Source organism: Eucalyptus grandis, chromosome 4 (genome assembly GCF_016545825.1).
Source record: "Eucalyptus grandis isolate ANBG69807.140 chromosome 4, ASM1654582v1, whole genome shotgun sequence".
Classification (NCBI taxonomy): domain Eukaryota; kingdom Viridiplantae; phylum Streptophyta; class Magnoliopsida; order Myrtales; family Myrtaceae; genus Eucalyptus; species Eucalyptus grandis.
Window position 1 is genome coordinate 17997557 of NC_052615.1, and position 71619 is coordinate 18069175.

The following is a 71619-nucleotide window of genomic DNA, read 5'->3' on the forward strand; positions in this document are numbered from 1 at the left end:
CGCACAACGTTGACCAAAGTTCTTGCATGCTTTGCTTGGTCGGCAACCGGTGCGCTGGCAAGCACACAAATGTACAAATCGAAAAAGGAGCTCAACTCAAAGTTTTATAGACAAAGAAACCGACATATGTTGAAATCATTCTTGTGCAATTGGATATTCTGAAAGCTATAGACTAAAAGGGCATTGCATTTAGCCAAGCGATGACTAAAAGAGAGAACTGTTTTAGTACTGAAGGGTAACTTCATAGTCATCGAACTTATTAAGATTTGACTATTTAAAGATTCGACAAGAGATGGGTACACTGCATTAGAGACCTGTTCTCACTCTCCCTGTCGGGAAGCGCTTGGATACACTAAAGGGTCTTGCACGTATGACATGCACGTCTTGGCAATTGCATATTTTAACAGAACGTTCTCGGGAAATAAAAGAGTAGTAATAGTATGTGATAAATCCGATTTTATTCGACTTTTTTCTTATCGGCAGAAATTGGAATTTCCTTGGAAACACCATGCTGTAATATTCTCTCCTCTAGAAACATGAAATGTACAACTTGGCTCCAAGCACTTTATTCGTCCTTTTCTTCGTTTGCTCCAATGGACATGTCGAAAAAGCAGCTCGATCCAAGGTTTCATAGACAATTAAACCAAACAAATCTCCAATCATTCTCTTCTAATTGGATATCCTAAAAGCATTAAATCTAGCGAAGCGACAACAAATATGGTTGACATCCTAAGCGACCTACTCAAAGAGCCAAAACAAGAAACATGGCTGCATTTGTTTTATCAAAGCAAACAAAAGAAGCTACATAAAAAAAGGCCTGGGAGAAACCTGTGGATTCTTGATGATTGATCTTGTTCTTGTCTCAACGAACCCTGCGCACTACAATTACATCAACCCTGACTTTGTTATTATCACCGAATTTGTCCAAACGGAATCCACCTTGGAACACGTCGTGGCATATATCATGAAGCAAGGAATCCCCACGTAAACTTAACCTTGTTAGCTGTCATATGATAATACTCCCATGCAAAAAGATCCGAAAGCACAAGAGCGAAACTCCTACAAAGATAATGATGACACCTCCTGATAAGAACGGACAGATAGAGATTATTACTAAGTCAACCAGTAGAGACCTCCGCCTCCGGAACCCTACATAATCCGCTCGAGAACACTTGATTCGATCTGTTTCTCATCCAACCACTCATCGATACATTACTATTCTCTATTCTTCCCTAATTATTGGTGCCGTTCGTTTGGAGAGGCGGGGCGGAAGTCCGACCATGGGTTCATTGCTGAGCACTAACAATCCGAGGAGAAGGCATCCGAATTTTGAGAAGGCCAGCCCTGATGATGACAACAGTTCGATTGCGGGACAGAAGTGCTTAAGCGTGAAGAAGTTCAAATGGAAAAAGAAGAGGATTCACCGAGAACCGCGATGTGAATTGCCGCCACCTGATCAGAAAATCACGACAATGGTCAAAAGTTTGACTTTGAGGGAATGGATTTTGTCTTCTCCTGGTAGAGAACCGGAATGCATCAGCGGACGTGAGCCCTTTGTGTTCTCCCCAACCTTCAGGAGGGTGTTTCCATCTTCTCCGGAGGTCGATGAAACTTCAATATCAATGACAGCTATGCCGTGTAAGGCCAGGGACAGTTTTTCGTTGGAGAGGCCATTGAAGATTAGTGGAGAAGATGATAGAGAAGAAGAGCGAGAAGAAGGTGCGGTGTCTTCGGTTTCCATTTGCAGGACTGAAAGTGGGGGACTAAGAAGAAAGTGAGCTTCAGGTTGCCCGAAGAGGCTGATATCATCATCTTTTACTCTCCAAGGGATGAGTACTGAATTTGATGATGTCAATGATGACCATGGAGAGATGAATCAAAGATTAATGACCCAAGGAAACGGCAAAATCATGTCTCGAGAAATTACTTACGACTCATTTCTTATAAGATACAATGAACAGAATCAATCACTTTACAAGAATTACTTCGATTCTTGTTGTTTTTCTTTTTGTGATTGGTTTGATTCAACTAGAGTGAGCATAGAAAACATCTTAATATCCTGTGTCGTATGCCTCGTAATGGGACTGATCTAATGTGCAATACTGCAATGAGACGTCCTATAGTTTCCATACATAATTTATTTTGTATTGTCCTCTTATGAAAGAAAAGTAGCCCTTTCGTTTTAATTTGATTTTCGATGTTTTGTTTTAGTTTTTATGTAATAGTGTGATACTTTTTTTGTGTCAAAACACCCAATTTCTCTTACTATCTGAATATTATAATTTAAAGTCGCCTTAAATTTATTCGTAATTTTTGTAAATTTAAATAAACTATTTTTACTTTGAAAGGGCTTATCGGCCTCTACTTGTACACTCAGTTTGGACAGGGTGATTATGAAGTAAAAGAATGAATTTGAAAGATTATGAGGGAAAGGAAAAGGAAAATGAAATGATTTGAAGAGATTGATATACGATGTTGTTTGGATCCTAATAAGGGTAAAGAAAAGGAAATAGTTTATTATGACATAAATTTCTTTTCATGTATTGATAGATAGCTGTAAACCAAGGGTATAAATGAGGAAGAAGAATATATTAATTTGTTATTACACAAATCCATTCAAATCCTCCATATTTGGACAGATTCAGAGGCTTTTAAAGTGTACATCAAATTAGGGTTGAGCACAAAAGTTCGTGACCTCGAAAGCTCGGGACTGATCCGACCAAAATTCTTGGATTTGAAAAGGCCTGACTCGGATTTTTTTCTTTTTGGCTCGAAAAGAAAAGAAAAGAGTGCATTATCACCTTGAAAGATTTTGTTATTATTATTTTTTTTGGGCTGGTCCAAGCCTTCGGGCCCGAGATGCTTAGGCCCCAAATGGCCGAACTTATAATAGAAGTGATTTTTGAGGCCGACAATGTAATAACTAATATAATTTTAATGTTTCTATTAAAAAAAAAATTAGCGCAAGTCTGGATTAGCCCCATCTAGTTTGTTTCGGGCTTATTTATTTAAATTTGGGCCGGGCCATGCCAAAAGAAGCATTGAGGATCAACTTGCCCAACCTGAGCTCATCCTTACATGAAATTGATCCGATCAATCCCTTACAACAAATAAATAAATAAATAAAAACCTTTCCCTCCAACCAAAAATGGTTGTATTTTTAGTTTTCGTGAGGAAAGGAGGGAGATCTAAATTCTCGCTCCATAGACCTCAACTCTCCCAAACGGAGTACTAGTATTGAAAAAGGTCGTCTTTACTTTTCTATGAAGTCCAAGGATAGAAGAAAGAACTCGATCTTTCGACAAGTGGAACCTCAAGATGCCTTTTTGTAGACCTATGCCATGGACCTTTAGAAATTTTTTTCCAAAAATTCCTAAATCTATTATATTTTTGTTAATTCAATCATAAACTTTCTAATTTTACCAAATCATTAATTTTTTCATTTTTTGTTAATTGAGTCCATCCAGCCAATTTTATGTAGAAATTGCTTATGTAAATACCGACGACATCTTGTAGAACAGTCAATATTAACATGGATGCCGGCATCCACATCTATGAATTCTGATCAAAATTAATTGGATTGACTCAAATAACAAAAAGTGAAAATATTTAAAACTCAATTAAAATGATTTAGGACTAAATTGGTAAAAATGTAATAAGTTTAGGACTTTTTGGACATCCTTTAGATGAGTATGAGTAAAGGGTAAGTTGAAATTCAGCCCGATTGAACTTGAGCCAAGCTCACACAATCAGAAAATAGTACCTACCTTTTGTTCAGCGACAAGCCCAAACATGACGGATTAGGCATGACCTTAGGGCCTGGCTAGTCCGTCCTTACTTAAACTCCATTTATTTCATGAATAATGAATGATTTGAAAATATTTTCATAAAAATGAAAGTTTATATTGCTTAAAATAATTAGTCAATGAAATCTCTTTTTATTATCGATAAAAATTTGTGTCTAAAATATTTTCATAGATTGTGAAAATATATCTCGTTTTTATATATTTTTGTAAGCGATAGAGGCAATTAATTTTTAGAAATATATTTTTCAAATTATTTATTTTCCACGAAACAAACGCACCCTCAATGATCACCTTTACAATGAAGATGCCGAGGTTAGTTTAAGTAACTACATGTCTTAAGTTTATTTTGGTTAGGTCCTCTTGAAGAACCATCATCATCCTCCACCAAAGCAATTGCAGTTACGATAATGACAGTCAGACTTGGAAATGATCAACGTATCGATATTGAACGAATGTCTAAAATGAGGACAAACTGTCAAATGTGAGGGACGCGACTTGCGTTTTTTTAAAATGGAATATAATGATCCATTTGTCCTCTTCGCCATACATTCTTGCGAAAGAAACTTAGTGGCTAAGGCAACTAGCTAGCCAACTACATAACAACACCTACAAAGCAATCGAGGAAGTAATTTCTATAAATAAACGGAATGGATTGTCTATGTCGCAAAATTAGGTCCACTGTCTTATCTCATATCTTAGTTCTTGCCACGGACTTTAATGAAACTTTCGGTTCGAATGGTGCACTGTTGATGGAAAACTTTGCCCTAAGACCTTAGGTGGACTCGAATGAAAAGTTGCTATTGCTAGATCCAATAATGCCCCCTTGAAGTCGCCGCCTGTGACCATGGATCGACATCTTCGAGAAAGAAGACATGGTGTGTCATTGAAGAGTCGCTTTAACTTGAAACAAGCATATATCTTTACGAGAACATCCTTAGAGGCTAAGATATATCACTAAAGCAGAAAAAGATCGACATGCAAGCGGAGCCATGCCGCTCAAGTCCCTGATTTCTTCTTTCTGACGAGCAAACCTTTGATTGGGCGTTGGTGGGCGGTTTCCACACATAGTGCATATAATCGACTCAATATGATCATAGCATGCGTGTATGTTGATAAACGATGTAAAACCAACATTCAACTCGCATCCCCCGCTTGATTGTTGGTTGAACTCAGCATGATTTCGGTAAACATTAGGCCTATAGTTGCTCATGTTTAATATTTGTATACTCTGTTTACTTCGTAGAAGATGAAGAACTAGAAAACATTTTTCTTGAAAATGACTATTTATATCTCTTACAAAATGAATGATTGAAATTTTTTTTATCTTTCATGAAAATGATTAGGCGTGAATTGTTGGCGATAATGAAGTAATTTCTATTAATTAACTATTTTAAGTAATACAAGCGATTATTTTTAGGAAAATGATTGCTAATTTTTCATTTTTCTTAGTAAAATGGATTTGTAAAGTAGTAAAAAATGGGAAAAGTACCAAAAAAGTCCTAAACCTATTACATTGGTACCAATTTAGTTCTAAACCTTTCAATTGGATTAGTTTAGTCTCAAACTTTTTTCACATTGATATCGATTCAATCATAAACCTATTAGTTGAACTAATTTAATTCTAAACATTTTTATACCGGTACCAATTCAGTCCATTTGGCTAATTTTGGTCAGGTGGCATGGACGTGGATGCCGGCCAATGGTCGAACGCTAACGTGACAATTTTTAAATGTTTTTTTATTTTTTCGAATTTTTTTATTAATTTTTTTCTTTTCCTTCTTCTTCCTCCTTGCACTTTCTCATAGTGGCTAGCAAACCTCTGACGAGGGTTGTCACCAACGAGGGTTACAGCCCTAGCTCAGCCTTACCCAAGGTTGCAGGCGAGGCCAGCTTTGCCCTGGCCTTATTACGGGTGAAGGTGGCCTCGCCCACGACTGGCAAGGCCATGGTGACCATCGCTAGGCCTTGCCTGTAGTTGGCGAGGCCATGGTGGCCATCGCTAGGGCTTGGAAAAAAGCCGCCGTGGCCTCGCTAGTCATAGGCAAGGCTAGGGCGAAGCCACCTCACTTGCGGTCTTGGGTGAGCTAGGCGAGGGCGGCCAGCCTCGCCGAAGGCTCGTTGGCCCACTGTGAGAAAGTCCAAGGAGGAAGAAGAAGGAAAAAAATTCGAAAAAAAAATAGTAAAAATTCGAAAAAAAAAATTATTTAAAAATTATAACATCATCGTCCAGTCACTGGCTGACATCCACATCAATATTGGCCGGTGTCCACGTCAGTACCAGTTGGCAAATTGGCCAGATGGACTAAATTAATACAAATGTGAAAATGTTTAAGATTAAATTAATTCAATTGAAATATTTATGATTGAATGAAAATGTTTAGGACTAAATTGATTCAACTGAAATGTTTAGAATTAAATTTGCATAAATACAATAAATTTATGACTTTTTTAATACCTTTTCCGGAAAAAAATGGACCCCAAATCTAAATCATGCATGTATTCGAGGAAACACCACCAACATTCGATCCTACCCGTTGTCCTCGAGTCCACACAACGAATTAGGTTCAGCGATAGAAAGGGATGGACAATAAATTCGAAAGAAAGGTGCGCCGGTGAATTTATTGCGTTTCATTAAGTGGGCTCAACGCATAGCTCGGTAGGCGGGTAGCTGGGTATGCGGGTTGGTTAGCATATACCACGGTAAGCGTTTCCTTTTTCTCCTAGCCTTTCATCCCGAGCGATTATAAAGATGAAAGAGAGTCCTATTAAAAGGTTTTTGAGAAGGGTTGTTCGAAGCCTCTTTTTTCGAAAAGTGTTACAGATATCAAAGTTAATTTCTAATATTTATACGTCAAAGTGATTTGACAAGTTCTTATTGAAATACTTACGCCACACTTATTTGAAATTTTGAATGGACACACATTTTTATCACGCCGTTTAACATGTCAAACATGTTTTTTTGCATCGAATAGGCGAAGAAGGAAGAACTAGGAATCAAAATTGTTCATGAGATTTTGTTTTCCCCCATTTTCGATATTCTGTTTTTTTGTGAAATTTGTTCAATGCATTAGTTTCATTTACACAAATTTAGTTTTGTTATATTTTGGATCAAATGAATATAACAAGAAAAAAAAATGCTCTGAAAGCTACCTCCTACCAACCCAAAAGAAACGCAAGAAGCATTTTTATCTTTTCCATAGTTAAATACAGAGTACTACAAGAGAAAGGGAAGGCCAGAATGTTTGACACATCCAATTCCTTCCATACTCATGATGGTTGAAAAGTGGAGTTTTACGGCATTAGGGTAAGTGTGAGAGATGCATATGGGTTCATACAACTGGTTCAAGAGAATAGTGTTAGTGTGTTTGTTTTAAGAATTTGAGAATGGAATGAATATTATCTCAAAGTACCTCTAAAAGCAAAGTTGGCCTCCCGTGCACAAATTGAGAGCTGGTGGCGGTCTCTTAATGATGACCATGGCACACAAAATTTATTTATAATGTTAAAGCGATTTTCGTGACTTACTTAAGGGACTAAATGTTTTAGCTAAATTGGATGTTGCATGATCAATGATGAGGATGTGGTTTGCCATATTCTCCTTAGAATTTATGTAACGAGAAAAAGGTGGCCTATTATTTCAGCTCATCAGGTTCTGCATGAACTTCTCCTCGGCAAAGAAAGTTTCAATTTATAACAAATGACATCAAAGCAAATTTCCCAAATTGTATGAGCAAATGTTGAGAAAAGATTCAGTACCACATTCTCAACAAGAAGAGAAAAAAAAGTTGTTGGTTTGCTAAGATTAAAAGAAGCTTGATAGGCGAGAGAAAGTGCTGCTGAGGGACCACACTTGGCAACTAAAGCACAAATGACTCTAAAGCACAAATAAGTGGAGATTGGCGAACCACTTTAATTGCAGGGAAGCCACCGATGAAGTGGAGGGGCTCGTTCTATTGGGCAAGTGTTTGCCATTCATATCCATGGGAGTGGCAGTGATGGCTCAACAATGAAAGGAAAGGATAAAATGGCCCACAACAATGGCATTTGGAATTTGGGTGGGGGAGAAGGTCAAAGTCCAATTTCTTCCATATCCATCTGGATGGAAAAGTGGTGATTTGTGGCATCATAGGAAAGTGTGAGAGATGTTGAAGGATTCATATTACTAAATCATGGAAGTAACTTCAAAGTGTATTTCTAGGAACTAGGGATGGGATGATTATCATTTTCGGAGGATATCTAAGGCAACGCTGACCTCTTGTATGCAAATTGATTGGGAACTCATGGTACTCTACTGATCATAGGCACAACAAGTTGAAATTAGTTGTTGTGTTAAAATGATCTATATGTTTTACTCGAAGAATTGGATGACGGAGTTATTTGGGCACAGTATAATCAATGATGAAGATACGATTGACTAGAACAATCTATCATGGAAAGATTGGCCTAATGTTCCGGCTTGTGAAGCACATGATAGGCTTGTTCTTGGTGGAAAGTTTTATCTCGTGACATGAGCACTTGTTTCCACACTAAAGATGGATGAGATAAATTTTTATGCGATTTTGGATCGGTGGTGAGATTAATCCATGTCGAACCCTTTGCTATTAGTCCAAACCCATGATACCCATGTCAAACTTGTCCTAATCTCAGGACAAGTTTTTCAAAAGGGGCAAAAAAGTTATTCTAATCATGACAAGTGAAAATTCGGAGCCTAATAAACCCTTTCGGTAAGAATCATTCAACTTTAAAAATCAGACACGGATGCTTTTAATAAGCCACCGCATATTAACACGAAATAAATGGCAACACTACCCGAATAACCAACCGTTTCCAAGATCAAACATGAGGACAACTTAATAAGACAGATTGCACTCGGCGAAGTAACGATTATTGAATTTCAGTGTTGGGAAAATCCGCTGGAAATTTCCGCAAGATAAGAGGCGACGGCCCTCTCGGCCACAGGCGAGGCTGGCCAATGGCGGGAAGCGCTCCTCGCTTGAAGCGCACCATAAACGCAGCTTCGTTGGCATTGGAGGCGAGCGGGGGTGGGGCCCAGCTGTCCGCGCCAACTACCTTTCAAGAACGTCGCAGACGGCCTTCCCCACAGGGGAAAGTGCCCCGAAGCTCGCTTTAATTACGACCGCCATCGCCCGTTGCTTTTTAACTCCCGAGAGAGAGAGAGAGAGAGAGAGATTTTTTCTGTTCTTCTTGCTTCTGGGTTAAGCGACAGAGGCCAATCGGAACGGCGATGGCGGCGAGGGTGGCGGCGGTATCGGCGGCGGTTCTCGTCCTGGTCAGCCTCAACGCGGGGTGGGTGGGAGCTCAGGTGCACCACGTGGTCGGCGGCGACCGCGGCTGGGACCCTCGAGCGGCGTCGGGTCCTGGTCCGCCGGCAGGGTCTTCAGGGTCGGAGACAAGCTCTGTACGTAACACTCTCAACAACCCTGTCTTCTCCCTTCCTCCCTCCTCCTCTTACTTTTTCCAGAAGCGCGCTCGCAAATATTCACGTGCTAAAGCATTAAATCAAAGTCGCTTGTTTCCATTTCGTCCGTTCCTCCTTAGCAGCGTACTTTCTAGGCTCATTGTGCCGAAAGTAGGATGTGGGTATTACGTGGGAGGTTTAGTTAGCAACAAAGATTGTGTCTTTTTTCTGATTTAACGAGAAGAACGCTAGCAGGTTCAGATGCATCGTCTGCAACTGCCGACTGCTTGTCCCTGGATGTTTTGCTCTGTGTTCTGGCTCTCCGGCCTTCAGGGTCGGAGACAAGCTCTCTTTGTAACACCCTCAAGCCTCTCTTCTCCTCCCTCCTCCTCCCCCTTTTACTTTTTCCAGAATCCGGAAGAGAAAAGAGATAAACAGAGAGCCCAAAATATTCCAAACGTTTCAAAAGCAGTCACGATCGCGGCGCGCTTGTTCACGTGCTGGCATTTCGTCCGTTCCTCTCTATCCTATTCTGCTTGACTTTCTGGTTCATTGTGCCGAAAGTAAGATGTGGGTATTCCGTGGGAGGTTTAGTTAGCAACAAATATCATGTCTTTTTCTGAGCTAACAAGAAGAACACCAGCAGGTTCACACACATCACCTGCTACTGCAGACGGCTTATCCATGAATGTTTTGCTCTGTGTTCGGCTCTCCGGTCTTCAGGGTCGGAGGCAAGCTCTGTACGTAACCCCCGCAAGCCTCTCTTCTCTCCCTCCTTCTCCTTTTACTTTTTCCAGAATCCAGAAGAGAAAAAGAGTTAAACGGAGAGCCCAAAGCCTCCAAACGTTTCAAAAGCGGTCACGATCACGGCGCGCTTGTTCACGTGCTGGCATTTCGTCCTTCCTCTTCCTATTCTGCTTGACTTTCTGGCTCATTGTGCCGAAAGTAGGATGTGGGTATTCCGTGGGAGGTTTAACAAGTATCATGTCTTTTTCTGAGTTAACAAGAAGAACACCGGCAGGTTTAGACACATCATCGGCAACTGCAGACCGCTTACCCATGGATGTTCTGCTCTGTTTTCTGACTCTCCTGGGAATGAACAGTAATTCATATTTTATAAAAAGAAAGATACATTATCACATTCCCTCGACTATTCAATTACTTTTTATCTCGTCAAGCTACTGAAATTAAGACGCTACGGGGTTCTTGGAGTTTGGGCTCCCTTTTCTTTATTGCGACTGACGATAAACAGGGGAAAGAAAAGAGATGAAAGGGGGTGTTGTCTGCTTGGGCAGGGTTCGCCTACTCGGCAGCGCAGGAGCGCATCGTGGAGCTGACGAGCAGGGCCGAGTACGAGTCGTGCGACGTGCGCAACCCGATCCGGATGTACACCGACGGCCTCGACGGCATCCCGCTGGAGGATCGCGGCGCACGCTACTTCGCGAGCAGCCGGGAGGAGAGCTGCAAGCTCGGCCTCAAGCTCCACGTGGAGGTCCAGCCGAGTGGGGCCCCCGACGCCACCAAGGTGGCCACCTCCGAGGCGGCCGTGCTCGCGGCCGACGCGCCCGCGACGCCGTCCGCCGCATCGGCCGGTCGCGGCGGCTGGCTCGCCGCGGTCGTGGCCGCCGGACTGGGGCTCTTTGTTGTAGGGCTATTTTAGTATGCTCGGAAGGATGTATAGGCCCGGCCCAAAATATGTAATCGTCTGGGCCGAATCATGTAAGGCCAAGCCTATCGATTTGGGCCCCTTTTTTTTTTTGGGGTTTTAAGCTTGTGAAGGTCTTTAGGACAATTGCTGTTTCTCTTCTGTTCTCATTTCCTTTTTCCGTGGAATGATGTAGTGTTTTGTATTAGCAGAAGTACCTTAGTATAGATTTATCCAATTCAATTTACAACTTTGTCTGCAAATCTTGCGCTGAGGGATGGGAAACTTTGTCTTGTTTCAAGTATATCATATCAATGAATAACACGTAAATCCATTTCGAACACAGGAGTTCCATCACTTATGGAAATCTTGTCATGATGGTATATTATGTAGATCTTGTATGTACTCAAATATTGTGTCCAAGGTCTGATTTTTTTTTTTTTTTTTTAAAGAAAAGAACATGGCAACATTCTTGTCAAGCAAATGAGGGAGACCAGTCTCCTTGTCTCCTCTGTAGAGTTTGTATGCAACCTTCTTAGCTACTCTTGCTAACGTGGCGAAGTTATCGTCCTCGGACGGCTATTGCCTATTGCGGGTCGATTGATTCTCGAGCGAGATTGACTGAAAGTAGTAAGATTGGTTGTACAACATTCCTTGAAGCTACTGCCAAACTCTACTTCCACACATGATAATCTTTTGCGTTACCAATTACCTTTTTAAATTTATTGTACTCTATTATTGTATGGGAGAATGATTTCAAGATAGGCGAGTAGTGGAACCTAACCCGTTAAATGTACTCTTTTTCTATTCAGTTTTTATTTTTATTTTTTCGTAATTATCCTATCGTATACATTATTTTTGCAAAAGCTATTAATTTGGACACTAAGATGGCCTTACTTGTTATTTTTTTTTCTTTTTTATTTGTAAAAGTTCTCGATAAATAGACTTGTAGGGTTTTGTTTTGAATTGGTTCAAAACCACTGGAAATCGAACCGATCATACTAATTTCCAATTTCTTTTACTTGAAAATGAATTGGTTCCCATGTGAATCAATAGTAAGGCTAATTTAATTAAGTTTCTAAGTCAAATCGATTTAACCGTTCGCCTCTAATTAAAACTATTTTTATAAGCTGTCTTGATTATCTCATTCCACACTCAATCACCACATATGCCCGACTGGATACTAACCCTATAGTCATTATTCTAAATCGTGTCACAATTAAGAGAATGCCAAACAACCTTCGCATTAAAAATCATCGAAGCTGACCCGCTCGGGCCGACCTATCCTTCGCTGTCGGGCTAAGAGGAGGGCGGCGTTTTGTCCCTATTCCCGGTGCTTGCAATCCATTTCGTGGCTCCCAGAAGACCCGTGATCCCTCAGCTCCATCGCGTCGAACGGTTCGGCGGCCAAACCGAAGAAGACGACCCAAAGCGGACCGGTTTGACCAGCAACTGAGCTGATGGGGACAAGACCGGGGAGCGGCCGTGTCACACTTTCGTCACCCGCTCCAACGATCATCCGCTAAATCCGCGGGACCCACCTAGTCACGCCAATCCTACGTTGTCTTAAAAATCCACAACAGCCCGTACATTAAATTAAAACGAATTTATAAAAAGATTCGAAATTTACGTTGGCTTAGAGGATGGTCCGTTGAAGGAGAGATGGCTGGAGCGGTCAGATCACCACGTGTGTCACATTCCGGCCGTTGATCCCAGCTACCTCACCGGTCCCCCTACTTCTCCCTATTACTTTTTAACCTCCTCCCTATAGAAAACCCAATTACAGTACGGCTAGAACCTAATCTATGAAAAAGTTTTCCTTTTGAGAACTGCGGTATAATCAATAGCCGGCGACTTAAACCCGATGCGATATTAGCGTTGAGGGAAGTATTTAAGTTTCGCAAATACAATCACAGTGATTCGAACCTCCCTCCTATTAGAAGAGGGGGGACGCCCGAACTAACGCGTCCACAGTGGTATGGGGTTAATCTATGAAAAAGTTCATATCACAAAAAAAAAAAATCATTAATTAATGTCTCCACGTCACATTTACTTTGAATTCATTTTCGTATCACATGAAATCTTGCATTGGTATATCCACGATAAATCCATCTTAGAATAATTTTTGTATAATAAGAAATCTTAAACTAATATGCTCACGACAAATTTATCAAAATAGAAGCAAAATTAGAGATTTCAACATATTTTCTATTGGTGAAGAAATTTTAGGGCAAAATTATTAGATTTGCCAATCTTAGATTATTTTCTTCATATTACACTTCCCCAAAGCGGTGTTGTTTAGAAGAGCCATTTATGTCAAATTTCCACATCGATTTCACATTACATCCCAATATATCATTCGAGTTATTTACCACGTGTGTTTCCATCAATTTAGAAATTTTGGAAAATGAACATTAACCTGATACGCGTCGGTTTGTGATTCGTTGGGGTGATAAAATTTGTCATATTATTATTTTGCATATTAAAAGAATTTTGCAGGCCGATATTAATGTACCGCTTTAGATTGCTCCATAAAAGAAAGTGACTCTAATTCCGTTGCTTATATCACTTCTCCTCCTTCCCTCACTCTCCCACCACTCCCAAAAATACTCTCCGCCATAACCACCGCCGCGGCCGCCTTCCGTCGGAGCTCCGGCGACACCGTGCGCCCCTCTCGATGGCCCTCAAGTCTTTCATCGACGTCGGCCCCGCCTCCCACTTCCCGATCCAGAACCTCCCGTTCGGCGTCTTCCGGCCGGACGGCGGCTCGCCGGCCCGGCCCGGCGTCGCGATCGGAGACCGAGTCCTGGACCTCTCCGCCGTCGCCTCCGCCGGCCTCTTCGCTGGCCCGGCCCTCGCCGGGTCCGACTGCTTCCACCAGGTTCGGGGTTTTCCCGCGAGCCTGTCTCGCGCCTCGTTTGCTTCCCGCGGGAACTGCTGCGAGTCTTCAGACAATTCTGCTTTTTTTGCTTCTGATTGTTTAGCGGGACTGTGATTACTCCTTGGCGTGCTGTTTTTCTGTTTAAAATTTGAATTTTGTAGCTTTTTTGACTTGCTGAAGAATCGGAAATGCTCTGTTTCCGGATGATTTTTCTGCTCATGAAGCCAATGCGAAGCTTATCCCTTCGTAGTGATCGATAATTAGTTGGTCAATTGCGTGGAATTTTCCGAAGTCTTCGTTTTCTGAAGGTTTTAGGCGTATTCTGTGGGCTTGCTTGTCCTGTTACTAAATAAGAACTCTGGGGATCTCTTTATGTTGGGTGAACTGAATTTGGAAAAGGGTAGTAGAAGTTGAATGATTGATCTTGGCCTGCTTTTGTTGCCAGCCCAACCTTAATAAGTTCTTGGCATTGGGGCGGCCTGCATGGAGGGAAGCTCGGGCCACGTTGCAAAAGATACTGTCATGTATGTCATCTACATTTGGTGGAGTGCACTTTCTAATGGGTCATCCCCATAAAGGCGGAAAACCTCAGGAAGGAACTTGTTTAATTTCCAGTAGATTATATATGTGCCTATGGTGCCCCAAGAAGGGAGCTCCTGGCACCCCTTGAGGCATGTTGTTTGTTTCGTACGAAATGATGAAATTTTAAATTTTACTCAGCGACTGAACCTGTGCTGCGTGACAACGCTGAGTTGAGGAAAAAATCACTTTTCCCCATGGTGAGACATGCTTTCAGCTAGAATTCATTTTTGTATTGACAGATTACAATGTCTCTGATGAAGTTTATATTTGAATTTTCAGGACAAGGTGGAGATGGTTCTTCCTATTGCCATTGGTGACTACACGGACTTCTTTTCATCGATGCATCATGCAAAGAACTGTGGGACCATGTTTCGCGGGCCACAGAATCCAATTCCTCAGAATTGGTATGTTCATTCGATTGGAAAGGTTCTCTCTCTTTTCATTCCCAATTCAGCCTCAGAAAAGTAGTAAAACAATGCTTCTATTTGCCGGTTTTCAGGTTCCATCTTCCCATTGCTTATCATGGACGGGCATCATCCATTGTTATATCTGGAACAAACATCTTTCGACCAAGGTACTTAAGTGATTAGTCATGGTTCTCTCTGCCTATTCACAGGAGAAAAGACAGCAAAAGTATGGTGTGTGTTGAATTCACACCTCTGGGCCGTAAAATGAACCATCTTTATTCGAGTGTAATTCCACATACCAGGACTCTTTCCTAGATAATTGGGGCCTGCTGGTTCTGCACCTAGTGTCTTTTACATAAGAATCTATTGGAATGTCAATTTGATACCTCAGTTGCATTGTTGGAGCTCCCATTGTTTATGATTAGATTCACCACATCTTTATGCATTTCCCTCTCCATCACAGAGGTCAAGGTTATCCGAGCGGTGACTCTCCGCCTTATTTTGGACCTTCCTTGAAGCTAGACTTTGAGCTAGAAATGGTAAGTTTCATTCTATGAATATTAGAACTGTCATTTCTTGCCAATGGTTATATAAATTGAAGAAACAAATGTAATAGCTTATGGCTTAATCCAATAAAATGATTTACCGTGTACCCAAGTATTTTAGCACATAATTGCACCTCTTATCCTCTGTCTCTGTCGTTTTTGATGGCAGGCTGCTGTAGTTGGTCCTGGAAATGAATTGGGGAAGCCTATTGATGTTAACAATGCTGCTGATCACATATTTGGACTTGTGTTAATGAATGATTGGAGTGGTATGTGCAACTTCTTCATGTTTTTATGTATTTCCAGTTATTGTATTTGTGTTTTATTTAGAAGAAGTTTGGTTTTGCAGCTAGAGACATTCAAGCTTGGGAATATGTGCCTCTTGGGCCTTTTCTTGGAAAAAGTTTCGGTAAATGATCTGTATTTTCAGATGCTAACATTTCATTTTGTAATTAAAAGCAATGGCTAAGCTGCACACTACAGTCGCCGAAATTGTACTTGTGCCAAAATTTGACAGTAATATGTGAAGGTCATATTATATGTGTGGAGATGGCATGAAAGGGCGGATATTAAACCTAGTCTTTGGTTTTTGTTGTAAATGTTTCTAGGTACCACAATATCCCCTTGGATTGTGACCCTAGAAGCTCTAGAAGCTTTTGCATGCGAGGCACCCAAACAGGTAAAAACATTCCTTATTTCTTCAGTAAGTTCTCTATTCTGGCATCAAACTTTGCTGGTCTTGGGCAGTATGCTGCATTATATCCTTTGTGATTTTCAGGAGCCAAAGCCATTGCCGTATCTGGCGGAAAAAGTATCCAATAATTATGACATATCTTTGGAGGTGATACCCTAACACCATTCCTATCTGCCAGTAATAACTTGTATTAATTGTTCTACATCTTCCATACTGGGCGGTCTGATGCATTCCTGTGTTCAATGGAAACTTTTATTACTGCTAACAGGTTCAGATCAAACCTGCTGGACAAAAAGATTCCTGTACTGTCACGAAGAGTAATTTCAAGAACTTGTAAGTCATCTCAAGTTTCAGCTGGTGAAAAATAATGCTCTGAGAATTTTTGGACACTGTTTAATAGGGTTATAACGGTTCTAGCAGCTACCCCTAAGCATTTTATTATCATTCCATGTTCATCAGCTGCGATGCCACCGGTTCCTTGAAAAGCGGTGCTATCAATTCAAAATAATAAATCTTCCACTTTAAAAAATTGTATGAGGGACTGACAAACTGGACAGTGTCAAAATATTTGATTAGCATGCCTTATTTCTTTCTATGCATGTTATCGGCAGAATCATATAGCCTGACCCTCTTTCCTTTATTTCCTTGCACTTCTCTTTAGACACCCTCTTTAAACTTTATTTTTCCTTCTTCCTCAAGAGAAATGGCTTTCCTTCTTATAGACTCTTGACTCTTGCATATGGAGCGCATGGACTTCATTGCTCAATTTTCAGCTGAATTGAATGAGTGTGGAATTTATTGCTCGAATTAATGACACCCTAACGAACCTAGTAAGCTAGGCATTACCCTAAAGAACCTAGTAAGCTTGTCGTAACATGACGGAATTTCTACAAATTAGTACCCTATGAAGAAAGTATCCCAAGTTTTATGTGCAATTTTCGGTGCTGTGTTTGTGTGAGCTCATCTATCTTGAATTACGTACCAGGTGTTTAGAAAATTGTAACAGTGAGCTTTTAATGTTTACGATGGCAAGTATAATGCTCTGTGTGAATTTATTCTGTATATCCTTATCTGCCTCCATAATTCATGATTTCCTTATGTCGTACAGATATTGGACAGTGACGCAACAAGTTGCACACCATACAATCAATGGCTGCAACTTAAGGCCAGGCGATATCCTTGGGACAGGAACAATTAGTGGACCGGTATTGTTTTATTTATCTATATATCTTTCTAGAACTTCCGTTTAGTGTCAAACCCATTGCTTCGAGTCTTATTCAGTCGAATTATAGCGTACCCGGAATGTGTGTTAAACAATTCTCTGTTTTTGGTCTACTAATTTGTGTAGGAACCAGAATCTCTGGGATGCTTGCTGGAGCTGACTTGGAATGGACAGAAACCCCTGTCACTGAATGGGACACCGCGCAAATTTCTTGAAGATGGAGATGAAGTAACCATTACTGGCCTTTGCAAAGTAAGCTTCTCAACTTCTTTTTTCCTTTGGTTTTCAATTTCAAAGATAACATTGTTTTTTAATTTTCGGCTCGAAACTGCTTCTGAAATTTAAGATGACATATTGATAGTCTTGCTGCCGGGTTAGTCTGTCAACGTTCTAATTTCTGATCCCCGTGCAGGGAGATGGATACACCGTCGGATTTGGGACATGCTCTGGAAAGGTTGTTCCGGCACCTCAGTGAGTCTATCAGCAGCGGCGATAGAGGGCATTGTTGTTCTTGTTAGTACTAGAGTGAGAGTCCCTTATGGAGTCACTGAACTGTCCAGCTGCATCCTATTTGTGGAACTCCAATAATGTACACTTTGGTTAATAAAAAAGTGCTTTCTCTCTCTCTCTCTCTCTCTCTCTCTCTCTCTCGCATTGGATTGTCATACAGACTGAAGCTTGAGTGTCAATCAATTGGCTTGGATGGAGGTTCTGGGACTTCGTTGCCTTTTCGAACTAAATCCTAATACAGTGAATTCTCTAACAATGGGGTTTGGCATGTATTATACAAATTTGTGGGTAGAGAAAAAGCAGATGGGCCCACGTGAGCTGAATAGCATGCATGGCCCACTAGCCCACAAGAAGGACGAAAATGGTCCGTTGCCAACGGGACGGTCCGCTCTCAAATCTTCTTCCCATTATGCGCCAAAAAGCATTCAAGAAAGCAACTCACTCCCTCACTTTCCTCTCTCTGTCTCCCTGTCTGTCTCTCCCCCCGTCTCTGCCATGAAATCAGCTCGCAAGCTCAGCTTCTCCTCCTCCGCCGCCTCGCCCACCGCCACCGCCACCGTCACCGTCACCTCCCCAGATGAGCAATTCATCCCCCTCCGCCGCCCAACATCACCCTCCACCTCCAACCCAACCAAGCCCATTCCCGGGCCGCCACCAAGATCCAGTCCGCCTACCGCGCCCACCTGATCCGCACCCTCTACAAGACCATCTCCACCGTCGACTCCGCCGCCGACCGCCTCCAGCGCCGGATCCAGCGGCAGGACACCGTCGACGCCCTCCGGGGCAGCCCCCTCGAGAGGGCGAGGATAGATGAGGAGCTGATGAGGCTGCTGCTGAGGCTGGACTCGGTGCCCGGCGGGATCGATCCGGCGTTGAGGGAGGGGAGGAGGAAGGTGAGCCGCCGGATCGTGGGGCTGCAGGAGATCGTCGACGGGGTGTGCTGCGGCGGGGGGACGGCGGCGGAGGGTGGCGGCGACGACAATTGGTGGGGGTGGTGCGAGAGGGTGGAGGAGGAGGTGTGTAGGGAGAGAGGAGGGGAGGAGCTGGAGAGGTACTGCGCCAACTACTTGGGGTTTCGTTGCTTGGAGAGATTTCTTCACGAACCCTGAGTTTCGCCGCTCTTGTTCTTCCTCTTACAATATCACTTTTTCTGCGCCAACTATTATTATTTTTTTTTATGGTTTGTGACTCGTGGCAATAGATCTATACACTCGTGTTCTTATCCGTTCTCGAACCTTGTAGGTTCTTCTATTTTGTCTTCAAGTTTGTAAACTATTCAATCAACGTATATTCAGAAGTTAGAACTATGTTCAAGAAAAGAGCATAGCGTAACCAGCAATTTTCTTTCTTTTCTCTTTTTGAAACTTTGAATTTAGCCGAAGTCTAATGGCTGATTTAAGTCCATTGGATCTTGAGAATCATGTGCTAGACATTATGTAGTTGCTACGTAGCTCAAGGGGTGTATTCAATTTGAGTCGAGTTGATATATAGTGCAATGTCCGAGCTTGGGTCGAGTCGAATCACATGGTCAGTGAGTGCCATCGAGTGTAGAAACCTTTGAACTAGATAAATGGAAGTCGTGCAACTAAATAAAAAGAAGATATGTAGTGAGTCGCGAATTATATCAAAGAGGGGGTTGATTTTAATTGGGTAAAGAGTAGTGTATTTGTTGCTTTAAAGTACCTAATTAATTGTTGAATTTGATGAGCTATATTCGACCATCGTCCAGAAACGTATGAGCTTTTGTCAATTCTTAGCTACCCATGCACGAATATTTAATTTTACTTCAGTTTAGGCACCTAGTTTTTCTTTTAGGCACCTTGTTAGGGATTAAGAAAAGTACAAAAAAAAGTTCTAAACCTATTATATTTATGCTAATCTAATCTTAAAATTTCCAATTATGCTAATTTAGTTATAAATCTTTTATAATTTCCCAATTGAGTCATTTCTATCGATTTTGACTAGAAATTATTAACGTGGACGTTGACAATTCTATATAGTATAACCAGAGTTGATATGCACAAAATTGATAACTTAAAAAAAAAAAAAACATTTGAATTTTTTATTAGTTGGCGACAATCGTGGCCCTTGCCTCGAGCCATTATGGCCCCACCAACTCCGGGAGGCTAGAATTGGCAAGGGCGAGGCTAAGGCTAGGGTGACAACCCTCGCCTAGTGGTCAGAGGGTCGTTGGCCAAAATAAAAGGGAAAAAAAGAAAAAAAAAGAAAAAAAAAAAGTATTATTAAAAAATATCTACATTAGTGCTAACCATGTTATGTAGAGTGGTTGGCATTAACTTCAGTGATTTCGATTATAATTGATTGGATAGACTCAATTGGTAAATTAATAAATTAAATTGACAAAATTTTAAAAAATTTTAGCACTAAATTAACACATGCCATTGCAATAGGATTATTATTTTTTTTTAAAATACTTTTCCGTTAGTTATTCATTGTATCCGAAGGACCTAGCTTTCTACAAACAGCTGATAGCCAACCCAGTCTCACCACCAAACAGAAGTTATTATCAAGTGTTATCACATATGGACTGGATAATTGTAGGCCTGCTTGTTTGTCATAATTACAAGCAATTTTCTAATTTTCCCATCAAAATTTACAATATTATTTGGATTTTTTTAAATGTGATTGGAAGTACATGGATCCCTAAAATTAAGTATAAACTAGTGGCAAAATTGAATGATTAAAAGTGAGACTAGCAGTGAAAAGGCCATAATTGACAATATTGATTACTACGGAGAAATCTTCAGTTTAGTTGTAAAGGTGGAAATTGTAAGATTAGCATTAGCTATTGCAAATTGTTATGATTGGAAACTTCGTTAACTAGACGTCAAAAATGCATTTTTGCATGAAGACCTACAAAAATATAAGTGGGGGCAACCATTAGAATATTATCTATTAGATGATTCTAAATTGGTTTGAAAAGGTGAAAAGGAAATCCATGGATAAGGACGCATCGCATCTTGTTTATCCAATGGTCGACATTTGTTCTTTCTTTTTTCTTCTGGTGTCCTTTTTCTTTCCATCCTTCTTTCTCTTCTTCCTGCCATCTTTTCTTCTCCGTCCTTTCGAGCAAACCACCATGGTTGAAGGTCCAAGCACGTTGTCGCCATGCCGTTGTCTTCCATCACCGCTACGATCCCTCGCCATTGCGCCTTGAGCTGCCGGTGGCTCGATACTAAGAATTTCTGCGAGATCTCCTCAAGACCCCTGAGTTGAGGTATTGTCTATTTTGATCCATCCATTTAAAGTCTTAAACAGTTTTTCCTTTAGTGCCCAATGTTAAAAGACCCATTTTGTGAGTATTTAGACAAAAGGACACTAGAAAATGTAAAAAGTTGTATACGATGCTCGTTTTAGTGCAAAAAATCTTTATCAACTCACTTAAGTGTCGAATCGGAGAAAAAAATCACTTAAGTACCAATGATAAAAAATTCTAACCAAATTAATTTCGTGACATTTATAATTAAAATTATAGTATGATTTGATAAATTTTTTAAAACTCCAGTCCGTTTGGCATGCTTGGCACTAAAGCAACAACATTTTAACAATGATTGGTACTTTGAAATGATAACTTTAAATAAAATTTGGCACTCAAATGATCACTATTTATTTTTTTGGAGTTGGCACGTAAGTGATCATTTTTAGTTTTTTATTTTTAAGTGGCACTTAAGAGATCCAAAAAAAACTTTTTGTACTAAAGTGAGCGTCGTATATAACATTTCGCACTTCTATCATCCTTCTCCCATTTATTCTAGTTTCACATATAAAATCCAAAAAAGTTTCAGCTTTAGGCATGGTCCTTTCAATGTCCTAGGAAGTCTTTTAAAAGTTACTCCTTATTCAATTCCCCTCATTAGAAGGTTACTCCTTGCCCTTGTTGGACCAGATGTGACCATAGATCTGTGGTTGCGAGACCACCGTTGAGCCTATGCCGGAGATTGTGGCCTCCACCTCGCATGGCTTGTGAACAACTTGGAGACGGGACGAACAAGTGACGTGGTGGAGAGGACGGGCTGAGGGGCGAAGCTGTGGCCGTTTCAGGGGTTGCTGGGCTCGTCTTTGGAGTTGGGATAACAATGAGTAATGAGGATGGTGGCGGAGTTGGCGGAGAGGGAGAGGAGACAGAAATCGGGGGTGAAGGTTTTACTTTGTGGCATGTATTTTCAGAGAATGTGGTGGGAGTTTTGATAATGGAGATCATTTTTGGGAGATGTGGACTGATCTAAGCTCTCAATTGCGTTGCTGAGGTATAATGGTGCATTTGGTTCAAGCTTATTGGGAAATGTTAGATTGTTTGACAACTATTTTGAATTAATTTTCAAGTGAAAGTCAGTATTGGGAAGACCGAAAGTCCAATACTTGTAACTAGCATTGAGTTTTTAGCATTTGGCCAAATGTCGAGACTCATTTTTCTTATAAAATTATCCTCACCCATTCTTCAAATTTCGATTTTGTCCTCGTTATTATGATTTTTTCTAAATATATATATATATATATATATATATTATTTTTTTCTAAATAGACCAACCCTTTGCCAGATCGACAAAGGGCTATGGTCGCCGGCAAACCAGATTAGGCACCCGGTGATCGTTGGTCAAGGTCGCTCAAGCGAGGGTTGTGCAGCCTTGGCGAGGGTCGTTGGAGATCGCACGACCTCGGGCGACCCAAAGCTACCGCTGCTTGGGTCTCGGGGCCTCGGGCAGCCCTTACCTAGGTCTCGTGAGGGTCGTGCGATGGCAACTGTTGGTCACCATCGCTTGCTTGATAAAATTGGACTATATAAAGACACAAATAATGTTAAAACTTTTAAAGCAAGCATGTAAGTATCACATATTTTAAAAATAAATCACTTAAGTTACATAGGGTTTTTTTTTTTTTTACTGAGAATTTCTATATGACATTGATTCCTGGCAAATCACATTGGTGATTTAATATTAAATTAATACCACAATGGATTTTTGAGTTAGGAATATCATCGATATAATTTTAGGATTTTGTTTTTTTAGAAGTTATGCCACCAATTTTGGAGCAAACATGGTAATCTCTAAATTTCGCAGTTTTATTATTCGATTAGAATTTAAACAAGCATACCAGTTGAAAGAAAATAATTTAAACCATGTAAGGAAGGATCTTGCACACATTCATCAAGAGGTCAAGATATTTTGTGGTTTCATGTGTGCTGACTTTTGGATCAGCACATAATCAATGGTTCATTGGAAGTCATGGTCTTTATAACACTTTTACTCAATGATGTTTGGCTCTAAAATTTTCTAACCCATTGTAAGGGAGAGGTCATGGACCAATTTTTCAGCCTTTTCTTCTTTTGACTAACAAGCCTTCAACTTTTTTTTATTGGAAATGACAAGCCTTCAACTTATAAAGAGAAAGATTCTTATAATTTCAATCACACCACGTGTAAAGCGGGTTGCGCATCCCAATTGAAAGAAAAGATTCTTATAATTTCAATCACAACTTTTTTTTTATTGGTGATTTAATATTAAATTAATACCACAATGGATTTTTGAGTTAGGAATATCATCGATATAATTTTAGGAATTTTTTTTTTTTTTTAGAAGTTATGCCACCAATTTTGGAGCAAACATGGTAATCTCTAAATTTCGCAGTTTTATTATTCGATTAGAATTTAAACAAGCATACCAGTTGAAAGAAAAGAATTTAAACCATGTAAGGAAGGATCTTGCACACATTCATCAAGAGGTCAAGATATTTTGTGGTTTCATGTGCGTTGACTTTTGGACCAGCACATAATCAATGGTTCATTGGAAGTCATGGTCTTTATAACACTTTTACTCAATGATGTTTGGCTCTAAAATTTTCTAACCCATTGTAAGGGAAAGGTCATGGACCAATTTTTCAGCATTTTCTTCTTTTGACTACCAAGCCTTTAACTTTTTTTATTGGAAATGACAAGCCTTCAACTTATAAAGAGAAAGATTCTTATAATTTCAATCACACCACGTGTAAAGCGGGTTGCGCATCCCAGTTGAAAGAAAAGATTCTTATAATTCCAATCACAACTTTTTTTATTGGTGATTTAATATTAAATTAATGCCACAATGGATTTTTGAGTTAGGAATATCATCGATATAATTTTAGGAATTTGTTTTTTTAGAAGTTATGCCACCAATTTTGGAGCAAACATGGTAATCTCTAAATTTCGCAGTTTTATTATTTGATTAGAATTTAAACAAGCATACTAGTTGAAAGAAAAGGATTTAAACCATGTAAGGAAGGATCTTGCACACATTCATCAAGAGGTCAAGATATTTTGGGGTTTCATGTGTGTTGACTTTTGGACCAGCACATAACCAATGGTTCATTGGAAGTCATGGTCTTTATAACACTTTTACTCAATGATGTTTGGCTCTAAAATTTTCTAACCCATTGTAAGGGAGAGGTCATGGACCAATTTTTCAGCCTTTTCTTCTTTTGACTAACAAGCCTTCAACTTTTTTTTTTTTTATTGGAAATGACAAGCCTTCAACTTATAAAGAGAAAGATTCTTATAATTTCAATCACACCACGTGTAAAGCGGGTTGCGCATCCCAAATGATAGTGACCTTAGTGGCATCAATTCTCAAAACACAAATTGCACTCTCCCTTCAATCATGCACTCATAAGCTAAGAACATCCGATGCTTTTGTAAATGAAAATCATGGAGCTTAATTATTATTTTATATTGAACACCCGCCACCTTGGTCTTTTATATATATATGATTCTTTTAGCATTATTGTCAAAACTTATATTCCAAAAGTTGCATACATATATATATATATATATTTTCAATTTTAAACAAATAAAATTAAAAAACTTAATATTACTCACCCCAAGGGCTTTTTAAATGTGTTTTCCATCAAAATATATTTCTCTCAAAGTTGTTTCTTAAAACATAATTTACCAAACATCCTTTACATTTACCTCAAATCCTTTAAGTTAAACTGTTTTGCATTTTCTCAATGAACTTTCAAAATACTGAATCAAATGCATCCTAAGAGGGTTGAACTTAAGATGTAACTTTACTTCTAACTTTGGATTATCCTAATTCAAAAGGTTAATTGGAAAAGGATGGCTCAAAAATTCGATAAAAGTATGAAAAAAAACCCTAAATATATTGCATAAATTTCAATTCAATTCTTAACTTTTCAATTGAACAAATTTAGTCATAAATTTCATATTGGTACCAATCTAGTCCATCAAGCTAATTTAGGCCAAAAATTGATGACATGGATACTAGCGTCCTAATAGCATGGCCAATATTGATGTGGACATTTTTTCTTACTTTTTTTTTATTAATTTTCTCTTTTCTATTTCCTTTCCTTTTTTTTTTCCATTCTTTTTACCCTTTTCCTTTTTCTTTTTTACTATGGTCAACGACTAAAATGTTCAAATAAGTACTAGCCATTCTATACATGGCACGGTAGATATCTATGTCAATAATTTCTGACCTAAATTAGTCTAATGAATTAAATTGGTATTAATGTAAAAATGTTTATAATTAAATTGATCTAATTGAAAGGTTTGAGATTGAATTGGTTTTAATGTAAAAATATGCTTAAAAAAATTTTTTAAAATAGTTTTCCCAAAAATTCATTACCTACGTTGATAACAATTAGCTAAGCCAACCATTTATGTCGCTATCAATCAACATCAATTATATACCAAATGCACGTCAAGTCTACAATCAATACCATCACCTACTCGCTTTCATGGTAAAGCTAAATCCTACGACGCTCCAAGAGAGGTACTGCGCCAACTACTTGGGGTTTCGTTGCTTGGAGAGATTTATTCACGAGCCCTGAGTTTCGCCGCTCTTGTTCTTCCTCTTACAATATCACTTTTTCTGTTCGTTTCCTTTTTTTATGGTTTGTGACTCGTGGCAATAGATCTATACACTCGTGTTCTTATCCGTTCTCGAATCTTGTAGGTTCTTATATTTTGTCTTCAAGTTTGTAATTATTCAATCAATGCAAATTACGAAATTAGAACCATGGTCAAGAGAAGTGCATAGTGTAAGCGGCATTTTTGTTTTTTTTTTTTTTTGGAGAAACTTTGATTACCCCGAACTCTAATGACTAATTTAAGTCCATTAGATTTTGAGAATTATGTGCTAGCCACTATGTAGTTACTATGTAGCTTAAGGGGCGCATTCATTTGAGTCAAGTTGATAAATAGTGCCAAGTCCGAGCTTGGCTCAACTCGGGATCGAGTATTGAAACCTTCGAACTAGATAAATGGAAGGCATGCAACTAATTGAAAAAGAAGGTCAGTAGTGACTCGTGGACCACATCAAAGAGTGGGTTGAATTTTTCTTAGGTAAAGAATAGTATCATTTGATACTTTGTAATACCTAATTAGTTATTGAATTTGATGAGCTACTCGACCATTGCCCGGAACGAATATTTACTTTTCCTCTGGTTTAGGCTCCTAGTTAAGTATTATAAAATGTAAAAAGAAAAGTTTTAAATTTATTGTATTTGTGCTAATTCAATCATAAATTATTCAAATATGCCAATTTAGTCTTAAATATTTTTCACAATTTCCCAATTGAGTTATTTTTGTCAATTTTGGCTAGCAATTGTTTACATAGATGCTTGCTATCTTACGCAATACGATTATGACTAATAACCACAATCTTTACAAATATTTTACAAATATATTTGAATCTTTATTGGCCGGCAAGGGTTGTTGCCCTTGCCCAAGGCCATCATGGCCTCACACAGATCTAGGCAAGGGCTACCTTGCCCATGGCCGACATAGCAATAATGGCCTTGCCTAGAGCCATTGTGGCCCCACCAACATTGGGGAGGCTAGATTTGGTGAGGACTTGGGCAAGGGTGGTGACCCTCACCTGGTGGCTAGAGGATTGTTTGTCAAAATGAAATGAAAAAAATTAAGAAAAAAATAAAAAATTAAAAATTAAAAAATTATTAAAAATGTTCACATCACATGCCATGTAAGATGATTGATATTTACGTTAGCAATTTCCGAGAAAATTGATCGGATGGACTTAATTTACAGAATAATGGACTCTATTGATAAAATGCGAAAAACATTTGGCACTAAATTAACCCATCTAATTGTAATGGGTTTTAGTTTTTTTTTTTTTTTTTTTTTAACTACTTTTCCCATTGGCTATTCATTGTATCTGAAGTACGTAGCTTTCTACAAACGGCTGATAGCCCAAAACCAGCCTCACCACCTAACCGAAATTATTATCACGTGTTATCGCGTATGGACTATGGATTATTGTAGCCATGCTTGTTTGTCATTAATTAAAAACAACTTTCTAATTTTCCCATCAAAATTTACAATATTATTTTGATTTTATAAAATATGTGATTGGGAGTAAATGGGTTTCTCAAATTAAGTATAAACCAGAAGGCACAATTGAAAGATAGAAAACGAGATGAATAGTGAAAAATGTTATAATCAACAATTTGGTTAGATTACCTACCAAAAAAAAAAAAAAAAAAAAACAATTTGGTTAGATTATAAAAAAACCTTCAGTTCAATTATAAAGATTGAAACTGTAAAATTAGCATTAGCTATTGCAAGCTACTATGATCAGAAGCTTCATTAATTAGATGTCAAGAATGCATTTTTGCCTAGAGATCTACAAAAATGTAGGTGGACCAACCATTAGAATATTATGTCTTAGATGATTCTAAATTGGTTTAAAAAAAGAGAAAGGAAATCCACGGATAAGGACACATCGCATCTAGATAATCCAATGGTTGACATTTGTCTTTTTTTTTCCGTGCCCTTTTTCTTTCTATCCTTCTTTCTCTTCTTCCTTCATCTTTTCTTCTCCGTCCTTTCGAGCAAACCACCATGGTTGAAGGTCCAAGCACGTTGTCGCCAAGCCGTTGTCTTCCGTCACCACTACGAGCCCTCGCCAATGTCGCCATTGCGCCTCGAGCCGCCAGTGGCTCGACGCTAAGAATTTCCCCGAGAGCCTCCCCAATACCCTTGAGTTGAGATATTGTCTATTTTGGTCCATCCATTTAAAGCTCCACAATTTTTCCTTTAGTGTCCAATATTAAAATATGCTTTTTGTGAATATTTAGATAGAAGAACACTACAAAGTGCAAAAATTTATGTATAACGCTCACTTTAATATGAATTTTTTTTGCTGTCTCACTTAAGTATCAAATCGGAGAAAAAACGATAATGTAAGTACCAATGATAAGAAATTCTGATCAAATTGATTATGTATAATTTATAATTGATTTGATAAATTTTTCAAAAATTCTAGTCCACGTGACATTTTCACGTGGCGTGCTTGGTATTAAAGTGATATCGTTTTAACAATGATTGACATCGAAGTGATAATTTAAATAAAATTTGGTACTTAAATAATTATTATTTACAACTTTTAAGTAGCATAGTTTAAGGGTCCGACAACCTGATTTGAAGTTGACACTTAAGATATTCAAACAAAAATTTGCTATTAAAGTAAGCACCGCCGTACTAATATTTGACACTTTTAGTGTCCTCCTATTTAAAATCCAAAATGTTTCAGCTTTAGGCATGGTCCTTTCACTGTCCTAGAAGTCCTTTAAAAGTAACTCCTCATTCAATTCCCCATCATCCGACGGTTACCTACTCCATGCCCTTGTTTGGACCGGGTGTGACCATAGATCTGTGGCTGCGAGACCACCATTGAGCCTATGTCGGAAATCGTGGCCTCCAACATGGAGATGAGACTAACAGGTGACGCGGTGGAGAGGACGGCTGAGGGGCGCAGCTGTGGCCGTTTCAGGGGCTGCTAGGCTTGTCTTTGCAGTTGGGATGGCAATGGGTAATGAGGATGGTGGCGGAGCGCGGCGGTGTTGGCGGAGAGGGAGAGGAGACAGAAACTGGGGGTGGTGGTCTTACTTTGTGGGCATGTATTTTCAGAGAATGTGGTGGGAGTTTTTTTGGTAATGGAGGGCATTTTTGGGAGATGTGGACTGATTTAAGCTTTCAATTGGGTTGCTGAGGTGTAGGGGGGTTGAATTTAAGATGTAACTTTACTTCTACATTCGGATTATCCTAATTCAAAAGGTTAATTGAGAAGTGACCGCTTGAAAATTCGAAAAAAGTATAAAACAAATCCTAAACTTGATGTATTAGTAATAATTTAGTTTTAAACTTTTTTAGTCTTAGATAATATCGACACCATTTCAATCAATCGGGCTATTTTTTTCAGGAAATTGGTGACGTAGACGTCAGTCGTCCTATATGGCATGATTGGCATTGATATAGATATTTTTTCTTCATTTTTATTTATTTCTTCTTTCCTTTTTCCTTTTCCATTCCCCCCCTCTTTTCCTTCTTTCCTTTTTTTTTCCTCCATCATGGCCGGTGACTAAAATATCAACATCGTCAATGTTGACCATTCTACCTTACATGACTGATATTAATTGATGACAATTAGCTAAAAGAACCATTTATATCGCTATTAATCAACATCAATTATATCTCGGATGCACGTCAAGTCTACAATCAATACCATCACCTACTCGCTTTCATGATGGAGCTGTATCCCAGGACGCTCCAAGTCCTCTTCACAAAGTCCACGACCGCAGTGGCCTCTCTCCGCGCCTTGTCCTCCGCGTCGCACCACAATAGGGCCGGCAGGAACAGCCATAATGCCGTCGCGAGGATAAAACCGACCGCCATCGCTCCCGACACCGCCCTCGGCAGGTGGAATCTGCCGGCGAGTGCTTTCTTGGCTGCGATCTCGGCGGCCACGCAGAGGCCGTGCAAGAGGAAGAAGGAGGTGACCTCCCACCTCGGCTCCTTACGTCCGATGTAGTAGAAAATGAGCTCGTGCATGAGCGCCGAGACCAGGAAGCAGGCAAATGATGCTGGCAGGGCGGCCCACCTCCTCCCGATCAAACGGCTGGAAATGGACCTGGTTTGAGACACGGAAGAGAACGATGCGTTCAACTAGAATTACTACTCTGCGAGCCTTTTATTTTTTATTTTGTCTTATCATGTCCAGTAATTTTTTCTTTATGTCTAGCATTTCTTGAACTTTTTTAATGTCAAATTGACAGTATACGTTTATATTATGCAGCTGACATTCTTTTTCATGTACAAGACTTCATTTTAGGTATGAAAATATAACAAAGATATGACAGAAATGAATCTGTGGTAGTGCAGAGAAATTTTGACACTGTGCTTTACCTTCATGTCTGTCATATTATATTTTCATGCGTGCAATGAAGTCTTACGCATAAACAATGAACGCAAATTGATCCACATCAAAATGATAACAAAATTCAACTCAGTACAATGAGTGACGATGCATCTCTTTGTATCTTTAAAAAACAAAGTAAATAGTGTCTCACCTAACAGGTAAATACACGGCAGGGTGGAGTATATTGGTGACCATGAGGTTCCATCTCCTTCCCCAGAAGTCCTGCAGTGAGGTCGAGAGGTACGGCTCTTCGAATTGCGGCTCAAGCCCAATGCCAGTAAGTGCTCGGACCATGGCTCCAACCACGGCCAGGGACACCTCCAGCCCCACGTATACGTGCACCAAATACATCAAGTTGAGGATCACCGGATGAACTCGAACCTTCCCCTCATAGGCAGGCAAAAAGGCAACTATCACCAGGCACTTGACGACGTAATTCATGGGCGATTTGAGTCCTCTCTCGTTGATCTCCGAACACGGGCCCTCTTCCTTTTTGGTGCTCTCAACTGGGTTGTGAATCTTAATGGGAAGGCAGGCGACGGGAATGAAGTATGCCAAAGAGCAAGACCGGCTAGGTGACAACGGTCCTTTGCCGAAGGCAAAGAGGATGAGCTTGAAGTTGCAGAGCCAAGCGATGAAGAACGAGGTGAGGCCTCCGAGGGAGATGGCGGTGAGGCTAAGAGGGAGGATGAAGAAGAGGACGATGACCGGCGAAATGGCCAACAGCCTCCTCGTTCCGGCAGGGACGGTCTTAGAGATGGTGTGGCAGTAGGTGAGCGAGATAACCACCAAGGTCCAGACCGTCATGAAGTTGCTGATCTCTCCCTCCATGTTTGGTCACTTGGCACAGGCTAGAATAGCGAAGCTTGCATAAATAGTTAAAAGTCGTATGAGTGAAGTAGGGTCATAGAACTATGCTGTAGCTCTCTCTCTCTCTCTCTCTCTCTCTCTCTAGCTTGAGACAAAGACGTTATATTCGCATTTATAGGAGTCGTTGGGAGGGCAGGCGTGGCCCTTGGGGCTTGTCTCGAAGACTAGGCCAACTAAATTTCACGTACGAAATTCGTGTGGACAATGGCGGTCCAGCCACACCTGTTTCTTAGTCAATGTCAGTCCTACTGAGGAAGGAAAAAGGTTGTGGAACCGCAAGGTTGACCGTTTGTTTTTGCTAATGTGGTGTGTGGCGAAAGGGAGCCATCAGTTTTGAATAGAAATTGCATAGTACCGAGTATTATTAGACTTGGTAGTAAAAAATATGTTGCTTTGTTATCAAATGTGCGTGCAATCAAATTTAATCGGCTTCAGAGAAAACTCACTTGTCGAGTATGAATATCAAACTCCTCACATCACAAGTGGAAATTATGGATTTCGTTAAGGGTCTGGTTGATTGGCTCCATCGATGATTAATTAAAATGAAGGAGTCTGGAATTCGTGGGGTCAATTTTTCAAGATCGAACCACGAGAATCTAAGAACAGAAGCGGAATTTAGAGACTTCCATTCAAATTTGGCGACAGACTAAGATTGTCTGCATATTTTCAAGTGATGTTGATAGAAAAGAAAAGAGTCATTGAGGCATATTCATGAGCTGACATATAAGTAATTTACTCCGTATGTTCCAGAAGAATTGCTCACAATGCATTTTAACCACTGAATCTTGGAGAAAACAAGCATGAAGATGATTTAGGCATTCCACGTAAGTGCCTTTGTCCACCATTCATAGTTCCAATGCATTGAAACAATGGGCTTGAAGTCGCAATTGTGGCGGGAAGAGTATTAAAAAAGTCATCAATATATGTTATCGGTAGTAATTCAGTCATAAACTTTTTACTTTGTCCAATTTAGTCGTAAACTTTTTCATATTGATACAAATTTAGTCATTCTAACCAATTTTGGCTTGCTGACATTGATGTGGATGCCAATTAGCGAACATTGACATGGTAATTTTTAAATAATATTTTATTAATTTATCATTTTTTTTTCCTTTTTTCTCTTCTTCCTCATGGCTTCTTCTCTTGTAGTGGCCGGCGAGCCTCTGCGGCCCTTGCCCCTAGCTAATGAGGGCTTTGTGGCCCTCACCTAGTGGCTGGCGAGACGCTAGAGGCTCACTGGCCACTGCAGGAGAAGAAGCCATGAAGAAAAAGAGGAAAAGGGAGGAAAGGGCAAAAAATGTGAAAAATTAATAAAAAATTGGAAAAAATAAAAAAATATTTAAAAATTATCACTTCAGCGTACATCGGCTGACTAGTGTCCACATTATGCGATCGGCTAAAATTATTTGGAATGATTGAATTGGTATAATTGTAAAAGATTTATGACTAAATTAATTGAATCGACAAAATTATTACTGAATTGATATCAATAAATAAGTTTATGATTTTTTTGACACTTTTTTCCTAGTTGTGGCCATGACTTGGAGGCCTAAAATATTACAAAAACAATGGGCTTGGAAATCTCACTGAGGGGCGGCGGTGATGATGAGTGCAAAGATGATGGGTGGTGGGCGGTAGGTGGTGGAGAGAGAGAGTTTGTGTGCGTGTGCTCGAGAGGGAAATTCAAAATGTGGGTGTGACTTTTTATCATTTTTTCCCTTTTTTTTTTTTTTAAAGTTGATTGGGCGCGAAAAATCTTGCCTATTTTGTCGCCTTACTATTATTTTTTCATATTTTAAAATCATTTATTTAAGGAATCCATCCTATAAGAATTATTATTATTTTTTTTTTTGAACGAGCAAACGAAAATGCATTAGTAGGAAATGTTTTTAACAAGTACAACACTAGCATCAACGCACAAAAGATCCAAAAGAGCTAAGGGTGGGTAATTAACCCAATTCCTAGTAAGACAATCCAATTGATGGGCTTTCGCTAACCAGTCAGCTACCTTATTTGTGGTTTGATTACAATGAGCTATTGTAAGACCTGACATCTTTTCCAGTTTCTGCTTTGCCCGGTCCAATAGTGGTTGTATTTCCCAACTAATAGTCTTTGAAGAGAGGACCCCCTTTACCATTGTGCGGTAGTCAGAATGTATAATTATTTCTTTTTCAGTTCTATTCTGGGCCAGCTTCAAGGAGATAAACTTTAGAGTTTCAATCAGAGCCATTACCTCCGCTTGCTCGGCCAATCTAACCTCCACAGATTTAGTAAAACCATCAATAATTCTTCGCAGATTGTCCCTGCAAATACAAGCTACAACTGCTGTGAAGGGGGAAAGTCGAGTTTGAGATCCGGTAAAAGAGGCATATTCCTCCCTATTCTGCTCTGAGGTCGAACTCTGTTCTTGGCTAACTTCAGAGTTTTCTTTTAGCTAAGTTGTTTTCCCCTTGTCTCCATTGTCAGGCATGCAAGGCACAGAGGTGATTTCAATTTCTTCCCACTCTACGGCATCCACACCTATTTCAAGAATGCTGGACAGATCCAGCGAATATTTGTTCTTTCTTTGTATTTGGAAGAAACACTTGTCTTGCCATCCCTGTTGGGTCACAACGCAGCTTCGTTTGGAGGGAGATGTCGCTGCAAGGTGCCTAAGATTCCACTAGTCTCTTCTCTGTTTAGATCTGGGTTGCTTTGCTGATTTCTTGCTTCTTCTCTTTCTTTCGACTTCAAATCTGGCCTCACCCTTTGCTCTGCATTGTAGCTGCTGTATGAGTTTAGTTCTGTGTCAGAGGGGACATTTTTTGGGTCTTGCTTTTTATTTGTTGATTGATTATTTCGTCTGGGCAACCCATAGGGTAGAGATAAGGCATATTTATTGATGTTTTCACCTTGCTTCTTCTTTGCAATAGCTAGGCCCGTGGGTTTTTGAATTACCTCATATACCATTTTGTGTGGCCGTTCTATCATCACCCGTTCACCAACATCCGAGTTAGTTATTGTTGGCGATATGGCTGAGGCCTCTGGGTTGCAAGTAGAGCTAGCCAATTGTATGTTTCCATGCAGGTGGAGCTGGCCTTCTTCAATTTCCGTCCATGAGACATCAAGTGTTGGGGAGAAGGAGGTATAGGAGTTGGGAAACGAGTCTTGAAATTCTTCGCTTGTTGATTTTGGTTCCAAGGTTGATGCTGAAAGATCTTCTATACTATACAATGAGACCTCTTGATTTGATTTAATTGTGATATTTCTGTGCAAGTAGGCCTGAAGGTCTATGTTGATTTTGAGAACACCGGGCTTCGGGGGTTGCCATTTGTTTTGTAAGTTGGCTTCTTTCTTCTGGTTTTTCGATTTGGGATTCCAAGTGGCAAAGCTGTCTTGTGAGGTGATGGCTCTAAAAAGAGTGTGATGGAAATTGAGAGGACTTTTCCTGAAAATATGATGATTTTGACCCTTCCATATGCACCAAAGTACATTCGCAAGTAGTTCAAATTCTTGAGATGTTCTAGAGCTTGTGTGCACTTTGTATAACCATTCATCAAAGCGGGTCAAGCCTACTCGATTCACTTCAATTTGCAGGGATGGCTCAGTCCATAGCTGCGTGATCCAAAGGCATAGAAGAAATGTGTGTTCTATTGTCTCCGGTTCCAAACCACATAATGGAAATATAGGCGCAAGTACTATTTTCCTTCTATACAAGTTCTCCATCGTAGGTAAAGCATTTTGACAGGCACTCCATAGAAAGAACTTTATTTTGGGTTGTATAGTCGCATTCCATATTTGTTTCCATAATTCGGGGCTGACCTGGTAGGATGTTGTTGGCAGTTGATCTTGAATAGCCATTGTATTCTTTCTATGCAGCAAATATCCACTTTTCACCATATACCTTCCCGATTTATTACTCAACCATATCAATTTATCTTCCGTTGTTGGAAGTTCGAAAGGGGTAGCTAGAATTTCCGTCATTGTATTATGATCAAACATAGATCGCAATAAATCTTCTTTCCACACAGCATTTTCAAAGTCTATCAACTCTACAACCTTGGAAGGTTCATTTCTTGCCGCAGGTCCTCCGATTACACCCATTTTCAGCCACTTATCTGTTTTGATTGAGATTTTCTGACCATTTCCCACAGCCCACATTACTTGAGGGGCGATCACTTCTCTCCCAGCTAATAGGCTTTGCCATCCCCAAGATGGGCGCGATCCTTTTCCTGCTTGCCAAAAGGTACAATTTGGGAAGTACAGGTCCTTCATAATTTGGCTTACTTGATTGTTTGGGTGATGAGAAAGGCGCCAAGCTTGTTTTCCTAACATAGCCATATTGAAAGTGGAAAGATCCTTGAAACCGAGACCTCCTTCCTTTTTTGTGAGCTTGAGAAGTTCCCATTTTCTCCAATGAAGACCCTTCGCTTTATTATTGTTTCTCCACTAGAAGTTAGCAATCTTCTTTTCTATATCTCTGATAATAGATAATGGGATTTTAAAATGGACATAGCATACTGGGGTATAGCTTGCACAACTGATTTGAGAAGTGTTTCCTTACCCACTCTTGATAACAAGTTTTCCTTCCAACTTTCTAGCTTCATATTTATTTTAGTTAGAATCCACGTGAACACTTCTTTTTTGGATGCACCCCAGTCCGAAGGGATTCCTAGATATTTCCCAGTTTTCATAATAATTGGAACTCTCAGCTCATACGCCATATTTCTCCGTAGTTGTTCTAGACAGCCCTTAGTAAAGAATATCCCTGATTTATTGCGGTTGACAGCTTGACCTGATGCATAACAATACTGATGCAGGATAGACGCTAAGTTTTGACATTCCAAGATTGTACCATGAAAGAAAAAAATGGAGTCATTTGCAAATAATAGATGGGAAAGAGTGGGACAATTTCTATTCAACCTGATACCACAGATTGTACCTGTTTGTATGGCTTGCTTTAACATGTGGGATAGGACATTTGCCACAATGATGAATAAATAAGGGGATAATGGATCACCTTGGCGAATTCCCCGAGTTGGCTGGAAATAAGGCAAGGATACTGTTAGGGAAATCCCTTATGATGTTTTGAAGATGACAAAATAAATCAAAGGCTACTAACATGTTTGATGGTTGAGTAATAGACCATGCAGATAATAGAACATGTAAAGGATATTATCAAAGTACGAAGACCGCGGACTCGAGACTTCAAAGTCGAAGGCGCCGGACTCGAGACTCAAAGTCCAAGGCGCCGGACTCGAGACTCAAAGTCGAAGAGGCGCTGACTCGAGACTCAAAGTCCGAAGGCTGCAGGACTCGAGACTCAAAGTCAAGACCGCCGAGGACTTTAGTATCAAAGTCTGTTCTACCTTAGAAGTCGTCGCTCGACTAATTCCAGATTGAACGTGAATGATGAACCGGAAGACAGACTACATCTTTGAAGGCGAACAGGAAGATAGACTCATCTTTGAAGGCCGAATCGGGTAATGCACCTTAAAGTCTAAAGACCCAGGGTTGTAAAGTCTCAAGACTCATATCGTAAAGTCTCAAGACTCGGACTTTACATCCAGTTCGATGAATCGTAACTCAAGCCCAATCATACAACGGCTAGTGATCGGTTTGGATTCCACATCAAGATTGATTTGATTGAAGACAAGATCTTTCTATACGAAGAAGCTTTACTTATGGAAACCAAGATTTCGTTTGTATGGGCGATCGGAATCAATTTGGGATTTTACCTTTGTCACTCAACGGCTACCAAATCTTCTAAGATAAGAGTGTCCAATGGGTATATTGGAAGACGATTCTCAGGGATCTTTGTCCAACGGTAGTTTGGAAGTGGAGGAGTATTTAAGGAGATCATGGACCGATGAGCAAGTAAGAGACGGAGCGTAAATTTATAATTCCAAAGTCTAAGCGACTTTAGATCATATACTTGTCTCTTGAGAGCTTAAACGTTTGTAATCGTGAGAGAAATACCAAGAGAGTGACTTAGTGAGATAGTGTGATCTACTACTAAGTGTTTGCACTCGGAGTTGTAATCTCTTGTTGATTGCATAGTGGAATCCGACCAAAAGAAGGCCGTTATCGTGGGGGAGAGTGGACGTAGGCTTGGATTAAGCCGAACCACTATAAATCTCGTGTTCTTATTCTCTTCCCTAACTTCTTTATTTTGTTCATACTAGCACTCTCGGTGGTATCGAGCCAAGTGCTCGGTTTATAAAAGTGTTTTTACTTTTGAGCTAAAGATTCTTTATGGCTAGTATGTTGGCACTAGGACTTATGGAAGGGCAAAGCAACACAAGGCCACCATATTTTGATGGAAAGGAATACGACGTATGGAAGAACAAAATGAAAGCATTCCTAAGATCCAGAGATCTCTTACAATGGGATGTTGTGGAAAGAGGAATCAACCCCATTCTTTGCGTCTACATCAAATAAGAATGGCAAAGACAAAAACACTAAAGCCCCGCTCCTATGTCTCGGACGGAGTTGTTCAAAAGAGAAGCGCTTGATGCAAAAGCTATTTATTCTTTATATTGCGCTTTGTCTCTTGCTGAATATAACGAGAATCTCTTCATGTGGCAAAAACAAAAGAAGTTTGGGATAGACTTCATGTTACATATGAAGGGACCGATCGTGTAAAAGAGACAAAAGTAAACTTCTTGCTCGGCAAATATGAATCCTTCAAGATGAAGCAAGGAGAATCGATTGGAGATATGTTTAGCCGTTTACTGAAATTGTAAATGGTTTAGCATATCAAGGTCGGCAAATTTCTGCCCCAATGAAGGTCAACAAACTCTTGCGAGGTCTCTCAAAAGATTGGAACCATGTCAAGACCTCAATCAGGGAGACTCAAAGGATTATGCCACTCACCGTTGATGAATTGATCGGCACTCTTCAATCCTATGAAGTGGAGCAACTTAACGATGAAGATCCCGAAGGTAAGAAGTCCATTGCTTTAATATCTAATGCTGTTTTTGATGAAACAGACTCGAGAAAATGACATGGACGATGAAGAATTTGCCTTTATGGTCGAGAAATTCAAAAGCTGAGTAGAAAAGAAAGGAAATTCGGTGGAAGAAGTCAATACAAGCATAATGGCAGAAAAGAATCATGAAAGAAGATGATGAGCAAAGAAATCTATGCTTGATGGCACATTCGGAATCCGAGTCTAACTCGGACGAGGAGACTCGGAATCGAGTCGATTCGAGAACAGGACTCGGGAATCTAATGAGGAAATCAAGGGGAGAAATCGAATCCAAAAGAAAAGGAAAAGAATCGTGATCACCTCAAAAAGGCAACAAATTGAGGGGGAGCTTTGATCAATTATGGAAAAATCTTTTTTGATTGATCGTGATCTTATTATGGATGGAAGGAAAGGTAATTGTGTCAGAATTTATTCTACAAAATCCGGTTAGTGCATCTCTTATTACCTTTTGTCATTAACAAATCTTTTATGACAAAAATGGTACGTGAATTTCATGATGCATCCGTGATTTTTATTGGATATTTGCTTTGATATGATTGAAGTGAGCTATATTGCATATCTTCAATATTCGATTTACTTTATAAAAGCTGATCTTTTTGGAAATTATATGTCATATTTTCTACGTGAATCCATCATTATCGCTTTTTGATTATGACAAAAAGGGGAGAAGTTATGAATATGCATATGTGCTGATTGGTTGATATTATCTATGGCATAATATTGAGCTGCGATTATTTTTCTATATATTCTTATGCTCAATTTATTTGCTATCTTCGATATCCTTTGATTTAAATTAATATTTTTAAAAGCATGTTTACAAATCTGCATATTCGAGAGATTGTTTTGTCATCATCAAAAAGGGGAGATTGTTAGGGAAATCCCTTATGATGTTTTGAAGATGACAAAATAAATCAAAGGCTACTAACATGTTTGATGGTTGAGTAATAGACCATGCGAGATAATAGAACATGTAAAGGATATTATCAAAGTCTCGAAGGCGCGGACTCGAGACTCAAAGTCGAAGACGCGCAGGACTCGAGACTCAAAGTCGAAGGCGCCGGACTCGAGACTCAAAGTCTCGAAGACTGCGCAGGACTCGAGACTCAAAGTCCGAAGCGCAGGACTCGAGACTCAAAGTCGAAGACCGCGGACTTTAGTATCAAAGTCTGTTCTACCTTAGAAGTCTGTCAACTCGACTAATTCCAGTTGAACGTGAATGATGAACCGGAAGACAGGCTACATCTTGAAATTTGAAGGAAGATAGGCTACATCTATGTGTGGTGCAGTCTGAGCCAGCCTTAAAGTCTAAAGACCCGAGGTTGTAAAGTCTCAAGACTCATATCGTAAAGTCTCAAGACTCGAGACTTTACATCCAGATTCGATGAATCGTAACTCAAGCCCAATCATACAACGGCTAGTGATCCGGTTTGGATTCCACATCAAGATTGATTTGATTGAAGACAAGATCTTTCTATACGAAGAAGCTTTACTTATGGAAACCAAGATTTCGTTTGTATGGGCGATCGGAATCAATTTGGGATTTTACCTTTGTCACTCAACGGCTACCAAATCTTCTAAGATACGGAGCTGTCCAATGGGTATATTGGAAGACGATTCTCGGGATGCTGTCCAACGGTAGTTTGGAAGTGGAGGAGTATTTAAGGAGATCATGGACCGATGAGCAAGTAAGAGACGGAGCGTAGAATTTATAATTCCAAAGTCTAAGCGACTTTAGATCATATACTTGTCTCTTGAGAGCTTAAACGTTTGTAATCGTGAGAGAAATACCAAGAGAGTGACTTAGTGAGATAGTGTGATCTACTACTAAGTGTTTGCACTCGGAGTTGTAATCTCTTGTTGATTGCATAGTGGAATCCAGCCAAGAAGGTCTGTTATCGTGGGAGAGTGGACGTAGGCTTGGATTAAGCCGAACCACTATAAATCTCGTGTTCTTATTCTCTTCCCTAACTTCTTTATTTTGTTCATACTAGCACTCTCAGATACACCATTAATCTTGATGTTGTAGGAGACAGTTGTAACACACTGCATGACCATTTTAACCCATTCTTCACAAAACCCCATCTTCAGCAGGCATGCTTGAAGGAAATCCCACTCTATCCGATCATACGCCTTTTGCATATCAAGTTTGAGGACCGCCTGGAAGTGCTGCTGTCGATCTCGAGTTCTTAGTCTGTAAAGGACTTCCTGGACAATAAGGATGTTATCCTATATTTGCCGTCCTTCCACAAATGCACTATGTTCTAGTTCAATTAGGGCTGGTAGTAGGGGTTTCAATCTATTTGTGATGATTTTGGAAATGATTTTGTAGGCAAAATTGCACAGGCTTAGGTCTAAATTGTTCTATTTTTTCTGGGTTTTGGATTTTAGGGATAAGAGTGATTTGTGTTTGGTTAAAGGCTGGGTTTAGGGATCCGGTCTCGAAGAAGTGTTGAATCTCCCGATAGATATCTTCTCCAATATCTCGCCAGTGGTGTTGAAAAAAGATGCCATTTAACCCATCCGGCCCTGGAGCTTTATTAGGTCCCAATTGGTATGCAGCTTCTTTAATTTCGTCCATAGTAACAAGTGTAGTAAGCTTTTGATTTATAGTTACATCCACCAAGTTGGGAATATAATCAAGGATGGGCTGAAAGTTCCGTTGTCCCCCCAGACGTATATAGGTTTTTGAAAAAGTTAACAGTCATGTCCTGAAGTGCTTCTTGATTGCGAATCCACTCCTCCTGATTGTTTAATAACATGGAAATTCGATTCCGGTTTCTCCGTTGAATAGTTGTTGCATGGAAAATTTTGGTATTTTTATCTCCCCATTGCAACAACTTAATTCTTGATCTCATGCCCCATAACATCTCCTCTTGTCGCCATAGGGATTCGATTTCTTGGTTAATTTGTTGAATTCTTTGCTGATCATAGTCACATTCTTGGCTGTTCATGAAGGTCAGAAGTTTCTTTTTCAACCTTTCTATCCTTTTATATGCATTGGGATATCTTCTTTTACTCCACACAGCAAGTTTTGTAGCTACTAACTTTAGTTTCTCAACCATGTTTTTACCTTGGGATTCTTCCCAAGTTCGTTTCACAAGGCTCGTACAATCCTCATCTTCAGCCCAGTACGCTTCATACCTAAAATCTTGTTTTTTGCAATCTGTTTTAGGATACAGGGACAACGAAAGAGGGCTGTGATAAGAGCCTATTGCTGGTAGCGCTAAAACCTCCGCACTGGATAAGCTATTCTCCACTCCAAGGTACATAAGGCTCTATCCAACCTTTTCTTGACATTTTTCCCACCACCTCTTCGATTTGTCCATGTAAATGCGCATCCTTTACTTTCTAGATCGATAAAAGAACATGCATGTAGGAAATCTCTGAAAGCCGTAAGACGATAGTTTTCTGACAACCTCTTTCCCACTTTTTCCCAATGATACAAAATTTCATTAAAGTCGCCAATACACAGCCAATGTAGATGATTGAAGATGCTTAGTCGTTGTATTTCTTCCCATAATAATATTCTAGCTTTAAAACAAGTTGGAGCATACACGAAAGTGATTCTCATTAACTGCTTATTTTCTAAAGTTGACATTGCACATTGATAAAGTTTCTGGAAGAAGAATCCACAACTATGGTAACCGTTTCATCCCAAAAGATTGCCAAACCCTCTGAAAAACCATCTGGATTCTCCAAAAAAACAATTTTGAAACTTCAATCTACAACGCCATTTTTGCACCAGTGGCTCTCTATTTTTGGTTTTCATTAAACAAATAATATTAGGTCGTTCTTGAGACACTAGGGCTCTTAAAGCTCAAATTTTCAAGAATGAGCCCAACCCCTGACAATTCTAACTTATTATTTTCATGGCTGACCTGGTGGCTTATTCAGGCTAGCCACCAAAGTCTAGTGCATTGATTTCTCCTCTTCCGAGATAGGAATGTCCACAAGCTGCAATTTATCAGTAGAAGGTGCCTTTGACGATTGAGCACCATACGGGCAGAATCTCTTTCTTTTTTTCGAAGTAGGTAGTTTAGTACTTTTAATTTTACCCTTGTTTCGGCTTCTTTCATTTGCTGGCTGGTATTCTTCCTCAAACTCTTTTTCTTTTAGCTGTTCAGTGTAAAGAAACATCATAGATTCGTCATCTAAACAGCTACTTCCTCTTTTCTGTGGACCTTTTTCCTCCCTTATGGTAATAGCAAGAGAATGGTGAAGAGGATCTACTTGTTGTTTCAAAGCCTCCTCCGAAGAAATTTGACTTCTAATAGGTGGGTTAGGCTGCTCTGTTGTTCTAATTGCTTGCTGATTTTCTTGTATTTCTGCAGCAAGGGGGGATTCCGGTACCACTTCAGGATCTTGAAGGAGCTCAACATGTTTTCCATAAAATATTTTACCATAAGGGCTGATATCCCTGACTTCGGCACGTAACCAGCTACCAAAATTACCTAGTAAATCCTCTTCCAGCCTTGTAAAGTCATATGGAATTTCTTTGCACGCTGTAGCATAATGTCCAATTCTTCCACAAGAAAAGCAGAAGTGTGGGAGCCTCTCATATTTGAATTCTATCCATAATTTTTTGCTGCCCAAACTGAGAACGACACATGTTTTAAGGGGGGGAGCCCAAATGAAGATTAACTCGGGCTTTACCAAATTTATACATACTATTTCCTTTAGCTTCCAACTTCACATCTATTGCCTCGCCGATTTTGGCAGCTATATCTCTAACAACTTCCTTCGTCACTCTACCAAATGGAAGACCATATCGATTAACCCAAAAGGGATAGTGATCAAAATTATAACATATCTCTGGAATGTCAGGATCACACTGCTGAAGCACTAGCAGATATCTGATCATTCATCATTTTTGATCTACTCACAAACTCATAAAGTTGTAAGAGAGCTACCTCAGCAAAGAAAAAGCAGAGAGGCGTTGATTTTTCCCACGAACACAGCGAATCCTTTGCACGACTTGGTGGGTATCTGGAATATGGTTTGGGATTTTTGAAGAGACAGACACGTAGAGATGCCACCTAATCAGAGTTCTGTTTGAAAAATAGTCAAACCAGAGGAGTTGTCGGGGAGATTAAAGATGGGGCAAGGGAAAACAGAGTACTTGGGTGAATTGATCTCCTGCGGGCAAAAGCACCTTTGCGACTAGATAGGGTAGTTGACTTCTTGGAGTGCGATGCTTAGGGTTTTTGGTCAAATGGGAAAGAAGCAGGAAATTATGACCAAAAAGAAACAAAATGTCATACAACGACGTAATTAGGGCAGAAATTGGGCGATTTATAAGGGAGTAACATCAGAGCTAAAGGGAGGAAGAAAACGTTGTAACTATTGTGGGTTATGCCATCGACAAAGAAGATACAGACAAGAGGAACAGAGAGAGAGTACAAGACAAGGGGAAAGGGGAGTTATTACAGTGAAAACAGAGGTTAAAGCTCTTCAAGTAAGCTTCTTGAAGGAGATTTGCTTTGCTAAATGATCAAGAGGAGCTACCATACGGTAGAGAGAAACCCAGAGAGCCTGGGAGAGTGGAGGACAATCCAACGCGATCTTTATCCTATAAGAATTATTGGAAAGGTCAATTGATGTATCATATGCAAGATTGCCAAATGATTGTGACATACGTATCTTCTCAGATTACGAGGGTCTAAGAAAGGCGTGGATGGCCCCCCATCCACCTTTTTAGCATGATTAGCTATGTCCAAAACCATTCTTTTTCTCTCTCTTTCTTAATGATATTCTTGACGGAGCCATCCACAATAATAAATGCAACTTTTGGACAGATTTGTAAAGATCGTGGGAAATTGAAAAACAAACATGAATTATATTTGATCTTACTCATTTTAAAACCCACTCAACATAAGTTTATTTCATTTCTTGCTCGTGTTTCCTCATTTTCTTTTGCTTTCCTCATTTTCCTTTTTTTTTGGTACTAGAGGAACCGTTTTGGTTGACAGCCGCCACGTAAACCCTAGATGACGCTAGCGGAGGAACTACCACCCCGGCGCCACGCGTAAATCACCTAATAGCCCACTAGTGCAAGGGCTTCGAACTCCTGACCTTCCCTCAAAGGTCGAAGCCTACCCAGCGGAGCCACCATGGCCGGTAGTCATTTTCCTTCCTTCTTTTGTATATGAGAAATTCCACATTTTGCAAATGTCAGCAGGATAAAGTCAATTTTTATCACAAATGATTGAAAAACTTATTTCTAGAAGAAATATATGAAATAGCTCAAAATCTCTTATTATAATATACTTTCATTTTAGAGTTAATACATTAAAAAATTCCAAATTAGTATACTTGTGACAGATTTGCCAAACACTAATTTTTTAATCACAAAAACTCTAAACTAGTATACTCGTGACAAATATACTCCAAATTACTTTTTTGACCGTAAAAAATCTTAAGCTGATATACTTATGACAAATTTATCAAAAACTAATTTTTTAACTACCAAAAATCTCAAAATGGTACATTTGTGACAAATTTACCATCCGTTAGCTTTTGTCAAATTAAATATTAAATTTGTTGATCTAGATGACACATGATGATGTAGTATGGTGACTTAAATAAGAGCAAGTGGTTTAAAAAAAGTTGAGAATAGAATTTGTACTTGACCTAAAGTTGGGGTAAGGAGTTCGGTGTAGAATTAAGATTGGAGTTAAAGTTGAGGATTTTTTTTTTTAAGAATTAAGCCCATTTATATGGCCGCATTTGGTTTTTCACCTGGACCAATAGCATTTGTTTTTATGGTCTTCGTGATGATCACTACCAACTTTCTGTATCAACCATTTTATCTTCACATATCAATATTACACCTCTATTAAGATTGTTTTCATTTCCCTCTTTTTTAAGCTATAAATTAGACTTTATACTTGAATTATGGTTGATCATGAGTGATGTGGCAATATCTGATTTCATTGTGCTTGGGTGCGTACATCCAATAGTTGTTTTTTTTTTTTTTTTTTTTAAGTTGAAGTCCTGACTTCTCATAAATCACATAATAATCCTACTGCCAAATAAATTGTTGTCTTAGAAATATGATATTTATAAGAAAATGGAAAGGCCACCTGCCATATCATTTACAGCCGTTTTTTAATTGCAAATTATCATCTACATCGTCAAGAAGCGATAGAAAGAATATACTAATGTACCATGAAATACGATAAAACCTACTCCATTTGTGGTATCTAGCAAGATGGCAGGTGAATTCCCTTGTTGCCGAAGATTCGGCGTATAACTAAAAAAAAAAAAAAAAATTCTGGAGATAATCAGAAGTACCACAAAAAGTTATTTTGTCAAATTTTTTCACAAGGGGATTGTGTAACGGTTACCTTTTGGGGTTTAAACAAGACAATTACTATTTATCAATAATTTTTTTTCCAAAAAAGTCCCTTAAAGTCTTGATACATCAAGCTAGCATAAGTTCTCAATATTTCTAGCATTGCCTAACATTTCATGAGTAATAAAAAATGATCAGTGACTGCGTGGCACCTGCAAAGGTTAATTGTTTCCTATTCTGAAAGTTGTTTTAATTTTCTTTCCTTTAATTAAGCTGTACATTAAATACTGTACTTTTTTTTTTTGGTCAGTCCTACTTTATGCCTACTCTACACTCACTCGTAAACTTGTGCCCTGCCTCTTGCAGGGTGTGGAAGTCGCAACCCACTCTCGAAACTTACGCGTCCCTACCCCCCATCCCCCCTGAGAAGGTGGGGATTTGAACCCCTCACCTCCCCATTCCAAGTTAGAAGGGTGGCCACTGGGGCGAACCCCCAGTGGTTAATACTGTACTTGATTGTATATGATCTTATATGGCTATTCTTATCCAAAAATAAGTGAGAAAATTAAAAGGTAATATCCGATATCCTTTGTTCTTTGTCCTCAAATCAATGGGTCTGCACAAAAAGCACGGGTGTCAGCACTACAAGCTGAATCCCTTGCTTGTTTTCAGACCCTCAAGTACTTCTCCAAGCGAACTGATCCGATCTTCGAGCTTGAATCAGACGACTTAAGTGGGATAACCTCTCTCGTGGAAGAAGTGATCTGCCCCGTGGGAAGTCTCCGCACTTATCACAGAATGCTACGTCTCTCTTGGCCTTTTTTTCAACCATGAAGATAGTACATTGTCCTAGAGGAATAAATGGACTTGCGGATTGGGTTGCAAGGCGGCTGGATGTAATTATCTCCCACAAAAACTGGATAACCAGCCCCCCACTTGCACTTTGGGAGCTCATCTGCTTTGATTACCCTTTCTCATGTAATTGGGCCCGTTCTTAATGAATGAAAATCTCGTTTATGACTCCCCCCTCCCCCAAAACAAAAAAGAGGAAGAAGATAAATTGCAAAAAAGGTCATTATAAATTCGCATCTATTAATGTTGCCTTCGGATTTGGCATGTAGTTGTTCATGAACATGTTAATTCGTGTAAGAAATTGCCAGTTCTCAGTCACCAATGACCAAAACAAGTTAAAGAAATTGCCAGTTCTTAGTCACCAATGACCAAAAAAAGTTAAAAGGCATGGATTATACGTTCAACGATGGGTAACACATATCTCAAGGGTATTTTGAATAACATGTTACTTTTACTTTTTGTTGGGTAACTTATTTGTTTTGGTTTTAATCCTTGTTTTGGAACCACTCAGCAGTGACAAGGTTGAGAGAGAGTTGGCGCCAATTAAGATCAAACAGGAGATCATTGTGTAGCCTAGAGTGCCAGCAACTTCAGCACCGACGAGTTCAAGACAAAGCTACAACCGAGAAGCTACAAAGCAGAGTCCGTAGAGTCGCTTATCCCTCTTTTGATTTTTAACGGTACTCGCGAAAAAGCGACCCAGACTTTCATACTCGGGATGTCAAATGGCAGCATGAACATTTGCAATCGATAACCCAATGTTCACAAGTCGACAAGCGAAGAGAAACGTTAGCTCAAGTTGTCTCACTATAAATAGTTTTTTAATTTTGGCTTTTTGCTTCTAAAGAATTAGAGCAAGTAGATGCCATGATTCAAACACCAAGGCAAATCAAACTGGACCAAAACATAAAAGTCTCCTTAAAAAAAACCGATATAAAAGTAGAGAGATCAATTAAATTAGTGTTGGGGAAAAGCCATTGCCCGGGCAGGGCAAGCAAATCAGCGTAACTTTGGGGGCTTTTTGTCAGCCAACTTTACTTTTTATTGTCGGCCATATAGCGATTTGCCCGTTCCCATCGACTTCCAGCACTTTGCTTTTCGGTCTTCTAAGGAGTCATGTTAGTAGTTACAAGTTTTATAAAAGAAAGAGAGCCATTCTTCTTTTTACACATGGTGTGAAAGAGAGAACTATCGATGGACCAAGCAAAGCGACTATGGCTAGCTCAGACGCAGGAAGTTACCACGAAGATGGAGCAGTAAGTGTTCCTGAGCTTTAGAGGATCCTGTTCTCATGAATCAATAGTATTTGACTCCATGATCTAATGACTGATTTAAGTCCATTAGATTTCGAGAATTATGTGCTAGCCATTATGTAGTTACTATGTAGCTTAAGGGGCGCATTCATTTGAGTCAAGTTTGGCTTAACTCGCCATCGAGTATTGAAACCTTCGAACAAGATAAATGGAAGGCGTGCAACTAATTAAAAAAGAAGGTCAGTAGTGACTAGTGTACCACATCAGAGAGTAGGTTGAATTTTTATTAGGTAAAGAATAGTATCATTTGATACTTTGTAATACCTAATTAGTTATTGAATTTGATGAGCTACTCGACCATCGACCAAAAACGTATGAGCTTTTGTCACTTCTTAGCTACCCATGCACGAATATTTACTTTCCCTCCGGTTTAGGCTCCTAGTTAGGCATTAGAAAAAGTTTTTAAAAAAAAGTTCTAAATTTATTGTATCTATACCAATTCAATCATAAATCATTCAAATATATCAATTTAGTCCTAAATCTTTTCACAATTTCCCAATTGAGTTATTTTTGTCGATTTTGGCTAGCAATGATGCTTGCTATTTTACGTAATATGATCATGACTGATATCCACAATCTTTACAATTTTTTTACAAATATGTTTGAATCTTTTATTGGCCAGCAAGGGCTGTTGCCCTTGCCTAAGGCCATCATGGCCTCACACAGATCTAGGCAAGGGCTACCTTGCTTATGGCCGATGTAGCCGTAATGGCCTCACCTAGAGCCAATGTGGCCCCACCGACTTTGGGGGAGGCTAGATTTGGTGAGGAATTGGGCAAGGGTGGTGACCTTCGCCTAGTGGGTAGAGGGTCATTTGTCAAAATGAAAGGAAAAAATTAAGAAAAAAATTAAAAAATTAAAATGTTGTTAAAAAATGTTCACATCACATGTCATGTAGGATGTTTGATATTTATGTTAGCAATTTTCAAGTAAAATTGATCGAATGAATTTAATTGACAGAATAATGGACTTTATTAAAATGTGAAAAACGTTTGGCACTAAATTAACCCATCTAATTGTAATGGGTTTTAATTTTATTTATTTTTACTACTTTCCCGTCGGCTATTCATTGTATCTGAAGTACCTAGCTTTCTACAAACGGCTGATAGCCAAACCAGCCTCACCACCTAACCGAAATTATTATCAAGTGTTGTCGCGTATGGATTATGGATTATTGTAGCCATGCTTGTTTGTCATTAATTATAAAAAACTTTCTAATTTTCCCATCAAAATTTACAATATTATTTTGATTTTAAAAAATATGTGATTGGGAGTAAGTGGGTTTCTCAAATTAAGTATAAACTGGACGGCACAATTGAAAGATAGAAAATGAGATGAATAGTGAAAAATGTTACAATCAACAATTTGATTAGATTATGAAGAAACCTTTAGTTCAATTATAAAGGTTGAAACTGTAAGATTAGCATTGGCTATTGCAAGCTCCTATGGTCAGAAGCTTTATTAACTAGATGTTAAGAATGCATTTTTGCATAGAGATCTACAAAAATATAGGTGGGCCAACCATTAGAATATTATGTTTGATTCTAAATTGGTTTGAAAAAGGAGAAAGGAAATCCACGGATAAGGACACATCGCATCTAGATAATCCAATGGTTGACATTTGTCATTTTTTTTCCGTGCCCTTTTTCTTTCTATCCTTCTTTCTCTTCTTCCTTTATCCTTTCTTCTCCGTCCTCTCGAGCAAACCACCATGGTCAAAAAGGTCCAAGCACGTTGTCGCCAGGTCGTTGTCTTCCGTCACCACTACGAGCCCTCGCCATCGTGCCTCGTGCCGCCGTTGGCTCGACACTAAGAATTTCCCCAAGAGCCTCCCCGATACCTTGAGTTGAGATATTGTCTATTTTGATCCATCCATTTAAATCCCACAGTTTTTCCTTTAGCGTCCGTTGTTAAAAGACGCTTTTTGTGAGTATTTAGATAAAAGAACACTAGAAAGTGTAAAAATTTATGTATAACGCTTACTTTAATATAAAAAAATTTGTCGGCTCACTTAAATATCGAATTGGAGAAAAAAAAAACGATCATTTAAGTGCCAATAACAAGAAATTCCGACTAAATTGATTACGTGACACTTATAATTGACTTGACAATTTTTTTAAAAATTTCAGTCCACATGACATTTTCACGTGGCACGCTTGGTATTAAAGTGATAGTATTTTAATAATGATTGGCACCGAAATGATAATTTTAAATAAAATTTGACACTTAAATGATTATTATTATTATTATTTTTGGTAACCAGGAACCCCATAAGGGGATAGCCGGCGAGCGACTGTAGGACCCATCACCACAGTAACGACGCTTCTGGGATTCAAACTCCTCCCCTTTATAAGGAGGAGAGAGCCCAAGCTAGCTGCACCGCTGCGGGCGGTGGTCTTAAATAATTATTATTTATAACTTTTAAACGACATAGTTTAGGGCTCCAGCGACCTAACTCGGAGTTGGCACTTAAATAATTATTTTATTTATTTATTTATAAAGTGGCACTTAAAAGATCCGAAAAAACTACCATTGCCCGCGGTGGTCGTAATGGTTTCGCGCTTTCTCCCCCACTGAGGGGGGAGAGGTTCGAAATCCCACGTCCCTATTGCGTGACTCACCTACGGCTGGGTTTGTGTTAATGGCCCAGTTCGCCTTGAATTTACCCCATTGGCTGCCGGTTGTTTGGGAGTTTTCGGATCACAAAAAAAAAAAAAGATCCGAAAAAACTTTTGACATTGAAATGAGCGTTGTACTCAATATTTGACACTTGTAGCGTCTTTCTCCTATCTGAAATCCAAAAATGTTTCAGCTTTAGGCATGGTCCTTTCACTGTCCTAGAAGTCTTTTAAAAGTAACTTATTCAATTCCCCGTCATTTGACGGTTACCTACTTCCTACCCTTGTTTGGGCCGGGTGTGACCATAGATCTGTGGCTGTGGGACCACCATTGAGCCTATGCCAGAAATCGTGGCCTCCAACTTGGAGATGAGACTAACAGGTGGCGCGGTGGAGAGGACGGGCTGAGGGGCGCAGCTGTGGCCGTTTCAGGGGCTGCTAGGCTTGTCTTTGCAGTTGGGATGGCAATGAGTAATGAGGATGGTGGCGGAGCGCGGCGGAGTTGGCGGAGAGGGAGAGGAGACAGAAACTGGGTGTGAAGGTCTTACTTTGTGGGCATGTATTTTCAGAGAATGTGGTGGGAGTTTTGGTAATGGAGGGCATTTTTGGGAGATGTGGACTGATCTAAGCTCTCAATTGGGTTGCGGAGGTGTAAGAGGGTTGAATTTAAGATGTAAATTTACTTCTACATTCGGATTATCCTAATTCAAAAGTTAATTGAGAAGTCGCCGCCTGAAAAGTAAAAAAAAAAAGAAAATCATAAACTTGTATTTTTTTTTGGTAGAAGAAAAATCATAAACTTGTTGCCTTAGTAGTAATTCAGCTTTAAACTTTTTTAGTCTTAGATACTTTTACATCGGCACAAATTCAATCCATCGGGCTAATTTAGGCTAAAGATTAGTAACGTAGATGCCGGTCGTCGTACGTAACATGACTAGTATTGATGTTGATATTTTTTTTCTTCATTTGTATTTATTTCTTCTTTCCTTTTTCCTTTTCCATTCCCCCCCCTCTTTTCCTTCTTTCCTTTTTTTCCTCCATCATGGCCGGTGACTAAAATATCAACATCGTCAATGTTGACCATTCTACCTTACATGACTGATATTAATTGATGACAACTAGCTAAAAGAACCATTTATATCGCTATTAATCAACATCAATTATATCTCGGACGCACGTCAAGTCTACAATCAATACCATCACCTACTCGCTTTCATGATGGAGCTGTATCCCAGGACGCTCCAAGTCCTCTTCACAAAGTCCACGACCGCAGTGGCCTCGCTCCGCGCCTTGTCCTCCGCGTCGCACCACAATAGGGCCGGCAGGAACAGCCATAATGCCGTCGCGAGGATAAAACCGACCGCCATCGCTCCCGACACCGTCCTCGGCAGGTGGAATCTGCCGGCGAGTGCTTTCTTGGCTGCGATCTCGGCGGCCACGCAGAGGCCGTGCAAGAGGAAGAAGGAGGTGACCACCCACCTCGGCTCCTTACGTCCGATGTAGTAGAAAATGAGCTCGTGCATGAGCGCCGAGACCAGGAAGCAGGCAAATGATGCTGGCAGGGCGGCCCACCTCCTCCCGATCACACGGCTGGAAATGGACCTGGTTTGAGACAAGGAAGAGAACGATGCATTCAACGAGAATTACTACTCTGCGAGCCTTTTTTTTTTTTTTTTGTCTTATCATGTCCAGTAATTTTTTCTTTATGTCTAGCATTTCTTGAATTTTTTTAATGGTCAAATTGACAGTATACATTTATATTATGCAGCTGACATTCTTTTTCATGTACAAGACTTTATTTTAGGTATGAAAATATAACATAGATATGACAGGAAATGAATCTGTGGTAGTGCAGAGAAATTTTGACACTATGTGCTTTACCTCCATGTCTGTCATATTATATTTTCATGCATGCAATGAAGTCTTACGCATAAACAATGAACGCAAATTGATCCACATCAAAATGATAACAAAATTCAACTCAGTACAATGAGTGACGATGCATCTCTTTGTATCTTTAAAAAACAAAGTAAATAGTGTCTCACCTAACAGGTAAATACACGGCAGGGTGGAGTATATTGGTGACCATGAGGTTCCATCTCCTTCCCCAGAAGTCCTGCAGTGAGGTCGAGAGGTACGGCTCTTCGAATTGCGGCTCAAGCCCAATGCCGGTAAGTGCTCGGACCATGGCTCCAACCACGGCCAGGGACACCTCCAGCCCCACGTATACGTGCACCAAATACATCAAGTTGAGGATCACCGGATGAACTCGAACCTTCCTCTCGTAGGCAGGCAAAAAGGCAACTATCACCAGGCACTTGACGACGTAATTCATGGGCGATTTGAGTCCTCTCTCGTTGATCTCCGAACACGGGCCCTCTTCCTTTTGGTGCTCTCAACTGGGTTGTGAATCTTAATGGGAAGGCAGGCGACGGGAATGAAGTATGCCAAAGAGCAAGACCGGCTAGGTGACAACGGTCCTTTGCCGAAGGCAAAGAGGATGAGCTTGAAGTTGCAGAGCCAAGCGATGAAGAACGAGGTGAGGCCTCCGAGGGAGATGGTGGTGAGGCTAAGAGGGAGGATGAAGAAGAGGACGATGACCGGCGAAATGGCCAACAGCCTCTTCGTTCCGACAGGGACGGTTTTAGAGATGGTGTGGCAGTAGGTGAGCGAGATCACCACCAAGGTCCAGACCGTCATGAAGTTGCTGATCTCTCCCGCCATGTTTGGTCCCTTGGCACAGGCTAGAATAGCGAAGCTTGGGTGAAGTAGGGTCATAGAACTTTGCTGTAGCGCTCTCTCTCTCTCTCTCTCTCGCTTGAGACAAAGGCCTTAAATTCGCAATTATAGAAGCCGTTGGTAGGGCGGGCGTGGCCCGTGGGAGCCCGCGGGGCTTGTCTTGAAGACTCGGTTAAATAAATTTCACGTGCGAAATTCGTGTGGACAATGGCGGTCCAGCCATGCCTGTTTCTTAGTCAATGTCGCTTGTAATGAGGAAGAGAAAAAAGGTTGTGGAACTGGAAGATTGACCGTTTGATTTTGCTGATGTGGAGCGTGGTGAAAGGGAGTTATCAGTTTTGAATAGAAATTGCATAGTACTGACTAATATCAGACTTGGTAGTAAAAAATATGCTTTTTTATCATTTGTGTGTGCAATTGAATTTACTCGGCTTAAGAGAAAAATCCCATGTCGATTATGAATATTAACCTCCTCACACCACAGGTGAATATCATGTATTTTGTCAAGTGTCCGGTTGATCGGCTCTATCAGAGATTAATTATTGTTTATTTCTTAGGAAAAATGAAGGAGTCCGAAATTTGTGGGGTCAAACCACAAAAATCTAAGAAAAGAAGCGGAATTTGGAGACTTCAAGTCAAATTTGGTGACAGACAAAGACCCGCATGCATATTTTCAAGTCATCACGAAAGAAAAAAGAAAAAAAAGTTATTGAAGCATATTCATGAGCCGACATTTAAGTAATTTACTACTTATGTTCCAGAAGAATTGCTCTCAGATGCATTTTAACCATTAAATCTCGGAGAAAATAAGCATGAAGAGGTTTTAGGCATTCCACATAAGAGCCTTTTTCATACCGGTCCACCTTTCACAGTTTCAGTGCATTGAAACAATGGGCTTGGGGGTCGCAGCCGTGGCAATGACTTGGAGGCCTAAAAGATTCAAAAGGAAAACCATAGGCTTGGAAAACTCGACGAGGGGCGGCAGTGACGACGAGCGCAAAGATGATGGCCGGTAAGGCAGGCCGTGGTGGGAGAGAGAGAGAGAGTTTGTGTGTGTGCACACGTGCGAGAGTGAAATTGAAAATGTGAGTGTGACTCTTTATCATTTTCCGTTTTTTTTTAGGCTGGATGGGCAGGAAAAATCTCTCCCATTTCCTTTTTTTTGGGCCTATGTTTCTTCGCCTTATTACTATTTTTTTCATATTTTTAAATCATTTATTTAAGGAATCTATCCTATAAGAATTATTGGAGAGGTTGATTGATGTATCGAGCATCAAATTGCCAAATGATTGCGACATACATATCTTTCGAGATTACGTGAGTCTGAGACAGGTGTGGATGCTGCCCCCCCATGCAGCCTTTTCAGCATGATAAGTTGGGTCGAAACCATTCTCTTTCTCTCTCTTTCTTTTTTATTTTCTTGACGGAGCCATCCACGATAATAAATTCAACTTTTGGAGAGATTTGTAATGATTGTGGGAGGTTGGAAAATGATCTAACAAACGTGAATTAAATTTGATTTCACTTATTTTAAAACCCGCTCGACATAAGTTTGTTTCATTTTTCGCTCATGTTTCCTCATTCTCTTTTGTTTTTCCCCATTTCTTTCCTTCTTTTGTATATGAGAAAGTTCCATATCTTGCAGAACTGTACGGGACGAAGTCAGTTTTATGGCAAATGATTGGAAAAACTTCATTGTCTAGAAGAAATATATGAAATAGCTTAACATCTCTCATTAATTTTTTTTTTGTCATTTTATATGGAGCGATTGTTTAGTGGTTGAGTGTTACTTGAATTTGCCGGTGGTTGGGGTTAGGGGCATCAGAAGCAAATCGAAACCGAAATGAAATTTCGTGCATTTTCGATTCGGTTCGGTTTTTGGTTCGAATAATTAAAAAATAATCTTTTTTTTTTTTTTTTGGGTTCGGGTTATTTCGGTTTGGTTTGGTTAACCGAGCCGAACCGAAATTCTCAATAAGAATTGAACACCCAACTTAAAATTTCTCTTCTTTCTCACCTCTTATTTAGCTCGGTTCCAATAAGTAAAGCGAAGAAAAGAAAATCGAAAAACCAAATTGAATTGAAGCATTGACACCCCTAGTTGGGATTGGACAAGTGAGAAGAGTGTTCCAAAAGTACCTAAAATACTTATGTAACATTTTTCCTTCTAAAAAACTGAAATTCTAATTGATAGATGATATATTTCCACATCCTCTCCTATCTTTTACAGTTTGATTGAAGGCCCCTTCAAACAGGAATTAAAGCTGTCGATTTTTTAGGCATTTAATTTAAGTCAAGATTTCATTTCAGGTAGAGTGTACAACCAAGTCCTGCTGCTCCTTTAACTTTTTGACTTATAGGTTGAGTCTTGGTTTTTAACTTGTGCTACAATTTAGTCCATTATGTACGTGAAAGCTTCTTAATTTATCTAGATAGGGAACACCACCAGTTTTCATCAAATTTTTGATGTACCTGACAAGACAAACTATATTTATGTGTAAGCGAATTCCACAAAGACGAGATTTTAATCAAGCTGCTTCTATACTACGCTAGATAGAATGGGGGAATAAAGGAGGAGAAAAGGCTCTATTTACTTGATAGCCCCGATCATTTTCTGATAACTTATATTTTATGTAGATAACAAGTCAGGCTAATCAAATATCTTAGTGATATCATGAATCAGGTTTGCTATGAGCCAAAGATTGGTGGATGGCTTCATGTGAAATTGTTTGCATTTGGTGACGTAGAAAAATGTAACTCATGCGATGTGGAGAATCTGCACACAATTCTGTTCTTTAATCACTACATGTATCCCACATGATTCAAGATATAATTTTATATGAGATTGTTTCTTCTTATATATAGATCCTTTGTTGTATTTCAATCTAGTCAAATCCATCTAAAACTTATATGTTGACTTTCATCGGTATCTTTTGAGGAATTTGGAACATCTTCTATTTATTTTCTGATATATAGTATACATTGACAAAGAGATCAAACGCCAGAGACATTAGTTGATATGCATCGCTACTTTATTTGACTGCAAAGTATTAAGCATGCATTCTTTTTCTGAAACTTCCTTTGATTTTATAGTCTAGGAATTACGTTTTCATTGGACTTGTACATGTTCCAGATATTCCATTGAGCATTGATGATTTCTTTTTGTAGTTTCAATCAAACTCTGGAACAGAGATATGCATTGAAGAATGACTTATGCTTGAGACACAAACATATTGACTTCTAAATTTTGATGACCCATTTAAGCATTTCGTTGTATAAGAAAATTAAGAAAATTAGGGATCAAACTCGACCCTAAACAAAAATTTCATGGTCTTGCACTGCCACATTTAGAAATTAGGGGGCGTGTCGACATAAAACATCGACTTATGGCGAGACTGCGAACTTTCGAAGCTTAAGCCCATTTTGCAAACAATTCTTCGTGCTCGTGAATGAGGTCGCACTCATGATCGAATGTTTAATCAAGGTCTCTGGTCATGAATGAAGTAGACTGCGATGGATGACCAAAAGCGCAAAAGATGGATAAGCTGCAGATCTTCGAGCACGGTCACACCGTCAATCGACATTGTCATCTTCAAGAGCAAAAGAAAAGAGAAAGTCTGCTGGAGGAGCTCAACAAATAAACAAGAAGAAGAACAAAGAAGAAATGAAACCAGTCGGTGAGGTGAAAAATACAAGAAGAAAAGAAACGAAAGGAAAATAGAAAGAAGGAAACAAGCACGGGCCACCCACAGGACATGGCAGAAGCCGTGGGATAAGAAGATCAGAAGACGTGGGCGTGGCGTGAGGAAGGGAGAAAGTCAGAGGATAAAGAGGATTTGGTCTGGCAGGGCGTGGGGTGGAAGATATTCACACGCGACCATCCCAGGCGCATCGCTACCAGACCGTGATCTCCGCTGCTTTCCGGTGATTCCGGCGTCCATGACTAGTTCCCGGTAACGTCCTCAGCAAGTCCCAGCGTCTCGGCAACTCCTCCATCGAGCCTAGACCTGCAGCTGTCCCAGAACCGCACCCAGCGGCAATACCCGAGCGCCCGACCTGCATCTTCGGCGAAGACCCAGCAGCTTTCGTGTCATCGGCAAGTCCCTGGGGTCCACTAACCACCGTTGCGACCCCTCGAAGCCCTCGTCACCTTCATCCCCAGTCTTCCCGAACCTCGCGTTTTTGCTCTGTTCTCCCCTGCCTCTCGGCAAGAAGGACCGAAGAGCTTGATTCTTGCCTGAGCTTCGTCCGTCAGATCTAGCTTCGTTCGAGGACGGCACCAGGTGCTCCAACTGACGATTCGAGCGCCCATCTCAGTTCCGAGTCACAGATAAACCGCAGCATCTGCAGGTTTGTATCGAGAGCTATGAACATGGTTTGAAGAAACTGGTTTGGACAATCTAATGTGCACCGACCAAATGCATAAACCAAGTTTCAATCTTGAATGGTTGATTCGAGGATTATTAGGTGATTTTTGTGTTCTGAGTTCTTCCATGTGCATGTAGGTCAATCATAGGTCAGTTTGATGAATTTAAATTATTTTTCAATTTTTAATAATATAATACAAAATAAATTTAAAAACAAAAAATCTGAAAATTTTCCCCAGAAAAAGAAAAAGAAAAAGAAAAAGAAATGTAAGATAGCATTAAATTAGGGCAAAAAAATGAAATTTGCGGGATTTGCCTAATTCTGTAAAATGTGCTATCAAGCGTTTTATGGAGATAATCAGTTATGTAAATAATCTATTTTGCTTAAATTAGAATTATTTATTGTAATTTCATGCATGTTTAAATTTCCATTCCACTCATGAGGGTCTTGTCCCAAGGCATAATAACAATGCCATGTAATTCTTTTTGCCTAACTTGTATCGGTTTTCATTTCCGCACCTTTATTTAGAGTTTTGATTACTTGGATGTTTAAATAATTGCTTCGCACTTCAATAAATTGCTTGTTTATCTCCTTTTCTAGAATGGTTAGGACTAGCCTATGACCATAATGAACCCTTAAAAAACATATGTATGATCACCTAGCCAATTCTATACCTTATGACATAATTTGTAATCAAGAATGTATGACCATTTAGATAAATAATCTTCCAAGTTAGTGATATCGTAAGTGCACTTATAAATATTAGCATAATCAAGTCTCCGAACTAGAATTTTTGATTGCGTGGGAAATGAGACAAGTCTCCCGTGTCTCGTTTGGTTTTCAGCCCACTTCAAATGGCTAACGGCGTGTCCTTAACATGGCATTAAAAGGCTATGTTTAAGACTTCATTTGGATCTCGGGATCCCTTAGATGTAAAGAAACTAGAGGGTAGAGTTGGGCTCAAGACTCGATAAAAATGTTGGTCAATGAGGGGGTGTGAGACGTGTGGGCATTGGCATGTTAAAATAAAGAGTACATCCTAGCAACCTGTCTAAAATCACTTCGGCTAAAAAGAACTTGAAATGAAAATCCAACTAAAAAGAACTTAAAATGAAAATCCAACTTTGAACGAGATATAGGTTTGGGAGAGCCTATGCTTAATTGATAGCCCATTTAGTTCACCTTTGGGCATTATTTCTAAACCTAATTCTTTGTCCGTTGTCGGTGACAAAAAAAGGAAGGTTGTGATGAAAGTAGGATAGAACTAGTAAAAAGCTGGGCCTTTCTAGTGTTTTGCTATATATTTCCACTCTTTCGGCCATTTAGATAGGCCTATTCCCCAAAAAACTCCGACCTTTAGGTCATGTTCTAATTTTACCCAAAACTATTTTTTGTCCCATAAAAAACTTCAGACTTTGAGTCTATCTCAATTCTACCCAAAACTTTCTTTTGGTCTCGTAAAGAACCACTAATTTTTTACTCAAGTCCCAAATCTACCCCCACCAACCATCCGTCCAAATTTTTTTTGTAATAGGGTAGATTATTCGAGTGTCCTGAGTGTGAGCTCTCCAAACGCATGCTCAAACCATGAGAAATTGAAGATTGAGCACAAAATCAAAGATGCCTTAGTGAGATGGAATGAATACTCTCTTAAAAAAAAGAGCAATTGTAACAAGCTAGCCCTAATTGGTCTAGTTTTTATCCGAAATTCAAATCCAAGAAGACATCATTTGGATTGACGTGAAAATTCATATGCAAAAAAACGTCTTCTTGGATTAGAGATTTGAGAAAACTAGAGCAATAATATGGAAATAACACATATGATCACCAAGGACAATTTTAGACGTTGAGTGAACAGGTATGGATATGAGAGTTGAGTAAAGAGTTATGGATATGAGACTTAAGTAAAGACTTAGTGATTTTTATAAGATAAACAAAATTTAGGATAGCATTTGGATTGGACTTAAAGTTGGGGTTTTCCATAAAACAAACAAGAGTTTAGAATAGAATTGGGACTGCAGTTAAAGTTGAGGATTTTTTGGGAATTAAGCTACTTTGTATAGCCACATTAGGTTTTTTACATGGACCAATAGCTTTTGGTTTTATGGTCTTGGTCGTTAAAACTACCAACTTTCTGTTTCAACCATTTTATCTTCACATTTCAATATTGCACCTATAATAAGATTGTTTTTATTTTCCCTATATTTAAGCTAGAAATTAGACGTTATACTTGATTTATGCTTGATAACGAGTGATGTGGCAATAACTGATTTCATTGTGCCTGGGTGTGAACATCCAATATTTGTTTTTTTTTTTTTTGTCGAAATCTTTTAGTTGTTGACTACTTATAGATCACATAATAATCCTACTCCCAAATAAAATTATTTTCTTAGAAGTATTATATTTATACGAAAATCGAGTGGCCACCAGCCATATCATTTACAGCCGTTTTTTAATTTGCAATTATCATCTACATTGTCAAGAAGCGATAGAAAGAATATACCAATGCACCATGAAATACGACAAAACCTACTCCATTTGTGGTATCTAGCGAAATCGCGGGTGAATTCCCTAGTTGCCAAAGATTCGGCATATAACTTAAAAAAAATAAAAATATTCTGGAGATAATCAGAAGAACCGCAAAAGTTATTTTGTCAATTTATTTTTTTAACAATGGGATTGCGTAATAATTACCTTTTGGGGTTTAAACAACCCAATTACTATTTGTCAATCTCACTTGTTTTCCAAAAAAGTCCCTTAAAGTCTTCATACATCAAGCTAGCTTAAGTTCTCAATAAATCTAGCATTGCCTAACATTTCATGATTATAAAAAACAATTAGTGAATGCGTGGCATCTGCAAAGTCCCGTTGTTTCCTATCCTGAAAGTTGTTTTAATTTTCTTTCCTTTAATTAAGCGGCGCATTCAATATTATTCTTGACCAGATCAGATCTTATATGGCTTTTAATATCCAAAAGTAAGGAAGAAAATTAGAAGATAATATCCGATATCCTCAAAAGGTAATATCCAGTATCCTTCATCCTTCGTCCTTAAATAGCTTAATGATGTTGATATTGGAGAAACGATATGCCTCAATCATGAGTTCGACAGCTAAGCTTGTGCTTGTCATTTCTTTATACCTGACTAGTTATGCAGGAAATATTTGGGGGAAGACACATGTTGAGATCATTAACAATTTGCCGGGCAGAACTACTTTAACAGTTCATTGCAAATCCAAGGATGACGATCTTGGAATCCAGCATATAACGATTAGCTGGGGATTCTCATTTCAACCTAGTATCTCTGGACGGACTTTGTTCTTTTGCAGTTTTGCGTGGTCAGGTCAGTTTCAAAGGTTCAATATATACGTGCAAGGCAGGGACCAGAATTTTTGCACCCAGTGTAAGTGGAAGATCTCGCCAAATGGTCCTTGTATGCTCAATTGGTCTACCGGAGAGTTCGATATTTGTTAACCTTGGAATCCTCCTCCACCGTTAGGGGGAACACCTCTTAATTTAATGTATGTGGAGGAAGAAGATGCGGTGAACTCATACATCACAAGTTAGATGGAATGAGAATCATCTTTATTTAAATAAATATACACACAAATCTGTGTGTTCTATTCTAATATACTCACCATTTCGATTTTGATTTGCATCTCTTTCTTGATAATCTTGTCTCTTCATTTTGTGTCATTTTATTTGTACTTATTACTGGACCATGTTTGCTATCGCTATCAAATTGTTTCAATGTAAATCATTTTAAATTAAAAAAGCTTAAAAAGTGTGAAGCCATATTGGTTTTGAATTTTAATGCTAGCGTCGTATCAAGAATCAACATTCTTGAGCTCAATGGGAAACATTTTTTAGTTAATGATGCTTTGGGCGTTGATCTAGAAGTGACCCTAAAAGCGATTAGGCAATTTGCAATGGCCAGTTCGGGTGTAGGCCATGGGCCATGTGAGAGGAACAATTACATTTTAAACTTTGGCTTCTAATAATGCTCCTCCTCAACCGAAGAAAGTGAAGATTGTAGGCTTTACTGTCGGAATTGGAAACGACGCCATGCTTCTAAAGGAGAAGGGTATGGAACATTCATTATTGGACGTAGGGTAGAAGGGATGTAGCTCTTGGCTCAAAAGGTGCAATTGTCGCTTGTTACAGATTAGTTTGTTTTCTTTTTTCAAAATGTAATTGTATTTGAGATCATTCAACTAAGATATTCTATATTACAAACTTCTTCGGATATCTTGATGTGAATCGATGCATATCATCTTTTATGGAATGAGAATCATCTTTGTTAAACAATCACACGCATGTGTAAATTCCGTTTCCTATATACTCATGATTTTACATTTGTTTGGCATCTCTTTGTTTTGTGTCATTCTACTTGTACTTATTACTTGTATTGTTCCTTATCACAATCAAAATATTTCTACGTTAATCTTTCTTAACAAAAACAAGTTAATAAGTATCAAACCATGTCATTTTGAATTCTGTAATGCTGGTAATCGTATCACGAATCAACACCCTCGAGTTTATAAGCACGTAAACTAATAATCATGTTGACAAATCTGGCAAAAAAATAGATCACGAGAAACATTTTTGAGTGGACGATATTTTGGGCCAATGATCTTGCAGTGATCCCAAAAGCAATCTAGTAAAGAGAGATTTGCAATGGCCAATTCAGAGGTAGGGCAGGTGAGAAAATAATCACATTCTTAGCCTTGACTTCTATGGATGTCAAAAATAGAAAAATTTCTAATAAAGGGCCTGAAATGGGGCCATTTTTTATAAAAATGAGTCTAAAGTGAATAATATTTTAAAGAAGAGTCGAAGTAGCTAAATTAGTCTCAAATAAGGGTCTAACCTCATCAGAGGACCATTTCCAACAACTTGATGGGATAATTTGGTCAAAATATGCGTTGGGATAACAAATTGAAGAAATTTCTAAATGATTTTCTATTTTTCACGTTTTCTTCCTTCCTCTCCCCGTTGCTCTTGCCTGATCCTTGGCCATGCTGCTCCGCATCTTTGCCGCTTGCTTGATCCTCGGCTGCATAGGGCGCGTTTGGTAACGATTCTGTTCCCAGAAGTAGATTTTGATCGAACCGATTCTTTTTTATTTCGTTCAGGAACCGATTCTAAGCATTTTAAGCCGTTTGTAAGCGTCCAAAATTTCTGATTCGGAATAGAATTGCGTTTGGTACCGTGCTCATTAATTATGTTCCAAATCAACTTTTTTTTTTCACTTTTTTTTTTTTTTTTTTTCTTTTCTTTTTTTCCTTTTTTCTCATCTTCTTCTTCTTTCTTGTGGTTGGTTGCCGGACCGACGGCCCGGCCGAGGGCAGGGCCGAGCGACCTCACCGGAGTGTCGCCGACCCTCATCGACTGAGCCTCACCTGCAGCTGGGCGAGGCTCGCCTAGCCCCGCCGAGGCTCGGCCTCACCGGTGGCCAGGTCGGCCTCACCGGGGCTGGGCGAGGGCCCGGAGCCACCGGGGGCTGGGCGAGCCTCGCTTGGCCACCGGTGGGGTTGGGCAAGCCTCGGGGCTGGGCGTCGCGAGGCTTGCCCAACCCCGCCTGGCCCGGTGAGGCTCGGCCTCGCCGGATCTGGGAGGTCGAGCCTCGCCGGTGGTTGGGCAAGCCTCCGGCGAGCTCGCCGGTCGGGCTTGCCTCTGCGAGCTAGCCTGGACCTCGCGGGCGGCGAGCCTTCGGCGACAGCGAGCTCGTCGGACCGGCGGCGGCGGACGGCGGCCGGCGGCGATGGATGGCGGACGGTGGCGGGCGGTGGTGGACGGCGGTCGCGAGATGGCCGAAGGGAAGAAGGAGGATTCTTGATTTTGATTCTCAAATTCGTTCGGAATAAGAATCAACTTTTTTTTTGTTCTTGATTCTATTCCCAACTACATTCGGGAACAAAATTTTTACCAAACGTGATTCTAGGCCCAAAGGATTCGGGAACAAAGAATCGAATTTGGCCTGTTTGGATGGTTACCAAACAGGGCCATAGCTTCCAATCTTCGCCAATTGCCCGGTCCTCGCGAGCTACAGTCCGTCGTTCATTGTTCACCGTCAGCTCTTCTTTCCGAGATTCATTGTCCACAATCTTTAAGTCGTCCACGAGCTTCACGTCAATCGTCTCGTCGGCAAGCTTCACTCACTTTCAATTGAGGTCAATGTTGTTCATATTGGTGCAGTCGGTTTAAGGGAATGCTATTTTAGCTTGTTGAAACGACACGTGGCCTAGGCATGTTCACCAATGGCCCTGAGGCTCTAGTCCAAGCCCGAATGTCTGTTCAAATTACAGTCACAAAGCCTGCTCCTCTTTCGCAAGTAATTCTTGTGAAAGACCCGAGTTCCGATCCTCTCTTCGATGCTCCTCGGTCTATTCATACCACTGCAATCCCAAAAGAAAGGAATTTCCATTCCCCCTAACGTCCTTCTCCGAAAAATCGATCCAAGCTGGCGAGGGGGGTTTCTACTTCGAAGCAAATTTGGGATTGCCTCGCACCAGCGTTGCTCTAGCAAAAGCTTTTGTTCTGTCCCCTGACTTCAACGGCTGGCTTTTCTCGTTGTGATCTATGAAATGTTTGCTCATGCGGCAGAGGTGCTCATTGGTGAATTTAACAGTAAGATTAATGACTTCTAATGTTTTGGAGCTGTAAGGACAAAAGCTTGAGTTGCGGGTTTTGGACATCGCAGAAAACGAGGTCGAAATTCTTCTTCTTTGTCGATTTTTATGGCATCCTTAAGTTAGTAATCTGACTTTCTTATTGTTAGTAAGCCAGATATCAACTTCTCTGATTAATTCTTTCGTGGTAATCTACAGGAGGGGATGAATTCTTCTCTGGGCTTCCTATATCTTCTGATGGAAAAGAGACTATCTGTCTAATAAATTTTGCAGAGTCACCGGAAGACTTGCGGCTCAAGCTGTGGGCATGTCATGAAATATCGCATCAATATCGACTGCTTTTATAAGTGAAGGCAAAGAGCAGGAAGTTGCGCTTGCAAGGGGAAGTGAGCACCTGCAGAAGCTGGAGGAAGAGCTTTGAGGGAAGAAATTTTCAGCGGAGACACCATTGAATATCTGGACATCACAATTGGATGGTTGGACAATGTACTTAGGGTCTTCGAGGAAATTTTCAGTCTCAAAGTGGTTAAAGGTGAGAGGTTTCCATTTCTATTTGCATGGATGAAGGAGTTCTCAGATGCTCCAGGATCAAAGATTGTTGGCGACCCCATGACAAGCTCATCCCCGAGGGCGTTGCTCTTCATCAAGTGTTTAGCACGAAATTGTCATGGACTTGACCTATATATATATATATATTTGACGAAGGGTGTTAAGACTCATGTGAATGTCAGTTTTTCATCTTCATATTCCAAAATAAATGACATGTTGCACTTATTACTGATCTTTTGAACCAGTTTTCCCTTCAAGTACGAAATAGTTTACTATCACAGATGATATGTTTCCATATGCAAAATAGTTTTCCCTTCGGTGCATGCTAGAGACAAAATTGATTTGAATTGAGTGAACAATGGAATATTTGCTGCTTTAGGACAGGAAACAATCGAACAGCTCGAAGTAAAATTTACAAAGTTGCCAGCACACGTCTACTGGTTAGTTGTTCATCCTGGGCTATGCCATTAATATACAGCATAGTGTACCGACCAATGAGTGTAGATTGGCATCCCAATGAGCTTTCAAAGAAGTGATGACAATCGCTTGAAACTTAGAACAACGCCAAAGCAAATTGTGGAACTTCCTTTAGTGATTAGCAGATCAAATGTGATAGACTTGCCACATAGTTCTACTTGCTCCGAATAAGCAAGAAAACAAAGAGAAAACAAAAAATAACAACCGCTCGAATATTGTAGAGTTAACAGATATCACTGAACAGCAACAAAAGATTTTATTTGGGAAATTAGAACATGTACCACTCAACCATTCCATCAGCTTGCCATCTTGATAAATCAGTATAAAGCATGTTGTGAATGCAGCACAAACATAACAAAGGAGAGAACTAGGACAAGAATGACAAGCCTTCATGCAGAAAGTTAAGTCTGCACAAAAATTTTCAAAACAAACATGCTGAGCGAGGATGATTTCTCAATTTGTAAAATTGTGCTTTTCAACTAATAAATAGTCCAATCTGTAGATGGAGGGCCCACAGAGTTTCATCTAACAAATAGATGCATTAACGCTGTTAAATCCAATCCAAGTAGCTGCATTGAGGCCTCCAACAGACAATATGAACTGAATCTAGGATGCTGCACTCTTTCCTGAGACCTTAAGATGCGGAACCCAGTTCACAAATGGAACCCCCAAAAGACAGTTGGCTCATATTCCTCATAATCTTGCTCGAAGAATTGTCTCAGCAAAAACTCTTCATAAGGTGACCATGCTGCAAATAAGTGCCAAACTTGTGTTACGAACGCAAACATCAATACGGGATTACACGATATTATCTGAGTCCCAATCGACCAAATGAAGAATGCTCAATATCCAGGATGACGGATGAACCAATAGATTCCATTAGCTACAAGCTTGTGATGATCCTCATGATGAATTTTGATCAAATGGGTGAACGCCTCCCCATCAGTTCTAATCGGCAACTTCCTAATGATTCCCCCAACTACAATCATGGCAAAGCCCATATTGCTAATCCACCAGCATTCTTCCAAAGCTGGAAATTACTCCACCAGAGAAAACAACATTGCAACAAGATGATTCCGGCGAGAGGAGCAGGCTTTTTGACTGTGATTGGAACAGACATTTGGGTTAGGGAAGAGAGCCTCAGTGCCATTGGATGATGTTCCACGACAAGCCCATACCTAGGCGACGTGTTGTTTCAACAAGCTAAAATAGCTTTTCCTTTAACGGATTGCACCGATATGAACGACACTGCCCTCGTTTGAAAGTGAGTGAAGCTTGCAGATGAGACAACGGCCTTGAAGCTCGTGGACGACTTAAAGATTGTGGATGATGAAGAAGAGCCGACGGTGAACGGCAAAAGGTGGACTAAAGCCCATGAGGAGTGGGTGAGGAGTGATGAGAATCAGGCGAGCGGTGAAGACCGGGAGTGGCGCGACCATGGCGCGACCAAGAATTAGGCGAGAGCACCGGGGGAGAGGAAGGAAGAAAACATGAAAAATAAAAAAATCATTTGGGGATCTTCTTTAATTTTTTATCTAATCGCAAATTTTGATTAAGTTACCCTTGTTTAAATTACCCGAAAATGGCCCTTCGATGAGCCTTGGCTCTTATTTGAGACTAACTTGGCCATTTTAGACTCTTTTTTGAAACATAATCCATTTTAGACTTTTTTTAAGAAAATGACCCCACGCCGGATTCTTAATTAAAAATTTCCCTCAAAGATATGATTCAAATATGTGCTCATAAAGTAAATAAGATCCAAGTAAGCTTTCTAAAAGCTTTTTCCCATTTTATACATAAATTCAATATGAAATTACTAACATGACAATCTAATCATTGTCAACCATCTTAGAAAGCATGCCAAAGCATGCCAACAATCTAATATAGATAAAATTGCTAAAATGATGTCGTTTTGAATAGTTTTATGAATTTCCTGATTTTTTCTTATCTTATTTTCTCTCGTTTTACTTTACTCTTCTTCTTCTTTTTTTTTCCTTATTTTCTCTTTCTACTCTTCTGATTGTCAATAATTGACGAGGAGGATGTCATTAAGATGACGTTTTACAACAATGATCTTAGGCCGTTAAGGAAGATGCACTGGAAACGAGAAACCGATATACATCACATAGTTTTTTTTTCTTCTAATAGAAATCCCAGCATTTGGTAGGCTCAGTCCATTTTATAATTATTTAAAATTCCTTCCATCGATCTAGCTCCTTTGACAAGGATGCCATTGTCTCTGTCAAGGGACTTCCAGGTTCGGTAGATATACTTGGAACATATTGCGAATTCAGACCTTTTTCTCCCTTTATTTGTCGATAATCTTCCATGCCATGTGAAATTTTCCGTTTCATTACGGGTTACCTTTTGTCATCTTCTTTTCTGAAAGAGGAAGAGAAATCTTCAAGCCATCACCATGGCCGCACCGCAGTGGCTGTTGGCCAGGCTGAGCGGCCATGGACGACAACCATCGACAATAATAAATTCAACAACTTCTAGACAGCTTTGTAACGATTGTGGGAAATTGAAAAACAATCAAACAAACATAAATTAAATTTGGTCTCACTTATTTTAAAATCCACCATATAAGTTTATTTCATTTTCCACTCGTGTTTTCTCATTTACTTTTGTTTTCCCCTTTTCTTTCCTTCTTTCGTACAGGAGGAAGTTCCATAATTTGCAGAAGTCTACGGGAATTCTAAGATTAGGTATTTCATTAAAAAGAAAACTAAAAGGATGCAAACTAGTTACAATTGGTATACCGATTATAAATTACACCTCTAAGTGTTCACAAATAGTCATTCGAACACTTTATCTCTCATCTAAGCAAATGCCTTCCCTTTAAGTATAATCGGTAGATCAATCTTGCTAACTTTTAAGATCAACACTCAATTGACCGCAACGCACAAGCGAAGACCTCAAGAATGCCCAATATGCTTTCAGTTTCTCTTGTTTCAAGCACTCGATGACAAGCAACATTGTTCTCATACTTTGTCCTTATAGGCATCCAAAAAGAAAATGTTACACTTGAATCCACCGGCCATTATGTTCGTCCGTGTTCATGTAAAAAATCTCGTGGAATAAGACCAAATCTTGGTAGAATTTACCAACCAACTTTTGGTCTTGGCCACATCTTATGTCGCACGACAAATCAGATGACTAATGTTAAGTTATCAAAAACAATAACTATGAAAACCTTAAATTGAATACGAGCCTTTGAGAAGACACTTCTTGATTGTTGATGTCTAATTAGTTATCTGATGATTCTGTAGTTAGGTAGCCGCAATAGAATAACATCACTCCTGGAAAACAAACAAAAAAGATGAGACTATCTCACAGTATGATGGAATTGTATTGTGAATGAAAGTTACGATTGGATCGTTATTTTACTATTTACCATGTTGAAATGAGATTCCATCATGGTAGCCAAGGTGAATTAATCAAATGTCATTGAGGTGGTTGCGGATAAGTTTAAGATAAACATAATTCTATTGACTGAACAATCAATTGGGATTAGTGATTGAGTTATAGTAATAAGAGAATCATTAAACGTTGACTTTGGCGGTGAGCATCTCATTCAGATTCATTGCACGGGAGTACCGATAAAAGGGCTCTTGCCCAAGGTTGTCTTCATCAACTTTCTACCCAATTTGAGAAGTGTTGCTGCCTCCTTGATAATGTTTGAGAAAAGTCATCAACAATCGATTATGTTCCATAGTGTGCTTATGCCGTGATTTTGACGTGAAATTAATTGATGGGTTTGCGCAGAAAGCACGGGTATCTTCAGCGCTACAAGATGAAACCCTAACTTATCTTCAAACCCTCAGGTACTTCTCCAAACGAACCGACCTGATCTACGAGCTTCAGTCAGTCTACTCAAGTTGGAAAACCCCTCTCGTGGAAGAAGTGATATGCCCGTGGGAAGCCTCGGCACCTGTCACATAAGGCACATAAGGCAAGCCTCTCTTGGCCTTCTTTCCAAACCTGAGGATAGTCCATTGTCCTAGAGGAATAAACAGGCTCGCGGATTGGGCCGCAAAGGCCCGTAGTTATCCCCCACCTAACTGGATTTCCAACCCCACACTTGCACTGTGGGAGCTCATCTGCTTTGATGCCCTTTTTACGTGTAATTGGATCCGTTCTTTATGAATGAAAAGCTTGTCTATGACAACAAAAGAAAAAAAAAAGATGAATTGCAAAAAAGGTCCATTAAATTCGCATCAATTAATGTCACCTTCGGGGTTGCCATGTAATTATGTATGAATGTGTTAATCCGTGTTATAAATTACCAGCTCTCTATTACCAATGACCAAAACAAGTTAAGGGGTATGGATTATACATTTAAACATAGGTAACACATATCTCAAGGGTAATTTAAATTACAGGTTAGTTTTACATTTCGTTGGGTAACTTATTTGTTTTGGTTTTAATCATTGTTTTGGAACCACTCAGCAGTGACAAGGTTGAGATAATTGGCGGCCCATTAAGATCAAACAGGGGATCATTGTGAAGCCCAGAGTGCCAGCAACTTCGGCACCGACGAGTTCGAGACAAAGCTAAAACCGAGTAGTGGCGACACGGAGTCCTCATAGTTGCTTATCCCTCTTTCCAGTTTTATTATTTTCTGCGAAAAAGCGACCGTAACTTTCATACTTGCAGTTTTAGATGCCAACATGAGCATTTGCAATTTGTAACTTGATGTTCATAGGTTGAGAAGCAGATATAAACATTGGCTCAAATTGTCTCAATTTAAATTGTTTCTTAATTTCAATTTTTTGCTTCTCAAAGATTAAAAGAAAAGTCGATGTGATGATTCAAACACAAGGAAAATCAAACTGGACCAAAACATAAAAGTTTCCTTAAAAAGAAAATATAAAACTCCTGAGATTAATGCCCTATTTGTTTAATTGCATTTCTGTTTCCCGAAACAAAAGTTTATGTTCTTTTGTTCGGAGACGAAAAAAAGAAGCGAAAACACGTTTGTTTACATTTTGTTTATAGAAACAAATATATATATATATATATATATATATTTTTATTTCGGGAACAGATTTGGAACAAAAACAATAAGTAGAAAAAATTTGTTATTTGTTCCCAAGAACACTTCCAAGAAACGTTTTTTTCTTTCTTTCTTTTCTTCTTCTTCTTCCTTCTTTTGCCAATCACCGGCCTTGGCCATGGCTGGCACCGGCAACCGGCTAGACGAGGGGTGGCAACCTCATTTGGAGCGTCGCCAACCCCTAGAGAGGCCGAGCCACGGCCGGGCTCGTCGGCCCGAGCCTCGCCATGGCTGCGCGAGGCTCGGCCTGGCCCGGCCCAACCCAAGCGAGGTCGAGCCTCATGCGGCCATGGCAAGGCTCGCCCTCCCCAACTAGTGCAAGGCCGGGCCTCGCGAAGCCAAGGTGAGGCCGACCTCGTGTCACTTGGGCAAGGCCGAGCCTCGCCGGGGCTAAGTTGGCCTCCGGCGAGCTACGGAGCCTCGCCAAGCCAAGGCGAGGCCAGGGGAGCTTGCCGGATGTCACCCGGCCGGTCGCCGGTCATCAGCCACGGCGGTAGCTGACGACCAACTGAAAAGAAAAGAAAAAGGAAAATGAAATAAAAAAATTATAAAAAAAAAATTATAAAAAAATTTATATAAATTTACTAAACATATTTATTTTATTTTTTTCTATTTCATGAACATAAATTTTATGCGGTTACTCAATGCGTTTTTCTATTCAAAAATTATTTCTATAAATAAATTTCTGTTTTGGGAAATAATTTTGAAAAATAACGTTATCTTAACGCGCCCTAATTAATTGAGTACTGTCGAGGAAAAAGTCATTGCCCGAGCAGAGCAATCAGCATCATTTGGGGCTTTTTACAGCAGACTTCACGTTTCTTTGTCGGCCATATAGCAATGTGGTCGTCCTCATCGACTACAAGACTTTGCTTTTCGGTCTTCCAAGGAGTAGTACAATAATTTCGACTTTTAGAAAAGAAAGAGAGCCATTCTTCTCCTTTTCACACATGATGTTGGAAGTGAGAGAGCGACTGATCGACCAAGCAAAGCGATTATATATGGCTATCTTAGACGCAGGAAGTTGCCAGGAAGACAGAGTAGAAGGCGTTCCTCAGCTTTAGAGGACACCATTCCCATCCACTTTATGGTCTTCGTCGTGATATGATGCGAATCTCATCTTGGATTGGTTTCTTATTACTACTCCATTTAATGAATGACAGAGAGAGGTCCAATCCAAGCACCACGTTACTGATAGGATCTCCTGCAGTTGTCACATCGGAAAATTGAATGAGTTCTTAGTTTCATCTCTACATCAGGAGCCAAATTCATAATTTTTCTAGACAATGCAAAGACAGTCCAAGTGAAAAGACAATCCAACTTTCACTTGGACTAATCAGTCCATACCGATGCGTGTAATAGCGCCGTCCACACATATCAAGGCAGTCTCCATCACACGATGAAGAAGGTGGCCTTATAGATCAATTTCGGCATGAGAAGAATTCTATAATTTTAACACATACTTTGTCGTATCCAAACCAATATAATAACCAAACGGTTGATCACCTTTTTATGAAAATAGTTTTTAGAGATAAATCATTTCTTCTATCATCGGCTATCATCGGTGGGCAGTGAGTGGCGGGCGATAGCGGCAGGCAAACAGCGACAAGGACAAAGAAGAAAAGAAAAAATATTTAAAAATTAAGAGAAATTATACTTTGCAAAAAAAATTATGGATCGTATCAAGTGCATTCCTTTTTTTTATTTTTTATTTTGATAATGTAAATTTTATATAGTTATCATACACGTTTTTACTAAAAATTATTCTAGAGAATATAAATAAAAAATTATTTCTAGAAGAAATTACTCTCTCAAATAGAAATATCATCCCTTGGCTATCATTACTTGTGGATTTAAATTTGTATTCACATTGTTCTACAAGTTATTAAAAAAAATTCGAAGAACATAGATTTTCATAAAGTAATAAGAAAACATTTAT

General features: G+C 39.6%; 3 protein-coding genes, 1 long non-coding RNA gene and 2 other non-coding genes across 14 annotated transcripts; 4 read left to right on the top strand and 2 right to left on the bottom strand.

Annotated features, from left to right (window-relative positions):
- Positions 1–8912: 8912 nt before the first annotated feature.
- On the top strand, positions 8913–11213 carry LOC104441455. Its single transcript, XR_005550361.1, has 2 exons — positions 8913–9225; positions 10521–11213. It is a non-coding gene; the product is annotated as an uncharacterized LOC104441455 (transcript).
- A 2208-nt stretch (positions 11214–13421) lies between these two features.
- Positions 13422–17830, top strand: LOC104428575 (fumarylacetoacetase). The gene is made up of 14 exons (XM_010041540.3): positions 13422–13751; positions 14197–14275; positions 14472–14530; positions 14613–14737; positions 14833–14907; positions 15204–15279; positions 15455–15554; positions 15635–15694; positions 15894–15964; positions 16064–16126; positions 16248–16312; positions 17088–17184; positions 17328–17453; positions 17614–17830. Exons 1-14 carry the CDS (start codon positions 13548–13550, stop codon positions 17674–17676), a joined length of 1263 nt encoding a protein of 420 aa, XP_010039842.2. The 5' UTR covers positions 13422–13547; the 3' UTR covers positions 17677–17830.
- A 462-nt stretch (positions 17831–18292) lies between these two features.
- LOC104428577 (BAG family molecular chaperone regulator 5, mitochondrial) lies at positions 18293–19050 on the top strand (the record flags this gene model as incomplete). The annotated part of the gene is made up of 1 exon (XM_039311575.1): positions 18293–19050. A coding segment is annotated over one exon (528 nt), but the record flags the coding sequence as incomplete, so codon positions are not given.
- Positions 19051–29126: 10076 nt separating this feature from the next.
- LOC104441457 (acyl-CoA--sterol O-acyltransferase 1) lies at positions 29127–30808 on the bottom strand. Of its 2 annotated transcripts, none has more exons than XM_039311275.1 (2): positions 30093–30808; positions 29127–29641 (listed from the first exon to the last, which is right to left on the bottom strand). In XM_039311275.1, the coding sequence occupies exons 1-2, from the start codon at positions 30770–30772 to the stop codon at positions 29251–29253; spliced, it is 1071 nt and encodes a 356-aa protein (XP_039167209.1). In that variant the 5' UTR covers positions 30773–30808; the 3' UTR covers positions 29127–29250. The 2 variants fall into 2 exon arrangements, with proteins under 2 accessions (XP_039167209.1, XP_010052914.2); XM_010054612.3 differs by having other exon boundaries at positions 29129–29653.
- Positions 30809–32875: 2067 nt separating this feature from the next.
- Positions 32876–42468, top strand: LOC108958470. 8 transcript variants are annotated; one of them, XR_005550662.1, is made up of 6 exons: positions 32876–33168; positions 33278–33992; positions 34071–35036; positions 40954–41044; positions 41676–41979; positions 42113–42468. It is a non-coding gene; the product is annotated as an uncharacterized LOC108958470 (long non-coding RNA). The 8 variants fall into 8 exon arrangements; XR_005550664.1 differs by lacking the exon at positions 41676–41979 and having other exon boundaries at positions 32879–33168; positions 34071–34128; positions 34388–35036; XR_005550661.1 differs by lacking the exon at positions 41676–41979 and having other exon boundaries at positions 32879–33168; positions 33278–33458; positions 33878–33992.
- Positions 42469–51004: 8536 nt separating this feature from the next.
- On the bottom strand, positions 51005–52606 carry LOC104428586. Its single transcript, XR_005550208.1, has 2 exons — positions 51904–52606; positions 51005–51460 (listed from the first exon to the last, which is right to left on the bottom strand). It is a non-coding gene; the product is annotated as an acyl-CoA--sterol O-acyltransferase 1 (transcript).
- Positions 52607–71619: the final 19013 nt, after the last annotated feature.

What these genes read in the sequence shown, in the direction of transcription:
- LOC104441457 (XM_010054612.3), bottom strand. Translation starts at nt 30,772, where the DNA reads ATGGAGGGAGAGATCAGCAACTTCATGACGGTCTGGACCTTGGTGGTT. An exon ending in GCCGTGTATTTACCTGTTAG is followed by an intron (nt 29,654 to 30,092) that starts GTGAGACACTAT and finishes GTCTCAAACCAG; the next exon opens with GTCCATTTCCAGCCGTTTGA.
- LOC104428575 (XM_010041540.3), top strand. Translation starts at nt 13,548, where the DNA reads ATGGCCCTCAAGTCTTTCATCGACGTCGGCCCCGCCTCCCACTTCCCG. An exon ending in AAAAATCACTTTTCCCCATG is followed by an intron (nt 14,531 to 14,612) that starts GTGAGACATGCT and finishes TTGAATTTTCAG; the next exon opens with GACAAGGTGGAGATGGTTCT. An exon ending in ACAAACATCTTTCGACCAAG is followed by an intron (nt 14,908 to 15,203) that starts GTACTTAAGTGA and finishes TCTCCATCACAG; the next exon opens with AGGTCAAGGTTATCCGAGCG.